This window comes from Equus asinus, chromosome 22, assembly GCF_041296235.1.
Source record: "Equus asinus isolate D_3611 breed Donkey chromosome 22, EquAss-T2T_v2, whole genome shotgun sequence".
NCBI lineage: Eukaryota > Metazoa > Chordata > Mammalia > Perissodactyla > Equidae > Equus > Equus asinus.
The window spans coordinates 10,950,434-11,022,522 of record NC_091811.1 but is presented as its reverse complement, the minus strand read 5'-3'; the positions used below and the strand labels follow the sequence as shown (position 1 = coordinate 11,022,522).

The following is a 72,089-nucleotide window of genomic DNA, read 5'->3' as shown; positions in this document are numbered from 1 at the left end:
GTACATGTCCAGCTACTGGTTCTGCCATGCTTTGCACCTGGTTCTGGGGTATTTGGCAGGTGGTTTCAGTGTACGCGGCACCTTGTTCTGCCATATCCAACAGGTGGTTCCAGTGTGTCTGGCAGGAGGTTCCTGTGTGTCTGGCATGTGGTTCTGGTACATTCAGAAGGTGGTTCCGGCATGTCTGGTGGGTGCTTCCGGCGTGTCCAGCAGTTGGTTCTGGCATGTCTGGCAGGTGGTTCCAGAGTGTCTGAGTGGTGGTTCCCGTGTGTCCAGGGGTTGGTTCCAGCATTTCTGTCAGGTTGTTCCATTGTATAAGGAGCCTGGTTCTGGCATATCTGTCAGGTGGTTTCTGCATGTTCAGCAGGTAGTTCTGGTGAGTCAAGGAGGTGGTTCCACCGTGTCTGGAAGATGGTTCAGGCGCATCCAGCAGGTGGTTCAGGCCTGTCTGGAAGGTGGTTCCGGCGTGTCCAGCATCTGGTTCTGGCATATCTGAAAGGTGGTTCTGGCATGCCCGGAATGTGGTTCCAGAGTATCCATCAAGTGTTTCAGGCGTATCTGGCTGGTGGTTCAGTATTCTCTGGCTGGTAGTTACGGCATGTCCACCCGATGGTACCTGCGTGCCATTCTGGTGGTTCTGGCATGCCAGGGAGGGGGTTCCTTTGTGTCTGGCATGAGTTTCTGGTATGTCCGGAAGGTGGTTCCGACATGTCTGTTGTGTGCTTCCGGTGTGTCCTGGTGTTGGTTCCCACATGTCCGGCAGGTGATTCCAGTGTGTCTGCCAGGTGGCTATGGTGTGTCCAGGACCTAATTCCCTCATATCTGGTCACTGCTTTCAGCGTGTCCAGGTGTTGAATCCGGCATGTCCGGCAGTTGGTTCCCGCATGTACGGTGCGTGATTCCAGCATGTCTGGCAGGTTGTTCTGGCCTTTTATGGAAATTGGTTCTGGCGTGTCCAGGACCTGGTTCCGGCATATCCGGCAGCTGATTTTAGCATGTCTGGCAGGTTCTTCTGGCGTGTTAGGCTAGTGGTTCCGGCCTGTCTGGCAGGTGCTTCTGGCGTGTCCGGCACCTGGTTCTGGTGTATTCAGCAGGTGGTTTTAGTGTATCTGGCACCTGGTTCTGGCATAGCCAACAGGTGGTTTGGAGTATCTGTCAGGTGGTTCCTGTGTGTCTGGGATGTTGTTCTGGTACGTTTGGAAGGTGGTTCCAGTGTGTCTGGAAGGTGCTTCTGGCATGTCTGACGGTTTGTTCCAGCTTGTCTGGCGGGTCGTTCTGGCATATCTGAGTGGTGGTTCCGGCATGTCCATTGGGTGCTTCCGGCGTGTCCGGGAGTTGGTTCTGGCGTGTCTGGCAGGTGATTTTGGCATGTCAGAGTCGTGGTTCCAGTTTGTCCGGCGGGTGGTTGTAGGTGGTTCTGTCATGTCCGGTGGGTGCTTCCGGCATGTCTGGCAGGTGGTTCTTGCATGTCTGTGTGGTGGTTCCACTGTGTTCGACAGGTGGTTTTGGCATGTCTGTCAGTTTTTTCTGGCGTATAAGGGGCCTGGTGCCAGCATAACTGGCAGATGATTTTGGCATGTCCGGCATGTGGTTCCAGCTAGTCAAGCAGGTGGTTCAGGCGTGGTCGACAGTTGGCTCAGGTCTGTCCAGAAGGTGGTTCCAGCGTGTCTGGCACCGGTTCTGGCATATCTGAGAGATGATTCTGGCATGACCAGCATGTAATTCTGAAGTGTCCGTCAAGTGGTTCAGGCGTATCTGGCAGGTGATTTTGGCGTGTGAGTCAAGTGGTTCTGGCGTGTCCTGCAGGTGCTTCCAGTGTGTTCTGGATGTGATTCTCACATCTCTGGTGGGTGCTTCCAGAGTGTCCGGATGATGGTTCTGATGTGTCTGAGAGTTAGTTCCAGCGTGTCAGGCAGGTGTGTCACACATGTCTGGTGGTGGTTCTGGTGTGTGCAACAGATGGTTCTGGCGTATCCGGCAGGTGGTTCTGGTGCATCTGTCAGGTGGTTCTTAAAAGACTGGCCAGTGGTTCAGGCGTGTCCAGCAGGTGGTTCTGGTGTGTTGGGCACCTGGTTCTGGTGTGCCCAGCATGTGGTTCCGGATTGTCCGTAAAGTGGTTCAGGCTGGTCTAGCAGGTGGTTCAGGTGTGTCCGGCAGGTGTTTCAGGCATGTCCTGCGCCTGGTTCTGGCCTATGCTGGACCTGTTTCTGGTGTAACCATCACATGCTTCCGGCGTGTCTGGCACATGGTCCTGGTGTATTCAGCAGGTGGTTTCAGCGTATCAGGTGCCTGGGTCCAGCGTATCTGACAGTTGGTTCCATGGTGTCTGGCAGGTGGTTCCTGTGTGTCTGGCATGTGGTTCCAGTATGTTCTTAAGGTGGTTCCAGTGTGTCCTACAGGTGATTCCTACATGTCCTGCAGTTGGTTGTGCTGTGTCCCGGGCCTGAATCTGGGGTGTCTGGTGGGTGGTTCCGGTGTGTCTGAGTTGTGGTTCAGGTTGCCCGTAGGGTCATTCCAGCTTGTCCTGCATGTGGTTCCTGCATATAAGTGGCCTGGTTCTGGAGTATCCGTCAGGTGATTTCAGCACGTCCAGTAAGTTGTTCTGGCAAGTCAAGCATGTGGTTCTGGCGTGTCTGGCAGGTGGTTCGGTCATGTCCGGTGGGTGATTCAGGCTGCTCCAGCAGGTTGTTCAGGCTTGTCCATCTGCCAGTTCTGGTGTTCCTGCCAGCTGGTTCTGCTGTAACTGGCAGGGGGTTGTGGTGTGTCCCGCAGGAGGTTCTGGCATGACTGGCGGGTGATTCTGGTGTCTCAGTCGGTTAGTTCCCGCATGTCAGTCAGGTGGTTCTGGCATGCCCAGAAGGTGATTCCATCATGTCTAGTGGGTAGTTCCGGTGTGTCCAATGAGTGGTTCCAGCATGTCCGGAAGGTGGTTCCATCATGTCTGGCAGGTGATTCTGGTGTGTCCCGTGGGTGATTCAGCTGTGTTCGGCGGGTGGATCAGTTGTGTCCAGCTGGTGGATCAATATGCCCTGCATGTGGTTACTGTGTGTCCGGGGCATGGTTCCTGCTTGTCAGAAAGGTGGTTCCATCATCTCAGGAAAGTGGTTCTTGCATGTCCATCAGGTGGTTCCGGCATGTCTAGCAGATTGTTCAGGCATGCCCGTCAGGTGGTGCAGGTGCTTCTGGCACCTGCTACAGGCATGGCAGTCCCGTGGTCCAGGCATTTCTGAAACGTGCTTCTGACGTGTCAGAATGGTGGTTTGGGTTTGTCTGGAGGCAGTTTGGAAGTGTTTAGCAGGTTCTTCAGGCGTGTGTGGCAGGTGGTCCAGGTAGGTATGGCGGGTGGCTCTGCTCTGTCTAGCATGACCTTCCTGCATATCTGGTCTGTGGTTCCATCATGTCTGTCTGGTGGTTAAAGGTTGTCCAGCAGGTGGTTCCGGCGTGTCCGGGTGGTGGTTCCCTCCAGTCCTGCGGGTGGTTCCGGCGAGTCCAGCACCTGGTTCTGGCATATCTGGCAGGTGGATCCTGCGTGCCAGGCAGGTGGTTCCAGATTGTCCCTCCAGTGGTTAAGGCATATCCGGCAGGAGGTTCCATCTTGTCCGGCTGGTGGTTCCAGAGTGTCCAGCACGTGGCTGCGGCGAGACCGGAAGTTGGTTCTGTCATGTCTGCTGGGCGGTTCTGGCGTTTCCAGTGGATCATTTCATTATGTCTGGCAGATAGTTCGGGCATGTCCAGCAGGTTGTTGAGGCATGTCCGTAAGGTAGGCCAGGTGCACCTGGCACATGTTCCAGACATGGCCATCCCGTGGTCCAGGTGTTTCTGAAATGTGGTTCTGACATGTCCAAAAGGTGGTTTGGCTGTGTCCAGCAGGTGGTTTGGGAGTGTCCAGCACCTGGTTTTGGCATATTCAGAAGGTGGGTTTAGCATATTTGGTACCTGGTTCCAGTGTGTCTGGCACCTGGTTCCGGCGTATCCAGCTTGTTGTTTCAGTGAACCAGGCACCTGGTTCCAGTGTATCTGACAGGTGGTTCCCATGTAACTGGAATTTGGTTCCTATGTGTCCGGCAGGTGGTTCTGGTGGGTCCTGCAGTTGGTTCTGGCATGTGTATCGAGTGGATGAAGTGTGTCTGCCTTGTGATTGAGGCATGTCCAGCAGGTGGTTCAGGCTGGTCTGACAGATTTTTCAGGCTTGTGTGGCAGCTGGTTCTGGCATTCCTGCCACCTCATTCTGGTGTAACCAGCAGGTGGTGCCAGCGTGTCCCGCAGGTGGTTCCGGCATGTCCGGTGGGTGATGCCTGCGTGTCAGTAAGGTGGCTCCAGTGTGTCAGTCAGGTGGTTCCGGCGTGTCTGGAAGGTGGTTCTGTCATGTCCGGTGGGTGGTTCCAGTGTGTCTGAGGAGTAGTTCTGGCATGTCCAGAATGTGGTTCTGTAGTGTCCAGAAGGTGATGCTGTCATGTCTGGACTGTGGTTATGGCATGTCCGTTAGGTGGATCAGGGCTGTCTGTCAGCTTTTCCCTTCCTGTTCAGCAGGTGGTTCCGGCGTGCCCAGGACATGGTTCCGGCATGTCTGGCAGGTGGTTCCAGGATGTCCACCACATTGTTCCAGCACATTTGGATGGTGGTTCTGGCATGTCTGGCAGGTGGCTCAGACCTCTCCATCAGGTGGTTCAAGTTGTCCGGCAGGTGGTTTAGTCATGTCTGGCACCTGGTGCTGACTTATCTGGCAGGTGGTGCTGGCGTGCCTGGCAGGTGGTTCTGGACTGTCTGCCAAGGGATGCAGGTTATTGGGCCCCTGCCAGACACGATGGAGCCACCTTCTCGACATGCCAGAACCACCTGACTGACATGCCAGAAGAACCTGCCAGACATGACAGAACCACCTTCTGAAAACTCTGGAACCACCCCCAGATATGCTGAAACCAACCACCAGACACGACTGATCCACCTGCTGGACAGCACTGATCCACCTGCCAAACACAGCTGAACCACCAGCCAGACACACCAGAACCACCTGCCTGAGACCCTGGAAACACCTGACAGTCACGCCGGAACCTCCTGTCAGATACAGCAGAACCAGGTGCTGGACACCATGAAACCACCCACCGGATATGCAAGAACCAGGTGCTGGACATACCAGAACCACCTGCCAGACAAGCCAGAACTTCCTGCGGGACACACCAGAATAGCCTGCCAGACACGCCAAAATCAACTTCTTGATACCCCAGAACCAAGTCCCGAATACACCAGAACCAACTTCCACACAGGGTGGAAAAACCTGCCGTACATGCTGAAATCACCTGCTGGACACGCCGGAACCACCACCCAAAGATGCCAAAGCCACCATCCGACATGACAGAATCAGGTCCTGGACACGCTGTACCCACCTGCTGCACACGCTGGAATCACCCACTGGACATGCGGGCACCAACTGCCAGACACCCCGGAAGCACCCTCCTGACACATCAGAACCACCTTCCAGACACACTGGAAACTCATGCCAGACACTCAGGAAACCCCTGCCGGACATGCTGAAACCACCTGAATGACACGCCAGTACCACTGGCAGAACATGCCGGAACCACAAGCCAGAGAAAGCTGAACAACCCACCAGACAAGACTGAACCACCAGTCGGATATTACTGAACCACTTTACAGACATCTGGAACCACATGCTGGGCACGCTGGAACCACATGTCAGATATGCCAGAACCAGGTGCCAGATGTGCAGAAACCACCTTCAGGACAGACCTGAACCACCTTTTGCACATGCCTGAACAACCTACTGGGACACACCGCAACCATCTGCTTGACTCGCTGGAACAACCTGCTGGACACGCCGAAATCACCTGCCAGATACGCCGGAACCTGGCCTCTTTTACGCTGGAACAACCCAACAGACATGCCAGAACTACCCACTGGACACACTGGAACCACCACTCAGACATGCCAGAACCACCCTCCAAACATGCCGGAACCAACTGCCAGACACTCTGGATGCACCCACTGGACACCCCAGAACCACCTTACAGACGTACCAGAATCACATGCCAGAAACACCTGAACCACCTGCCTGACACACCGGAACCACCTGTTGGATATGCCGGAACAAGGTGCCAAATACACTGAAACCACCTGCCGAATACACCAGAACCAGGCGCCAGACATGGCAGAAACACCTGCCAGACACATCCAAATCACCTGTCAGATACACCAAAACCATGTGCAGGACATGCCAGAACCACCTGCCAGATACACCAGAAACAGGTCCAGCACAGGCCAGAACCAGGTGCCAGACAAGCCTGCAGCTGCTGCATGACTAGCCTCAACCATCTGCTAGACCACCCTGAACCACTTTACGGACATTCCGGAACCACATGCTGGGCAAGGTGGAACCAGCTGCCTGACATGCCAGAGCCACCTGCTGGACATGCTTGAATCACCTGCCAGACTTGCATGAACCAACTGCTGGTCACACCGGAAACACCTGCCAGAAATGCCAGAAACAGGAGTCACACACGCTGGAACCAGGTGCTGGACACGACTGAACCAACTGCCGAACAAGCCTGAAGCACTTGCTGGACAGGACTGAAATACCTATTGGACATGCCGGAACCACCTTCAGGACACGCTGGGACCATGTGGTGGACATGCAGGAACCACCTACTGAAAATGCCAGGGCCAGGTGCCGGACACACTGGAATCGCCTGCTGGACGTCCCAGAACCAAAGTCCAGACATTCTAGAAAGACACAATGGACATGCCGGAACCAATGCTGGACACACCTGGACCGCCTGCCAGATACCACCAAAGCACCTCCTGGAGAGTCCTGAATCAGAGGCTGGACACGCCCAAACCACCTTTTGGACACGTCAGAACCACGTTTCAGAAATGCCTGGACCACGGGACGGCCATGCCAGGACAATGTCCCAGATGCAACTGAACCAGCTGATAGACATGCCTGAACAACCTGCTGGACACACCTGAACTACCTGCTGGACATACTGGAACCATCCCCTGGAAACGCCTGAATCACCTGCCTGACATGCTGGAACCAACTGCTGGACACATTGGAACCACAACCTGGACACTCTGGAACCATGCACTGGAGACGCCAGAATCAGGTCTTGGACATGTTGGAAGCCCCTGCCTGATACTCCGGAACTACCTGAATGACACACCAGTACCCCTGGCAGGACATGCCGGAACCACCTGCCAGAAAAGACTGAAACACCTGCTGGATATGCCTGAAACACTTGATGGACAATCTGGAATCACATGCTGGGCACGCCGGAACGACATGTCAGATATGCCAGAACCAGGTGCTGGATGCACCGAAACCACCTTCCGAACAGGCCTGAACCACCTGCCTGACACGCTGCAACCACTTGCTTGAATCACCGGAACCACCTGCCAGACACGCCAAAATCACCTGCTGGACACGCAGGAACCACCACCCAAACATACCAAAACCACCACCCAACTTGATGGATTCAGGTCCTGGACACGCCATAGCCACCTGCTGGATGTGGTGAAATCACCCTCTGGACATGTGGGAAGCAGCTGCCGGACACCCCAGAAGCACCCACTGGACACATCAGAACCACCAAACAGACATGATGGAACCACCAGCCACACATGCTGGAACCAACTGCCAGACACACTGGAATCACCCACCAGACATGCCGGAAGCACCTTCCGAATGTAACAGAACCCCTTCCCAGACACACCTGAACCAGCTGCTAGACATGCCGGAACCACCTGTTGGATATGCTGGAACCAGGGGCCAGATACACTGAAACAACCTGCAGGATATGCCAGAACCAAGTGCTGGACACAGCGGAACCTGGTGCCCTAAGGCCGGAACCGCCTGCTGGACACACCCAAAACACCTGCCAAACTAGCGTGAACCACCTGCTGGACATACTGGAATCACCTGCCGGATATGCTAGAAAAAGTTGTTGCACACACCGTAACCAGGTGCAGATGACTGAACCACCCACTGGACACGCTGGAGCCACCTGCCAGATATGCCAGAAACAGGTGACGCAAATGCTGGAACCAGGTGCTGGACATGACGGAACCAAGTGACGGACAAGCCTGAACCACCTGCTGGACACGCCATAACCACCTTCAGGATGCACCGGAACCATCTGGCGGACATGCTGGAACCACCTGCCAAGCATGCCGGAGCCAGGTGCCAGACACGCTGGATCTGCCTGCTGTACAAACCGGAACCCCAGACCAAACATACTCGAATGACATGCCGGACATGCTCATGCTCAGTTATTTCCTTTACTTAACATTAAATCTTGAATAAAGTATAATGTCAAGCTGACTCATTTACTCCTTCATTTTAAAAGCTGAAGACTATTTCCTTGGTTTTTAAATAATGAGGTGTAAAGAAGGGGGTGAGGTGTTGAAAATAACTTCCACTGAGATTGACAGTAGCAACTGCTCTTGATTTTTTTGAGAGTTGTGGGGTCACCCATCAAAGCAGGAATGCTATTTATGTTCAGAAATTAACAATCTGAATTTTATTAGAAATTTTGACTTTTATACACCCTCAAAAAGTAAACTTAGGAATTTATTTGAATGTTTAGCTCTGTTGAGGTATGAGTAATAGACGAAAAATGCACGTTTTCTATATGTGTATTGATTTGTTTGGACATGTGCATACACCCTTCATATCATCCCCACAACCAAGTGCTGAACACATCCATGCCCTCCAAAACTTTCCTTGTGATTTTTGCATGTTTTTTTAAGCTTAGGAATTTCATGGATTTTAACCTTATGCTCAGATAAAAGAGGGAGAAGATGAGGTGTACACTGTTTCATTGTGGTACCTTAAGACATAGACTTTCAACATACACATGACTTCTGAAAAGCAATATTTATTATCTCACAATGAAATATTTTCTGCTATTTCCTTCAAATATATGGCCTTCTTATTCTACCCCCCACCCACTTCCTTTTTGAGTAGAGACTCAGGAGAAATTTCCAATGGTACTAACAAACAGGGTCCAAGGGGTGGCTGCCCTTCAGCCCTGCAGGCTTTTCCCCTGTGAGAAGCGCCCACTTTGCACATGTGTGAGCCAGTGTGGAACAGGACAGAGTATGTCTGCAGACTGGTTCAGCCTGCTGAGCCCCTTTGCTGCTTCTAACCCATGGCCACGAAAAAGGCTAAATGGAGGGAAATTAAACTTTGATGTGCTGATGATTGAAAAGCAAAGTGCCTTGCTCTCTAAGGGATAAAGTCATTTGGAGGAAAATCAAGTAACTATCATAGTTATTTTTTCCTATCTTATTTTTCCACTGAAGCCACAAGATATTTCAATCTTTCTGACTTCCTAACAGAATGCAGTAGTACTTTCCTTTTCTAAGGCCAATGAACTGTTATGTAAGGGGCTTCTATTGCTTTTTCCAAACCCTCCTGGGATTCTGTTTATCTACTGTTCATTTTTCACCCCCTGCTTTTCAGATTGCTTTGTTCACTGTCCTTGTAAAATAAATGTGGCTCATTAAAATAATCAGCATTAATATGTATCTCTTTCACTGCATTTTATCTAATAAATATGCTGAAGATTTTCTGTATTCTGCATGTGAATCCTTTGTTGAATATTGGAACTGGGACAATCTCTTCGCATCCTGTGACTTGCAAATTCCCTCTTGTAATGTGTCTTATGATGAACCGAAAGCCTAAATTTTAATGAATCCCAGTTTACCGGTATTTCTTGTATGGAGAGTGTGTGTGTGTCTTCTTTGAGAAGTTTTTTCTACCCTGTGGTCCCGAGGATGTTTTCTTATGTTGTCTTCTAGAAGTTTCATTATTTTACCTTTCCCCTTTAGGTCAAAGTGTCCAGGAATTGAGTTTTGTGTATTGTGAGGGTAGGGCTCAAGGTTTCTTTTACATCCGTATGCCCGTCTCTACGAGTAATAACAGGCAGCATTGGGACAGGTGGACACAAGCCTGGGAGTTAGGGGTCCTGTATTCTCAGCCTTAACCTCCCTTTAAAGCACCCTCTGAACGTGGGCAGGTGACTTTCCCAGTTCTCCCTCCTCTCAGACTCCTTCCTTCCTCTCTTCCTCCTATCCTTCATTCCTCCCTCCCTCCCTCCCTCCATTCTTTCCTTCCTTCCTTCCATCTATCCACCCGAGCATCTGTCCAGGTATCAATCTGTCCAACTGTCCTCCTGCCTGTTCGCCTGTTTGTCTTTCTTCTCTCCTTCCATCCTCTTTCCTCCCATCTCTCAACTTCTCTTCCTTGTCTTTGTTCTTCCTGCTTTCCCTGTGACCCTCCATTTGTCCGCTCTTCCTCTGTCCATCCAGGTATCCCCTCTATCTGAGCCTCTACCTATCTCTTTGTTGCGTCTCTCTCTTCTTCAAGCACACTGTCTCTCTTGGGTTCATCTCACTCACAGGCTCGAACATCCCTCTACTCACACAATCCCTCCTTCTGTCACTCACATTTATGGCTCACCTGTGAATGGTTGTCCTGGGACAGCCACTGTTGGAGTGCAGATGAGCCTGTGGGGCTTCACCCACTGTGTGGGGTCTCTGTCTCTCCCAGACGACAGCCCTTTCCACAGCTCCTGAGCCAGGCAGCATGTTCCTGCCTACTTCCTCATTGCTTGAGCAACCAGAAGACACCACAGGCCTAGGGGGCCCCTCTTCCTTCCCCAGAGGAGCTCTCCAGCCCCACACCTCAACTGACCAATTATTACTGGGCAGCTGGGAAGCCGAGGTGTGCAATTCTGCTTTGAGGGCAAGCATGCTGATCACAAGGATTATACCAATATTTCAATCTGATGCAGCCCTCAGAGAGCCCCTGGTCTTGTGAAAGTCACAGAAAATTCTAATACAAGGTGGGATGTTTTGAGGAGAAGCACCTGGCATCCTTTGGGTGGGAAGGGCTCTCTGGAGGAAGTTTTGCCCAATTGGGGTCTTTAAGAAGGAGTAGGAGTTATATAGGGAAATAAGGAGTGGAGCATGTTCCTGGCAGAGTAAATTGCATGAGCAATGGCCCTGTAGGCAAAAACAGCATAGTGTACAGGAGAATTGACAGGAATTTGGTTTGCCTGAAGCACAAAGCCTAACTCAGAGTGAATGCATCAATGAGGTTGAAGAGTCAGCAGGAGCCAGATGTGCAAGGGCTTTGAGCGCCAGGTCAAGAAGTTTGAACTTAACCCTGAAGGCCTTAGGGAGCCATGGGTGATGCTAGAGCAGGAGTGTTCTAGTGAGATCTTCATTTCAGAAAAATGCTTCTAATGTTCAAGGCAGAGAACATCTTTTAGACAATGCATCCAGTGAGCATGTTAGGGTGTTGGTTCTGGTGAGAAAAGATCAGACCTACCTGGGACGTGAATGAACAGAAGGAACGCATTGAGGAGCAATCTGTAAGTACAATTGGTGTTACTGGCAGGTGAGGGAGGAGGAGCTGAGAGATATGCTGGCTTCAACTTGGATGAGCACAGCATTGGGTGGTGGTTCCACTGGGAGCAAAGGCAACAGATGATACTGAGTTCAGGACTCTGATCTGGTCTCAGCGCAGCTCTCAGTGATGGCCATCTCTCTCCCTCTCTTCTTGCAGCCAAGGGGCACGACCTGAAGGCCCTCACACTCAACTCCACCATCTCCAACAACCAGTATTTGACAGACATGAGCAAGGGCTCAGCCACATTGAACTCCACTGAGAGAGTCCTGCAGCACCTGATGAGACCCTGGTGCCAGCAGCTCCTGGCAGGATGAGTGCCAGCCAGCCGCACCCCACCTGCTGTCTCTCCTGCTCGTCCTCCTCCTGCCTCCTCCCCTGCTTGGATCCTTGTTCAAGAAGAGCAGCCTGGGCCCCTTGTCTTGGGCTGTAGACTGATCTCCCTCAGGGAAGTCCCTTTTCTGAGCATTTGAGAGTCATGAACACTTTCGGTGACCACCCCAGTTTTCACTCTTCCCACTGACTGCCAATTTGCTCCTCCCTCCCTCTGGCCCCCATTATCAGAGGATTCAGGACATCTCTCTAGAGTCCCCACATTCCTCTCTCCCCGGGCCTGCGGAGGAAGGGGCAGCCTCCAGCATGGAAGCTGTCTGCACCTACCACCCTGACCCCATGGCTCACGATGGAGAGTGTGACAGAGACCCCATGTGACAGAGAGCAGCATTCCTGGGTGCTGAACCAGCTGATCCACCTTGTGACCCCGAGGGGCCTCTACTTCCTGGTCAGGGACAGCCTTTTTGTCAGTGGTGAGTGTTCGTGCTGAGCTGGATTGACAGTGATCGTTACTTATGCCTGTTCTGCTTTATTTCCTCTCTAACAAGTCAGCCCAGGTTCTGAGTGGGGGACACAGAAACTGCATATGTAAAAAGTTTCAACTTACAAATGGAGACTATGTAAATGGATTTGTTGATCCCAATAAAAAATATGTGAACTATCTCACTATTAATTTTTATATAGATTGCCTGGACAAATGGTAATATCTTGGTTATAATGGGTTTAAATATACTATTAAAATTAGTTTCACTTGTTTATTTTTACTTTTTTAAATGTGAGTATTTAAAAAAAGTTTAAATTTCATAAGATAGAGTGTGAAATTCTACTGTTGGACAGCACTGTTCAAGACGTGAAAATAAAGCCCAGAGAACGTGGTTAGGGACAATTTTTCCAAGGAAAGGAGTCAATCTGACCCACGTGGCGAGATGCAGAGAACAGTCTCATACACACATACACACACACACACTTAGAAAGTAAGACCAACATCATCATAGAGTTGAACCACTACTTCTCAAGTGGCAAGAGCTTGCAGTCCTACATTGCAGCCAAGATCCCAGAGAGGTTTTTGGTGGGTGTGATTGAAGGAAGGGGCCCAGGTAAGGGAAGCTTGAGGAACTGACCTCACTTCCTTGGAGACAGACCCCAACAGAACTTAGCACACTGGTCTCCAGGCGCCCACATTCTAGACATAGCATCCTATTGAGCCCACTTGAGTGGCGACACTGAAGACAAGAGGATGTTCTCCTGTTGTCTCCCGAGTTGTGGAGGCTCCGGCTTCAGGAAAGCCAAGAAAAAGAGCCTTTTCAGTCACTATAGACACTGGCTTGGCCCTCACCTGCACCACCTCTGTCCAACTGGCAGGAGGAGCACTCAGGTAACACAGGGAAAGCCAACCGGGTTAGGCCACAATTGGATGCCACCCACACACCACTTTGAGCCTCCTTGTGTGTCGGGGGGGAGTGGAGTGAGGGACAGCGCTGCGGAGCGGGGACCCACCGTGAGCATGAGACATTTGCTTGGCCTTAGAACCCTGGCAGTGTGTCGTGTCCCCAGCCTAGGTGGTGGCTAGCAGGATGGGAGAGTGGGTGCTGGGGACCAAGCTCCTCTGCCCATAAGTTAGTCCTGAGCCCTCCGGGTGTCATCTCATTCCCCCCCTGGCTGGAGGTCTACGTAGATGCTGCTATGTACATGATCTGTGCCGGGGTTTCCTCCTGTGGCCAAGTCGAGGCAGGCCCCTGAGACCTCCCTGCCCAGCTCTCGGGCACTGTCTTTGCAGAGATGCATGCAGGAGGTGGTTGAAGAGCTGGCAGATGGCTTCGGGTACTCCATCTCCCTGGACAGGGTGCAGCTCCACCCCGCCAACAATAGTGACCAGGGCTGCTCTGAGGTGAGAGTGGGCACAGAGGGGTCTTCCCACCCAGGACCCTGAGATGACCAGGGCCGGCCCAGAATCCAAATTCAAACTCAGATTCTCCTGCCTGTCCTTGGCCGATCATTCCCTCCGTTCTCTCCTATAGAGCCTCTACATGCACACTTGCTCCCCTAGTTCCAGAGATATATGATACAGGGAGAGAGAGAGAGATGGAAACATGAGGAGGGAAAGAGGGAGGGGGCTGAAGAAAATGAGTAAGAAGGAAGGGCCAGGCTTTTTGTTCTTAACCCTTGGTTGTGTGCCATCCCATCACATTGGCTGCATTCTGCTGTTCAGAAGCCACTTCCTAACCACTGTGTGGTTCCACAAGGATGCACACAGCAGAAGACAGTGAGCACCGGGAGCCGTGGTGGAGGCTGCCCACCACATAGGCCGACACGAGGCACTTGGGTCTGATTCTAAGTCAAACAGGAGACCATGCAAGGTTTCATGCCAGTGAATGGAAATATCTGAATTTCCCCTAATTTCCACCTCTTAAAGGTGCAGAGCTGGAACCCAGGCCTGTTTTGAGGGCTACTCCACACTACATCCCACCCCTTCTTGTCATTCATTCATCTCTAAGTGTGTGCATCAGACACATGGTAACCAGACCACAGGTGTTGTCGCTATTGTCTGTTCTACACCTGAGGATGTCCCGAGGGAGATATTTCTGGCATTGTCCCCATCGTGCAGGTTGGGTGATTGAGGAGCCCCTGGGAGGCACGATGGCGTTTCCAGGACACAGAGCTTGTAGGAAAAAAGAGGTCGGAACTCAGCTGCATGTCCTCAAGCTTGAACCCTGCTTTCATCACAAGGTCCTGTGTTGGGATCTGTGCTGGCTATTTGTGTACAGTTCTGGAGGTGACATGGGCAAGGAGGGTGAGCAGCCAAGATCCCAGAGGGGTTTTCGGTGGGTGTGATTGAAGAAGGGGCCAAGGTAAGGGAACCCAGAGGAAGTGACCTCACTTCCTTGGAGACAGACCCCAACAGAACTTAGCACACTGGTCTCCAGGCGCCCACATTCTAGACATAGTGTCCTACGGAGCTCACTTGAGTGGAGACGTTCAAGAGAACAGCATGTTTTCCTGTTGTCTCCCGAGTTGTGGAGGCTGTGGCTTCAGGAAAGCCAACAAAAAGAGACTTTTCAGTCACTATAGACACTGGCTTGGCCCTCACCTGCACCGCCTCTGTCCATTTGTCAGGAGGAGCCCTCAGGTAACACAGGGCAGGCCAACAGGGTTAGGCCACAACTGGGTGCCACCCGCACACACCTTTGAGCCTCCTTGTGTGTCGGGGGGGGGGGAATGGAGTGAGGGACGGCGGGGCAGAGCGGGGACCCAACCTGGGCAGGAGCCGTTTGCTCGGTGTTGGAAGCCTGACTGTGCGTCGTGTTCCCAGCCTAGGTGTTGGCTAGCAGGATGGGAGAGTGGGTGCTGGGGACCAAACTCCTCTACCCATAGGTTAGTCCCGAGCCATCCAGGTGTCATCTCATTCCCTCCTTGGCTGGGGGTCTATGCAGACGCTGCTGGGTACCTGATCTGTGCTGGGGTTTCCTCCTGTGGCCAAGTCGAGGCAGGCCCCTGAAACCTCCCGGCCCGGCTCTTGGGCACTGTCTTTGCAGAGCAGCACGCAGGAGGTGGTGGAAGAGCTGACGGATGGCTTCGGGTACTCCATCTCCCTGGACAGGGACCAGCTGCACCGCACCATCATCAGTAACCAGGGATGCTCTGAGGTGAGAGTGGGCACGGAGGGGTCTTCCCACCCAGGACCCTGAGATGACCAGGGCAGGCCCAGAATCCAACCTCAAACTGCCGTTTTCCTGGGACCCTAACAGGGCTGTCCCCCATGAGTGTCCCACAGTCCCAAAGGAATCTGGACTTCCGCTCCTCCCCACCAGCTGCATAGGAGGTTAGGAGGGCAGTCTTTGCATTTCCCTAGGAAGATTAGAGAAAACGTTGTTGTCATTGTCACTTCCCAATAGGCCCTGAGTATCTTTGAATTTTGCCTTTTTTGGAAAATGGAACCTCGACAACGAGGGTCTCCAAACTCCCTTTAATGTAAGAGAAATAACCATCAGCATGTTTTGGAAGTCAAAGGGATTCTCAGAGTGTGTCACTGCCTTGTACACTGTTTCCAGACCGGGGCGGGGTGGGGTGGCTGCATAACGTTTCCCTCCAGGTCGGGGCCCACTGAAGCCTCAGGCAGTTAGAGGGGCTGGCCCTCGGCCCTCACTTTGGGCGGTTCTCAGCTCTGACCCACAGGACCTAGAGAAGCCACTTGGCATGCCTAAGCCTCTGTTCTCCTCTCTAGAGAGGGGGTGTCTGTTGAGGATTCACTGGGCTGGTGCTCTTCACAGAGGGAGGTCTGTTGTCCCTCAGCGAGCAAATGGCCTCGAGGGAGCTCAGTGTGGAATCCTTCACACGCCCAAAGTCAGATTGTACTTTGAAAGCCCAGAACCTTGCTGAGTGTGGGAGCTCCTGTGTCTCCTGTTGCAGATGTGTGGGAGGGGCTAGGAGTTCCTGGGTCAGCTGCAGACCTTGATAATCCTGGTGGTTTGCAGTGGTTGTCCTGACCCTCTGTCCTCCTCATCCCACCCAGAGTGAAGATGAGTCCACTCTGTCTATAACTGAGGCCTGCAGGATGCGGGCCCTCCAGGCAGGCATGATGCAGAGGCTCTCAGAGTCTGTGCTGCCAGCCTTCCCCAGCAGAGTCCTCTGCAGTGTCATCACCTCCCTCTGCAGCTACTCAGGCTCCAGCACAGCCTACCAGGTGCTGGACCAGCTGTTTCCCAGGTGACTGCCCACCTCCTCCTCAGCACAGTGGTGACTCTGCCCACTGCCAGCTGTGTGTCTTGTCTTGGGAATGTCACCGCATCTCTCTGAGCCTGAGTTGGCTCCTCTGAAACGTGGGGTGGGAGAGGATGAACTTGCTAGGCTTCTCCCAGGGATGAATGGGATCAGCCCTCCAGGTGCTGCACTGGTGCCCGGCTCTGCAGAGAGGGTGGTGGGCTGTGCTGTGGTTGCTGGTGGTGATTATTTCTCTGTCCCCCATGGAAAGTAGTCTTCCTCTCCCTTCACTGGCTTGTGGCTTTTTGAGTTTGGAAAAGCACCTGGAGAGCACCCTGTCAAGGAGTTTGAGATGCCATCCAGCTGGTCCTGGTGCTTGTCCTTGGTGTAGCCACTTAGGGATCTCTAGGGACACAGAGGGGCCACAGGCCCACTCAGACACCTGGGGTGGTTCTGGTTGGAGTTCATTTAACAATGTCTATGAAGGACGTACTGTGTGCAGGGCATCTGGACACACTAAGTGTCACTCAATAAATGAAGCAGACAGCCTCCCTGGGCCTCCTCTCTAATCTGAGAGTCAGTCACACTTGACATCATTCCTAGGTCCCATCTACCCTCCATCCCGGGCGATGCCCTCATCCCCTTTGGGACACATGGAGGCAGCTTGGCCCATTGTGTGCAGGATGCTGGAAGACAGCACCACCTCCCAAAGTGAGTGGTCTTTGGGTGCAGACGGAGGGCCTCCTGTCTCTAGCAAACAGGGTGCGGGGAGAGGATGGAGGCTGTGGCCGGGTCAGGCGTGGGAGAACCCTGCATCTCACCCATCTTGTGATTCCCATGGGAGGGCTGAGTTCTGGTGGCTTCCACTCCAGCAGGACTGGACTCAAAGAGAGCTATGCATGGGTCCCAGGCCCCCTGAGAACCGGAAGGGAGGCTGGGCTGAGTTGCCTTCTAGAGACCCAATCCCAGCAGAGTCCCAGCTCCTTCTGCCTCCCTTTCTCCACATCCACCCCTTGTGAGCGCCACCACCAGGTCCATAGTAGGAGGTGCATGAGCAAGCTGCTCACAGATCTGCTGGAGTCTTCATTCCAGTGGTCCATTTGCATGGAGGGCTGGGGTGGGCTGTGTCCAGACCCTTGGGGAGGAGAGTGTCGGTGGGAACAAGAGACTCTCACAGACTCTGTGTTCGGCCTGCTGGATGAGCAGGCCTGCCACTGCCAGGACAGCCAGCGGGGGCTCAGGGCTGGGATGGGCCCCTCCTCTGGAGGGGGAGGGGATGGCACAGGGGCCCAGATGCTAACAAGTGTGCCTTGGGTGGGCAGTGTTTAAGGAAAGGCCGGGCCACTGACTCTCTGGCCCATCTGCCTCCCCGCAGTGCTATCTATTTCCTGCTGGGAACCTGGCTGGGCCAAGGGCAGGATTGCAGGGAGCCCCTACAGTTTCCATGCTGGACCCTGCAGCTGGCCACTCTGCACGTCAGCTTTGGTGGCTCACATGTGGAGGGCCATGCCTACTTTCTGCCAGGACACCTGGAGCACCTGAAGGCCATTGAGGCCAAACAGAAAGGTGAGGGGACTGGAGTCTGAGAAGACTGTCTGTGTTGAGGTTCATGGTCTAGAGTTCCCTTAAAGGCAGTGGAGTCCTTCCTATCTTTGGAAAGGCACAGAAACTGTCAGGTGTGTGGGTGAAACTTTCTCCTTATCCTGCTTCAGACCCAGCTCCAAAGCTCCTGCCACATCCAGAGCCAGAGCCAGAGCCAGAGCCAGAGCCAGCCCCTGGGCTAGAGCCATCTCCAGCTCCAGCCCCACCACCCATGGCAGAGCTGGAGCCAGCGTCACCTGCATCGGACCCTACAGGACTGGAGGAAGGGGCACCATTAGCTTCAGCCCCAGTGCCAGCTCCTGAACTAGAGCCCACTGGACCCTGGGCTGTGACCACCGAAAACCAGCTGCGGGAGGAGAAGCTGAACATCTTGGACTTCCCTCCCCGGCTGGTGGCAGAGCAGCTGACAAGGATGGAGGCGGTGAGCAGCGGGGCTTGCAGGGCAGGGGGGCCCTGCCTTCCTGTGCCGTGAGCTGCCCCACACCTGCCATTCCCTGTTCCAAAATCTGATGATCTGGGTTCACATTCCTGCTCCCCCGTTACCAACACTGCGACTTGGGCACTTTCTTAACCCCAAGCACTCGCTGTCCCCACGTGCACAGCAGAGCCGGACACTAAGGGCACCTGCTGCACGGGGTGGCTGTGCCGATGAATGAGGTGGAACAGAGAGGAAGTTGGGCAGGGTCTGGCCCTTTGGTGCAGGAGGGAGCTCACTGAAGTGCTGCCAGGTCCTTGGGCCGATCATGCGTGTGCCCAGGGGGCCTTCAAATCCTCAGCACACATCAGGCATGTGATGTGTACTGACTCCAGCAGAGACAATCACATAAAGCCGGTGCTTCTCCCTGCCTCGGGGGAATGTGCATGGGAATGGGGAGTGGGACCCGAGGGGGACTGTGATGGGTGGAAGATGTCCCTTGGGGTGGGCCGGTGAGGGCTGTTTTCCGGAGCTTGGAGGAAGTGAGATGGGGCTGGGAGCAAATGCCCTCCCTTCTGCACAGCACTGTGTCCCGGTCATCTTGTGCTGACACCTTCAGTGGACACAGACAAAACCCAGGGAATCCCACACACCTCAGAGATCACATCCTCTGCTTCCTGAGCTCCTGCTCTGTCCTCAACCCGCCTGGGACTGTGGAGGACCATGGATGCCAAGCTGGGGTGAGGCAGTGCTGGAAACACTCTGAATCTTCCTCAGGAGCTGTTCAAGAAATTGGTGCCTGCCCACTGCCTGGGCTCCATCTGGTCCCAGCGAGACCGCAGGGACCACAAATTCCTGGCACCCACCATCCGTGACACTGTGGCACACACGAACACCTTGGCCAACAGTGTCATCGCTACGTGCCTTGGGGCCCTGGGCATGACAGCGCAGGACAGGGCCAGGATGATAGAGCTGTGGATTCATGTGGCCGAGGTAAGTCATGGGAGGCCCATGGAGGCCCTGTCTGGAGTCATGGGAATTGCCTCTTGTTTCTCAGCTGTCGATATTGAAGTCTGTGGTCTGAGTCCCTGCGCTGGCCCTAGACACTCCTGCCAGGGCCACACTGACCTTGACTTGAGGTCCTGGTGGTGGCAAGCTCACTTCCTTCCTGTGCTCCTTCCTTGCGTTCAGCTAAAAATCCCTGTGCCTGGCAGTGTTACTCCTCAGGTCCCAGGTGTGCCCTCCCTGGGTTTCCTGGGCATCTGTCTCATCCAGGACAGGAGAAGTCCATGAGGGGACAGAATCCAGAGCTGGAGAGCTCCAGCCCCCACTCACAGCTCAATCTCTTCCCTTCCCTAGGGGTGCCTAGGCCTCAGAAATCTCGCATCCTTCCACACGATCTTTTCTGCTCTGCAGAGCCCTGCCATTAAGCGTCTCAAACACACCTGGGGACAAGTGTCCAGGTGGGTAGGCTGCCCTCCATCCAAGCACCATGAGGGGGAGGTGGACCCTGCACCCGGCATTGGGTCGCCATGGCCCCCGCAGTCAGCTGAGACCACCTGGGAGACAGTGAATGCCTGGGACACGGACTGATCTGGTTGCTGGGTCCCTGAGCCTCTCAGGGCCCTTAGGCCAGCGGTTCTGCCCAGGAACTCATTTCCTTCAATATCAGATCCTGACTTGAGCCCAGCTGGAGATTCTCAAGTGCTTCCTTTGCAGCAACAGAAATCTCCATCCAACTGAAACCAAGAGTGTTCAAAACAGATCTGTGTGGTAGATATGGGAATGGAGGCCCCAGGTGACAACAGGAGAGGCCCCTCCCCAGTCCCATGGGGACCTCGGGGCTCAGAGCAACCCAGTGAAATCCCTCATCCAGGCCCCAGGCTGTTTGGGTCTTCTGGGATGTCAAACAAACGGGATTTGCCCTTCAACCACCCCATAATCTTTCTTTCTTTCTTTCTTTCCCCACTCCCCCAGGGAGAGATCCTACAGCTTTAAGAAGTGGTGCAGGGGAGAGCAGCACGTGAGCAAGAGAATGTTCCTGAAGGTAACCTGGGGCTGGAGATCTGGGAGGAGGGGTGTGCGAGGGCCCGGGAACATCCTGAGGGCATCCTAGGAAGTGAGGCTATGGTAAGGCCATCCTGGGGTTCAGAGACCCCTGTCGGTGGGGCAGGAAGGAGGTGCCACACGGCCACCACCAACACCCTCTGCCCTCTCCCTCCATGTCTCAGTTTGGCTATTGTTGGGACACACTCTGGGAGTGCAGACGTCAGGACTGTGGTCAGTGGTGGGGCAGGGCGAGGGGTGAAGGCAGCGGGGACAGGGACTCTGGCTGGGACAGAGAGTGACCTCTCCTCAGTGGGTCCTTGAGCAAGTCTCTGCTCCTCTGTGGGCCTCGGTCTCCTCTTCTGGGAAATGGAGGGAGATGACGTGGTGCAGGCCTCACGGCGGGGTGATACCGTCCAAGGGAGGACAGGAATGGGAGGAGATTTGTGCTGGCTCCTCCTCGAGAGCTGAGGGGAGAGCAGTGATGACAGTCAGATGACACGGAGTCCTCAGGAGAGCGCTGGAGGCAGGTGGAGTTCTCCCCACTCTTTCCTGATGAGGAAAGAGGCTCAGGGAGGCCTGGGCAGGCCCAAGGTCACACAAGAGTGAGTCCTGGAGCCAGGACTGGTCTAGAATCAGAGCACCCTGGAGGTGGGAACAGCATAGGCAGCAGGGGACTGGAGCCAGATGGCCAGGGTCTGAGGTCAGGGGCCTTGAGGGACATGTGGAAGGGAGCAGGGCCTCTCTGACCCTGTCCTCGGCACTGACAGGAGGCGACCACCGTGTTGGCCACTGCACAGAGGGGCCGCCATAGAGCCTGGGAGAGGTGGCGGCAGCAGGTGAGGGTGCCTGGGGGGGGAGGTGCCCAGGAGTCAGAGGAGAGGGTGCTCCCCCTCCCAGCTAGAGGCCTGCCCCAGGAAAGGGGCCTTCCTCCTCCAGCGCATCTGCTGTGGCTGCCGAGCCTGAAGTGCCTGCAGTGGCAGTGAGCAGGAGGAGGCCTGGAAGGGCTGGGAGCAGGATGGTTTTGGGGTGGGGAGGGACAGGGGCCACACCCCCTGGGATTGGCCCACAGCCAGCCCTGGGACATGACTGGGGGAGTTTGGTGTTCCTGGAGGGGAGGGGAGGAGGGCATTGTGTGTGGTGGGGGCTCCTGAGGGTCCTAGGCTACTGTACATGGGAGCCTGGGGTGGGCAGGTGGCTGGGGTAAGGGGTTTCAGGGGAGGGTTCATGGGGGCACCTGAGTGCTGAACTCATCACCATCCCCACCTTGATGGAGCAGGGTGTCATCCCCTCCCTCGAGATGATCTTCAGTTACCTGGAGCTGCTGCATGATGAGACGGATTATTATGTGGAGGTGAGTGAGCCTGGAGGTGGGGCCCTGGGATCAGGCTCCTGAGGGTTTGGGAGGAGAGAGTCCTGCCTGAGCCCTGAGCTCTCACACTTGGAAAGGTCCTCTGCAGAGCCTCCCAGCCTCCTGTGGAAGCCAGGGCATCAGGCCCATCTCAGCAACGAGTGATGGGAGGCTCTGCCTAGGCCGCCATCCAGGCTCCCTGGACTGCTGAGGCTCAGAGCTGCCTGGCTGTGTGGCCGCAGGAGGTGGTGTCTGAGCTGGACTCAGCCTCTCCCTCTGGCCCTGCCCATGAGGGAAGAGAAGTCGGGCCCCTCCCAGTCAGGAAGCACATCAGTGGCTGAGCTGTCCCTTCCTGCCTGAGGCCTCAGTCTCCCCACGTGTCATCAGAGAGGGTTAGATTACAAGGTCTCAGCTCCTCTGCCCCCAGGCCTGGAGCCCAGAGCCTGGCCCAGGTCCAAGTCTGGTCTCTGGAAGGGCCTGCCCACTGGCAGCAGTGCAACACTGGAAGAGGTGGAATGGGGGCTAGTTCTGGGCTAAGGGGGCTGTTTCTGATGGACTTCGGCTGTCTGCCTTCCAGGGCAATGTGCTCAGCTGTCGGAATGAGGTAAGGAGCTGCGGCCTCACTGTGGTGAGTGTGGGTGTGTGGGAATCAGAGAGCCCCCCTTTCATAACAAGCCCTCTAGCTCGATCCCTGGGGTCGGACATTTATTTGCAGAGTTCAATATACAGAGCTGGGGATGCTATGGCGTTGGCGGGCAGGGGAAGGGCTCGCATCAATGACCCCTTCCTGGTAGAGGATCTATTTCGGGCCAACTGTGAGAACAGGCACGTCCTGACTGGAATTGCAGGGAAGGAGAGTTCCCAAGTTGGCAAAGGCCCCACACTGGCTCCTTGTCCCCCTCCTCACCCCCTCCAAGAGCCCTTCAGGGTCCCCCACCCAGGCCATGTCTCCATCCTGTCCTTCCTCTGTCCCAGGAATTCAAATTCATCAAGGACATCGAGATGGTCCAGAAGGCTGCAAATCTGTACACCGTGCAGCCTGATGAGCATTTTGGGGCCTGGTTCCAGGCCGTGGAGCCCCTGAGCGAGGAGGCGAGGTGAGGCGGGGCCGGAGTTGGGGGAGGGCAGGGCAGACTTTCTCTGCAGACCAGCTCCAGTGTCCATGGCCGTGGCTCCATGGTCAGCCTCAGATCTGGCTGCATGGCGACCCCTGGGGCCCTGGGACTCCAGCTGCTGGGAGGCTCTGGGAGGCACAGCTCAGGCGTGGCTCCTGGGAGCCAACAACTCCACTCTGTCCTGTAGCTACAGCCTGTCCTGTCAGCTGGAACCACGATACCAGTGGACCAGAAAGATGCGACTCTTCTTCACAGACAGGAAGAGCCACTCATCTTCCCGCCCAGGGCTGAGTGAGTGTCTGGACTGGCAGTGGCTGAATCCAGGGGCTCAGTACAGATTCAGGCCAAGTCTGGGCCAGGGGAGTTGGACAGCTGTGGTGCTGGGGCTCCAGCTCCACCGCTGAGCAGTCCTATCACAGGTGATTCCCCTCGCATTTCTGGGACTGGTTTGTTCCTCTGTGAAGTGGGTGACACTAAATATCAGCCCCTGTGTCAGAGACATGGGGTGCTGTTGGCTGACTGAGCACTCAGCACCGGGGCTGGGGCACAGGGTACAGTGGGTGCGGGGAGGGGGGAGAGTATGCTGTGTTTCTGGGGGAGGCCCCGTAGGAAATTCCTCTCTCTATCCAGACACCAGGCCCCCAAAAAAGAGCCCAGTGGTGGTGGCAGATGATGCTCCTGAGACCAGCTGAACTACAGCAGGGACACAGCGGGGACACTCAGGTGCATGGGGCCACCTCTCAGAGGCTGATGTGAATGAAAACTTTGTGATCCATTTCCTGGGGTCCCCTGAAGGCAACAAGGGAGTGGACTACCCCCCCATCTCCCTCACACATTTTCCCCAGCGCCTATTTCCCTCTTTGGAGGGGCCATGTTTTTGTTGTCAATGATAAATGCTAAGTTTGGGTATTCTATTAAATTTCTGTTTTTTTCTCAGCCTGGGAGTGGACATGTGGTTCTTTCGCTCTCTGCGCTCATGAAAATGAGATCCAGAATCTCACATTCCTCCTTGAATTCAGAAACCTCGCAGAGTCCTCAGCTCAGGGCATGTGGTGAAGGGAGAAGTGCCAGTGCAGTCCCTGGCTGCTGAAGGACAGTCCCGTGTCCCCCTCACTCAGAGGACAGGATCATTGCAGTGTGGTTCACCTGGTCCTGGAGCAGAAGTGGCCCCTCCGATCTCCCGGGGCTGAGACGTTGGAGGGACTTTCTTTGGCAGAACAACAGCCACGGAAACGGGGGTGTCTTTAAAAGTAGCACTTGCTTCGGGCCAGCCCAGTGGTGCAGCGGTTCAGTTCCCATGGTCCCCTTTGGCCACCTGAGGTACGCTGGAACAGATCCCCAGTGTGGACCTAAGCACCCCTTGTCCAGCCACGCTGTGGCAGGTGTCCCGCATATAAAGTAGAGGAAGATGGGCACGGATGTTAGCTCAGGGTCAGTCTTCCTCAGCAAAAATAGGAGGATTGGCTGCAGATGTTAGCTCAGACCTAACCTTCCTCAATAGCCAAAAAGCTGGCCCTGGCCTGTGCCCAGCACAATTCCTGCCCAGGACCGTGGCTGTCTTGCTGCACTTGGAGGACGAGGGAACGTTTTCCCAGTACCTCTTGCCCAAATGAGGAACTTGTTTTCTGATTCAGTCCCTGGAATTGCATCCACTGTAAGTGGGGAAAATCCTGTAAAACCTCAAAATGTGCACGTGGAGAGGGCGAGGCTAGAGGAAGGTCCTGTGCAAATGGACTAAGGGCAGGCAGGACTCTCCCTCTCTGGGCCCCTCTAGGGTCTCCCTGTTCACCTTTGACCTGGGCTTGGTCCTCCTGGGATTCGGGTCCGTGACTCTGATTCCCACTTCCTGCTTATTTTTCTCCAAGGGGAAAGATTGGGGAGGCAGCTTTTAGCGCCACAGCCGGGTCTCCCTCCATGAACCTGGTGCTCCCTGTGAACTAGGATTTTCAGCATCCCTGCACTTCCCCATGCAATTCTCTCTTAGGGCAGAAATTCCCTAGATGCTCCTAGCCTTTCTGTCAGGTCCATCGTGGCCACTCCTTCCAGCCTGGACCTGATGGATCCCAGGGGAGCTCTGGTTTTCCAGGATAAGAGACCATCATCCTGACCAGGAATGACCCCACAGTGTTCCTTGCTGCCCAGGGTGACCTGTGGGCCTGTGTGGTTCTCAGGTCCATGGTCTTGGACAATCACCAGTTTACACACTCTGGTGTAATTTGACTGGCTTTTCCTAAAGTGGTAGCTGGGCCCAAGCCCATGAAGCACGTAGCCCCTGGGGTGACTGGGGTCTTTTCCACAGTCTTGTGCTGTGGTTCTGTCATCGAGGTGTGAACCTTTCCTGTTGGGAAGTTGGAAAGATGAGGCCTAAGAAAGGTGTGAGTTGGGGGTCCTGCGGGCAATGCCACCAAACTAACGTTCTGTTCTGTGGATGTGCATGGACACAGCTTCACCAAGTATAATCCGGAAATGCTCCCCATGTGGGTGTCCAACAGACACTGGTCTGGCTCAACCAGAGAACCCGCCTGAGAACCAACAGCTAAAGGGTGACCTCCCGGCCTTTTGAGCTTCATCCCCAGGAAACACCATGTAAGCAAGGACCAGATGAATCGCTTGTCACTTCTGAGTTATCCCCTCCTTCCTGATCGCTGCAAGTGTCACTCAGACACTCGGCAGGCTGGACTCTGCCAGGGAGGCCGTCTCAGGACAGCCAGAAGCTGAGGATCAATCCTGGTTCCCGGCAGCCCAGGCCCTTGCTGATGCAGCACAGCCACCCAGGAAAGAGACTTGCCAGAGGAAGGTGGGGGAGGCTGTGCTGTCCCTCCAGGGAGAAAGAGTTGTGGCAGGTCCCAGGGCTAGTCCATGGCCAGGATGAAGGCACGGGTGCCCCACGAGTGTCTCCTCCAGGCCTGGGATGCTCCTGAGAGCCGACCCGGCAGGTAGCAACATTCAGTAAGTCACATGGGTACAGCTGTGGCAGAGAAGGGACAATTCTCTTTGGGTTTCCAAATTGGAAATTGTTTGCTGAAGTCCGTGAGTAAAGCAGTTAGAAAACCTGGATGACAGGTTTATTTTTGAAGGAAAGTATGAGTTACCAAAACTGGCTTCCTAAGAGCTAACTAAAGGGAAGAGAAAATAACAATGTGAATCTCTTGAAATCCCTCAGGTGCATATAGTGTCAGACAGAAATCGTCAGAATATTTGAGGAACTGGAAAGCAGGGTTCTGTTTAAACTGTTGCAGGTGTAAGGTGGGGATGGGTGCTTGCATCTCGTCTTCCAGTGTAAGTGAAAACAAGATCACATTAGGAGTAAACTCAGTCTTTCCAAAGTGGTGTAAGTCATGGGATTGTACTCCTCACTCACGTCCCTCAAGAATATCTTGCCACGTGGTCCATTCATTGATGCATCTTCCATTTACAGGAGCTAACAAAAGATCTGCCCCATTGACAGCCATACCATCCAGCTAAGTTCCACCTCACCCCACTCACAGTGCCCCGCAAGCCTCTCTTGGTGATCTGTCTCATCACAGTGAGGGATTCATGCCAGAGTATTCCAGAACCCTGGGAACCATATTCATACCATCTCCAATTGCCAAGACAGGAGGGTCTCTGAATGGGAAACCTGACTCTCAAACACTGCCTTTCCCTTGGCTCACCTTAGGATTTCTCCCTGAATGACATTATTGGCCCATTCACCCGACTGCTGCCCCCTCAGTTTTGGTGGCTCTGGAAGAGGTACCAAGATGTACTGGCCTTTCCTTCACCATTGAGGAGACCAATGAGAACCCTTCTTGACTCCTCAACCTGCCCTTAGGTTTTGATGTGTACACTGCCTGTCCCAGTGACCACAAGACCTTGGAGACCACTCTGACTCTCCTTAGGGAATTGAACTCTCTCTAACTACAACCACCAGACTAGAGCAAAACTGGGGCCACTGTTTTAGGAACAACTTCAGCATTTGCAGCTAAGGTTGGAACACTTCTGGAGATCTACCAAAGCCCCTGGGTAAGGGGTCTGGATTCTGGAGAGAGAGATTCTGGTCTTCACCAATCAGTTCTCTCATCCAATCATAGGGAAAGGCAGAAGCTCTACGTATGTCATGCCAAGGACTTCTCAGTTTGTGAGATTATTAACTGGGTTGGGAATGAATATGATGGTGAAGGAGAAGTGCCATGGAAACATTGAGACTCAGCCCAGGGTCATACTCAAGGCCAATGCATCCACCGCACTGCTCCTGGGAACATTGGCTGAGGACAGCTCACAGCTCTTTCCCTCACAGGACATGCCCACAGCATAGGGAACCACCTAACCTTAGGACACAGCCCTCTCGAGGGACAGCCAGAGGCCCATGTCTGGCTGATAAGGGAATAAGAAGCCTGGTCTCAATTTGGGACAACACCAAAGCGCTGTCCCAGCTCCAGAGATCCTTGAGAGTTGGCAGAGACTCAGTGGCAACTGTCTTGGTCTTCAGCTTCTCCTTCAACTATCCCCGCCTTGCTAACTTCCCATAGGGATATCTCCCCAGAACGCTTCCCTAAACCTTCCACATGGAATCCTCCCCCTCACAGTCTCTTTCCAGGGCCCCATCTGTGACTAGCAGCAATCAGGAGACATTAATGCTGAACACAGCAGCATGAGATTCGGCAAATGCTGTTCTGGAAGAATGATCTGTTAGACAATCTAAGAGGGTAGGTCATTGTAATCTCCAGGATAACTTAGGTAATGCTCTGGTAATAAATGCAACAATTGAGAAATTCATGACTAAAGATGCATTTCTCCTCAGATTTACATCATACATTGATAGTTGAGGTGAAGGGACCCCTGCTTCCTAAGTCACGTGGGGCAAGGCTGATGGAGGCCCCACGATCTTGTTGGTACACCATCTGAAACTGATGCCTTCTTCAGTTGCCCCCAAAGGACAGAAAGAGAACCTAGGGTCTTACACCTCCTCTTTTATTCTTTGGCTTAAAAGTGATGCCATTGGTTGGAAGGTGCCACATATCCTTTCCAAAACCAAGAGGTCTAGGAAACATAGTCTTCTGTGTGCGAGAGTGAAAGCAGAAGTGGATGCTGGCACCACACTCTCTTTCTTTTCACCAAAGGATATTATTGCTTTCCCTCTCACATAGAGAATTAACTCACCCTCTTTCCCAAGGAGGACATCTGAAGACCCGGTAAACTCAGAAACCCTAGCTGACCTTGGGCTAATGGGACAAAGACTTCAGGGGCCACACATGACAAAGAATACAGAACTCGCAGGAGTGGATATGAAAATTCACTAAAGAAATGAACAAGGACTATTGTAATAAGCAGAAACAAGAAACGCTGGGGATGGGGAGAACCTGACATCCACAATTGTCACATCATCCTATTCCAAATACTCAGTCTCCTGCAAGAAGTTGCAGGGCATACAAAGGGACAAAGAAGGATGGCTCATACAGAGGAAAACTTAATGATTAGAAGGGGCCCTTGAGGAAGCACTGAGGGGTTACTTCAGAAACTTTTGTCTGCTTGTTGCTATTCACATTCCTGTGCTGAGCCTATGTCTTCATAAGCTTGTCACGGGGATGCTGAACAGCTCTGTTTCAGGGTAAGACAGAGTCAGAGGTCATGGATACCAGCAACTGATTTGTCTATTCTCTTCTGTCTTTCTCCATGACTATATCTACTGTCTCATCTTGCTTTACAAGCAAAACCTGGAAAACCTACCAAAGCAATTATTTTTGGGTTTTTCTACCAATAGTACAGAAAATATGGCTGTTACTTTTGGTGCTGAAACTCAATTTTGTGGAGTAAATTTCAACCTGAATTTGAAGTTCGTTTCAAATAGTTAAACATAGAATAACCATATGACCTGGCCCTTCCACTCCTAGATATTTACCCCCTAAAATCGAACACAGGTATACAACCAACAGTTTGTCTAGGAATATTCATGTCAGCCCTGTGCGTAATAGTCCAAGGTGCAAGGTCCATCAACTGATGAAGGGAGAAACAAAAATGGGGACATCCATGCAATGGGATATGAATCAGCCATGGAAAGAAGTGAACTGCTGATGTGTGTATAATCTTTAAAAACATTATGCTAGTGAAAGAATGCAGACACAAAAGGAGAAATCTTTATGTTTCTATAGATACGAAAAGTCCAGAAAAGGCAGATCAATAGATAGAATGTCCCTTCCTGGTTGCCAGAGGCTGGGCGTAGGGTGGAATGGGGAGCAACTGCTTAATTTGTATGGGGTTTCCTTTAGGATGATGAAATCTTGTGGTCCAGACAGCAGTGATGATTGCATAGCACTGGGAACGTCCTAAACCCCACTGAATTGTGGGTGATTCACCTTTTCACAGTGAATTTTACGTGACGTGAATTTTACCTTAATTTAAGAAAACAATACAGAGTTCATTAGCTCTCACAACAGAGTGTCAAGAGCCCCTGTGGCTCAAGGATGAAAAGGCTCTATCAACAACCTCATGACTACTCCAGGAGTGGTAGATTTTCATTTTCTCTCATAGTGAGAGTGTTCTGTCCATTGTCACAAGACTATTCGATTCTTGGCCCCAAATGTCCAAAGACAGTGAGAGAAAATATGCCGTGTCATACCCCTTTTCACTAGACAGGGCTTTCCTTCCAGAAGCCCCAAGGGAACTTTCTGGGTCAGGGTTGCAATCCAGCTCATCACTAAGCTACACTTTGAGCAGTGACAGGATTGCATTCAATTCCTTCCCCACTGTTCTCAGGTGAGAAGAAAAGGTCATGTCGCCTGAGTCCATGAGATGGGAAACACCCAAACCAAACTTAGGTTCTAGCAAGGAGAAAGCCATCAGTACACAAATAACTCCCTGTTCTAGGATTTAATTTTCTTATTAATAGACTTTACTTTTTAGAATAATTTTAAGTTTACAGAAAAATTCAGCATGGGGCTGGCTCAGTGGCATAGTGGTTAAGTTTGTATGTTCCAGTTTGGTGGCTCGGGTGTCCCAGGGTTGATCCCGGGTGCAAACCTATGTACCACTGATGAAGCCATGTGTGGTGGTGTCCCACATACAAAATATAGGAAGATTGGCACAGATGTTAGCTCAGCGGCAGTCTTCCTCAAGCAAAAAGAGGAAGATTAGCAATACATGTTAGCCCAGGGCCAATCTTCCCCAGCAAAAAAAAAAAAAAAAAAAAATATATATATATATATACATACAGCAGACAGCACAAGTTCCAATATCCTCCCTCATACCCCAGTTCACACACACTTTCCCTTGTCATCAATATCTTGCATTTGTGAGATACATTGGTTATATTTGATGAGCCAACACTGATACAATATAAAGTAAACAGCTTATATTAGGGTTCACTCTGTGTGTTTTATCTTTAATGGGCTTTGAAGAATGTATAAGAACATCTATCCACTGTTACAGTATCATACACCATAATTTCTCTGCTCTAAAATTCCTCTGTGCTCCTCCTATTCATTCCTCCCTCCCTCTGCCCAAGTCCCGGTAACTACTGAAGTTTTTACCATCTCCTTGGTTTTGCCTTCTCCAAAATGGCACATAATTGGAATCATACAGTGTGCAGCCTTTTCCAATTGGCTTCTTTTACTAAGAAATGTGCATTTAAGATTCCTCCATTTTTTTTCTTGGCTTGATAATTCATTTCTTTTCTATTGCTGAATAATATTCCATTGTTTGAATAGACAACAGTTTGTTTATCCATTTACCTCTTGGAGGGCATCTTGTTTATTTGCCATCTTTTCCAATAATGAATAAAGCTGACATAAACATTCAACTGTAGGTTTTGTGTGGATATATGTTTTCAATTTATTCAAGTATATACCAAGGAGTGAAATTGCTGGATCTTAGGGCAAGAATGTCTAGCTTTGTAAGACACTTCCAAACTCTCCTCCAAAGTGGCTGCACTGTCTTGCATTCCCAACAGCGATGGATGAAGTTTCCTGTTGTTCCATGTCCGCCTCAGCATTTGCAGTTGTTAGTGTTCTGGGTTTTGGCCATTCTAATAGGCCTGTATTGGTATCTGATTGTTATTTTTAATTTGCATTTCCCTGATGGCAAGGATGTTGAGCATATTTCTGTGTGCTCATTTGCCATCTGTGTATGAAAGGGCAGAAACAGAATGGACTGCAGGAAAAGAGATGGCTGGGATGACAGGAAGGTGGAGGCAGAGATGATCTTCAGGGCTGACTAGGCACTGACTATGCCCTCTGTCAGATAAATTGTGGTCTACCTAACATTGAGTTTTGAGTGAAAACTCCATAGTATCTGGTTGTGCACACATATATCTTATTGAGGCTTGAGTTTTTATATATATTTTTACTGAAAGATGCCGTAAGCCCTATGTATAAACAGGTTGCTGTACAGCAGGTGATGATGGTGTCAGAGATGATGAGAGTCTATCTTGAGTGGATGGTGTCTGCCATGCAAGCAGCATGTGTTGCCTATCACCAGAGGCAGAAACCCAAACACTTCTGCCACTACGTCTTAGTATTGCAGTCTCCAAGGAAAACACAATGCAGACAAGCACTGGGTGGAACAATGCTTTACTCACATAGAGGAGACAGAGCAAGATCAGCTTCAGTGGTAGGCAGTGGTCCCCCATGGCCAGCGGGTTCCTTCTGGCATCTGAGGCAGGGCAGTTGGCCTGCACACACCCCTCTCATGCCGTAGAAGAAAGAACCTGACCCCCTCTGCAGGGGACAAGTATAGCAGTGGAGTTGGCCAGCTGCCATATGACACCCAAGCTTAAGCAGAACGAAGGAGAACACATTGAGTCCGGAATGGGAAAAGATAGTCCCACAAGAGGTGACAAGTCCAGCAAAGGCTGTGCAGACTCCTTACCTCTTGGTGGGGAAGTGTTCCCTGCCCACGACTCCTTCCTAAGTGGCCCAGTGAGGGTCCACAGACCACAGGCGCTGGATTGCCTCTCCCAGCAGTGGCAGTGGCAGCCAATGCCTCTCCCATTATGCATTTTCATTTTGTATTTGCCACCAGAGACAGCTCTGAGAGGAGCTACATCTCTTTTATCTCTTGGAGGACACTTCATTCCTGAGAAGTTTCTGTATTCTTGGCTACATTGGGTTCATAATCTAATCATTTTTATATTTGTGTATGTAGCATGCGCAGTATCCCCTCTCTAATGTTCAGTTCACTTGCAACACTGGAGGTGCTTACTATTATATTTCTATTTTAGAGCTGAAGATTCTGAGGTCAGAAGAGATTACATAACATCTACGAAGTTATTACGTTTACTAAGTGCTGAAGCCATGTTACCAGGTCAGACAAGCTTCCTTCAGAGCTGACCTTTTTAACCTTTAATGACTTCTTGTAGAAAAGAGAAGAGTAAATGCAAGTGCTTTCTCAAGATCATTGATTGCAGGAGTTCTTCGAAAAGAAAACAAAAAGCAACACCTTCGTGTTAGGAACAAAGCTTACAGTTCTCCTTTACCCGGTGTCTCATCTTAATTTTCACACGGGAACACCTCACTTCACCAAATCTATGTGGGTTTTCCCCACACCAAGCAATTCCGTGGACACCAGCTGGGCGTTCTACAATTTAACTTAATTCTGACACTCTGTAGCTGGAGATAGCGTCAGATCCCACTGGTTGAGGGCTCAGCCCCATGACACTGCCCCCCACTTCAGATGCCAATGGCAAGTGGTAGGTCCCCAGGTTACCCACATTTTCTGTCCAATTTAGCTACAAATCAGAGGTTACCACAACTTCCTCCTCAGGTTCGATTAATTTCCTAGAGCAGTTCACAGAACTCAGGGAAACATTTATATATGTTTACCAGTTTATTGAAGGATATGATGAATGATACAGATGAACAGCCTAATGAAGAGACACACAGGGTGAGGTTGGGGAGGGTCCCGAACATGAGAGCATTTGTCCCTGTGGAGTCAGGATGGATCACCCCCACTGTAGACAGATGTGTTCACCAACTTGGAGGCACCCCAAAGCCCACAGTATTGGGATTTCATGGAGGCTCCCTCACATAAGCATGACCGATTATTAACTCCACTTCCAGCCCCTCCTCTCTCTCTAGACAAGTTGGAGGAGAAAGGGGGGATGGAAATCCCAAGCTTCTAATCACAGCTTGGTCTTTCTGGTGTCCAGCCTGCATCCAAAAGCCACACAGGAGCCCACCCAGAGTCGCCTAGGTAGAACAAAAGAAGCTTCTATTGCTCTTGGCACTTAGGAATTTACCAGTGTTCTAGGAGCCCTGTGTCAGGAACTGTGGGCAGAGACCTATCTGTATTTCCTATTAGCTCACAACATTTTTTCCATTTCACATTACTGTCTCCAGATACTGACTGTCGATACAGCACATGTTTGCACCCTTCTCTGCTGTATTAAGCCTGGGTGGGCTTGACTGCTCCCAGAGGCCGCAGACGGGGAAGCGTGTGTAATCTGTAACGCCTGTTCATGAGTATCTGACTACAAATGCTATGCTCCTCAGGCATATGCAGACATGGATAAACTGCAGCCAGAGGCTCAAAATCCGGAAAGAAGGGGCTATTAGAAGCTGAATCCCTACATAGGATGGGGGGGAAGAATTTTCCCTCTATTCTTCTAGGTTATTCTGGCTGTTCTAAGAGTTAAATTGACCTAAGACAGAAAAAAGGAGAAAAAGAAAACAAAGTTTAATAACATGTATGCATGGGAGAAACCTAGGAAAACTGAGTAACTCACCAAAACGGCTGAAGCCGCCACCTTAATTACCAACTCAAGCTGAAGACACAGGGGATGTTGGCGGTGGGGGTTTGGGACTTCCAGGGTCAATTCATGTGGAGATGGAAAAGCAAATGTTTGGTAAATAATTGTTTGCCGTACCTGGCAGAGACTTTGGATACAGAGAGGACTGTGATCCACCGGGCCTTGCTGGGTTCCTCGCTGTCTATCACACCTCGTTCATATCACACTGTAGTTTCCATGGTAAGAGTTCCCTCCTGGAACAGGCCTTCCATCTAGAATTCTTTTAGGCAGTTATGGGGAAGGTCAAAGTCTTTTGCTCTTAAAATTGATCAAGCCAAAGAGACACATTTTCGGGTAGCAAATTCTGCTCCCTTACAGTAGTTAGATTCATGAGGAACTGGAGCAAATGGGAAATGTAAAGTTCTCCTCAAAGGAGGCCCACATTTTAGTTATCAGCATTATTACATATTTAAGTATGTAATGCATACATAGCACAACCGTTCAAAAGGCAAAAGGGGTCAGCAAACTTTCCTTCCAAGTGCTCAGACACACAGTAGTTCACTTCAGAGAGAACAGTGCTTTAATTTTGGTGTGTCCTTGCAGAGAAGTTACTTTCATATACAAATAGGCAGATGCTGAAAATACACACACCTACCTATATGCGTATATAAATATATAGGTCTATACTATGTCAATATGCAATCTCAAATACATATATGCATTTGTAGGTATTTATTTTTTCTTCACACACATGTGGTTCCAAATCAGTAGATTAGACATGTCATCATTTCCCACAGCTTCAAGTTAGGTCACAGTATGTGTGGCTGCACCCTAGGTTAATTAACCCGTCTTCTAGTAACACGCATTAAGGATTTCCCAGTATTCTTACAAGCAGCGCTCCAATTATTAAACCTGCATAAACTACAGTTTTCATCTATGTAGGCTTACATGTAAGCTAAATTTTCAAAAGTGTATTTTCTGGGTGCATTTTCACTTGTGATGAGTTTTCACTTGAGTGTCTTTTCACTTGAAAAATTTCTCATGGTGACTGTACCATTTTACGTTTTCACAGCAATGTGTGAGTGTCTGTTTCCCCAGCCCACAGTTCCTACTGTGACTCTCCATTCTTCTTGCGCTAATGCTCTACTTTCTCCTCACCTCAAATATCATTCAAAGAGACGTTTTCCCTCTGTGTCAAGGCTCAGCGAGGATTCCACACTTGTCACTTTAGCCACATTTGTACTACAAACAGGAGAACACTGCAATATTATTCCTTTTGTAGGTTCAGCAAAATAAAATCTCCTTCACACACATATTTCTAAGATTACTTAGGGTATTTCAATCTCTGACAATGGATAAAAACTAGGCTGAGAACATGATCCAGTACCTCTATAAAGAGTTTAACTGTTTAAAAAAATGTTATGTTTTGTGGACACTGAAAGCTCATGGAATAGGAGTGAACATGAGTTGGGAACTGTGAAATAATAAGAAATATATATATTGATGTCTTCCCCTGGTTCCTGACACAGAGCTCCTAAAACCCTTGTAAAAACCTAAGTGGTGAGAGCAGTAGGAGCATCTTTTGTCCCAACAGGTGACTCTGGTGGGCCCCTGGATGACTCCAGGATGGGGGCTGGTTACCAGAAAGACCAAGTCTTGACTAGAAGTTTGGAATTTTGAGCCCCATCCTTCATCCTCCAGAGAGGGGAGAGGGGCTGGAGACGGAGTTAATGATTGATCACGCCCACGAGAGAAAGCCTCCAGAAAACCCCAACAGTACAGCGTCTGGGGAGTTTCTGGGTGAACACGTGGAGGTGCTGGGAGAGTAGCATGCCTGGAGACTGCATGGATCTGTGCCGGTTCCCCATACCTTGCCCTAGGCATCTCTTCCATTTCGTTGTTTCAGAGTTATATTCTTCTATGATAAACTGGTAATCTTAAAAGTAAAACATATCTCTGAGTTCTTTGAGCTGCTGTAGCAAATTAAATTGAACCCAAGGAGGAGGTTGTGGGAACGTCTGATCTATAGCCTGTCGGTCAGAAGTGCAAGTGACAACCGGGGCTTGGGATTGGCATCTGAAGTTGGGGGGGGAACAGTCTGGTAGGACTGAACCCTCAACCTGTGGAATCTGATGCTGTCTCCAGGTAAACAGAGTCAGAATTTGGGTGAATTGAGTTGCATTGTAGGACAGCCAGCTGGTCCAGGGTCCTGGGTCCAGGAACCTCAAAGAGGAACAGAGAAGGAAGTGACATGAAATAGCTGTTCTTTAATAATTCTATTATAAGAATTAATAATATTATCTGAGGAAATGTGGAAATCACACAAGCCAGGAAAGGAGAGACAAATGGCCATAAGATGCTTGTACAATAAAAAGAAATGTGAAAATTTGTTTGTGTGCTATAGGATTTTGCTTGTGTGTGTGCATTTTAAAGTATTATAACTTAATATACAATTATAACCCAGTTTCAGCTATCAGTATCGTAACAAAATAATTTCCCCATACAAAAAAATAAACACTTAAACATTTTAACCGCTACAAAATTATATTGAGGGTGTTTCGTTACTTACTTAACCATCTCAATCTTTGGGAAATTTAGTTGTTTTCCATAATATGCAATTATAAACGATGCTGGTATTAACATATATTCATACTAAAACATTCTGTATATTTTTTTATTTTCTTACGCTAGGCGTATAAGAGAGCATGAACTGAGAAAAATTTTAATTGCTCCTAATTTATATTTCCATCAGCACTACATAAAGTTTCTTACGTCAACAGCGTTACCATAAGGGATTAGTATTTCTTTAAACAATAATTTTGGAAAGGGAGCCTTGGAATGCAATCACAAAGGTAACCATTGCAGGACAGGAATTCTGAGTTTCCTTCCTATACAGATTTTAAGAACTCTGCCTAAAGCCAAAGAGAAGCCCGATCTTCTTTTCTTTATTTTTTTATTTTCCCCAAGGATTGGCACCTGGGCTAACAACTGTTGCCAATCTTTTTTTTTATGCTTTTATCTCCCCAACCCGCCCCCCCCCCCCACCCCGTATAGTTGTATATCTTAGTTGCACGTCCTTCTAGTTGTGGGATGTGGGACACCGCCTCAACTTGGCCTGACGAGCAGTGCCATGTCCGCGTCCAGGATCCGAACCCTGGGCCGCCACAGCAGAGTGCACGAACTTAACCATTCGGCCACGGAGCCGGTCCCTGGATCTTCTTTTATTTTATATGAATTTTTTTTCTTTTTTACCCCTTTTACAAAAGAAAGATCCAACATCAAGTGATGGAGCCATTGGCCTCCCCAAAGATGTTCACAGATCGCTGCATCCTTTGTCTCTCTTTTCTGGGAGGGGTACATGTGATCAGGCTGTGTTAAACAACTTGATCACGAATATCATGTTGAGCTAGCTGATTTAATTACTCCTTCCCTGAGACTTCAGTGCCACAGGGACTGCTGGATTTGGATAAAATGACCCGAGACCAAAAGGGGATATTGGGTAGGTTCCAGAACTTTTTAAAAATGTCTACTGCAGCGGAATGAATAAGACAACAGAGAGAAACTTTATTAAGCTGTATTTCAGGGTTTCTCAGCCTAGGCTTCCACTATAGGGATAAGGTCCCGAGCAGAGAAATTTTTCTGTTAATCCTAGATCACTTAGAAGAACTATTACTTACTTTTGGAGTGCCAGAACTGACATGTTGAACTAGGACATTGGAAGCGGGAAGAGTTAACAGTGGATGTCTGTGGAGTGTGCTGAGGAAAGCTTTGTCTTGCCATATCTCCTTAACGGACACTAGAAGGTTCATACGTATAAGGGAACTCCATTTTCCTATGAATATGTCCTTGCCTCATTGAAATACAGGAATTTTCTATAATTCAAAGGATGGAATGTATCTCCAAGAAAATTCTGAATGAGAATCAAAGCAAACACTGCTTTATTTTGATAAAAAACAACAATTATAACAAAAACACTGAAGCAGTCATGCAGGTGCCATATCCCTCTGGTGTGCTGGGTTCCCTGCCCTGGTCTGAAGAGGAGAGTCCTCGCTACGACCTCACACAGCATTCCCTTCTGTATGTCTATGACATCTTCCATGTGTTTACTCCTGGAACACAAGGAGAGATCTCCAACTCAGTGACACCACGCCAGTTGATGCACGCGGGCCATCTGGCCACTGAGGGCTCTGACAGTCTTCACTGATGGTCATGACCTCATGATGCATGGCACAGAACAATCTTCTCCACTTTGCCAAGTTTTAATATCCTCCACGATTACAGTGTTTAGACAATGAGTTACATGCTTATACGTTACAGTAGCTGGGAGGGGTTTCCTTCCAACTTCTGGTATTGGAGGAAAAGAAAGGACAACTTTGTGAGTCAGTCAAGCCATAGGAGACACACAAAGGCTGTTCACATTGTAGGAAATAATCAGATCTATTTTTTTTTAAAAAAATCAGTCTGTTGAGTGTTGAAGTCATTCTCTCCAACGTTTTGTCACTTGCAGAAATTCTTGTATGAATTCATTATAGGAGAAACCGAGTTTCTTCTGACTTTCTTATTATAATTAGAAACAGTGAGATGAAGGTGCTTAATAGGATTACTCCAGGGCAAGAGGGGTCCCTCTCTGAAGGGTCCTATAGATGTGGATTTCCTACATACAATAAGTAGAATGATGGGATTTCATCTTTAGTTTAAGAAGAGGTCTTTTCATTAAACATTGTTCTTGGAAACAAGAGGGCAAGATGTTCGCAGTAGCAGGGCTAATGAAACTATTTTGAAATAAGCAGAACTTCAAACTGAGGAAACCTAGGGGATTTTTCCAGTGGCAATGAGGAAAGCGGGAACTGGAGAGACTATGCCACCAGCTTGGGGTAACAGGAACCTCACAGCTCCAACAGTGATCTGTCAGCATGAAGGAGGGTTAAGTGGTCTAATCATCAGAATATGAAGAAAAGGACAAAAAGAAGACACCACAAGTCAACTCAGACCTAGGAAGAGACCCAGAGGCTTCACTTTGGGATCCTCCACGGGTAATAAACCTGTGTTCTTTCACAATTGTGAAAGGAGGCTTGCCTCCCCCAACAGTCACATTCAATTTCCATTATTAAGTTGACAAAATTAAGAATTTTCTTCTTTCTCCTCCAATGCATACTGACAAATAAATACTAGATTTGCTGAGGCAGGATTCCTGTTTTGAGATCCACAGCAAAAAGAGCCTGAATGAATTGTAGCTCTGTGAAAATAATCTTTGAAAATGTCCAGTTAAGCTTATTTTAAGTACTGAGGCAATCAGATCGTAACCTACGGACTCAGAGGTCAGTGTGAGCTGGTCATTGACTTGAAATACATTTACAAAGAACAGTTACGCTTGTCCTGAAAACAGTGTTTGTGCTTTCACTTTTTTAGAATCTGAATTTGGAGAAGAACCTGATTGACCAAAATTATAACTTTAAGAACTTCATGAATAGAGAAATTTCTTTCTTTTCACCTTCCTTTCTTCTATTTCATTTTCATTGTGAAATATACAAACACAAAAATGGATACATATTAGACAAGGAGAACTGATCGGTGGTTACCAGGGGAAAGGGGGTGTAGGGGGAGGGCACAAAGGGTGAAGTGGTGTACCCACAACATGACCAACAATAATGTACAACTGAAATCTCACAAGGTTGTAAACTATCATAATCTTAACAAAAAAAATGGATACATATAGATGGTTATTAAATAAACAACTGTGTGACATCAACCCAGGTCAAGAAATAGAGTACTGCTACCACCAGTTGGTCTCCTGCATGCCCCCTACTGTTGCTAGACTCCTCTTGCCCCCAGGGTATCGAATATCCAAATTAGTATAATAACCCTCCCTTGCCTTTCTTTATACTCTTATCATGTCTATTTCTATGCCAAAATCATAGTCTGATTTTTGCCTGTTTTTTTTCCTTGTGTAATTAGGGTAACATATATATACTGTTGCATCTGATTTCTTTCATTCAATATTAAGTATTTAAGATTCATACTCAGTGTTGCAAGTTAATCCTATTAATACACCATTTTGTTTATTCCTTCGATTGTTGATGGAGGTCTGGATTGGGTTCACTTTTGGCAGTTACAAATGATGCTTCTGAGACGATTCTTCTGTGTGTATATATATATACACACATATATATATCTGGTTACCATTCGCATGGATTTACTTATGGTATTAAGCAGGGATCATAGGGTAACCATATCTTCAGCTTTACTGGGGATATTGTCATTTTTTTCTTCAAAGTCAACAAACCAATTGATAGTCCCACACTGTAATTCCCATATCTTCACATTCTTGCTGACACTTAATACTGTCCAGATTTTAATTTGAGGCTTCTGGTGGGTGTGTGGTGATGACTGTGGGTGTAAATTTACTCAGCCTTTTCTTTTCTGTAATTCTGTCCCTGGTCAAGATTTGTGTGTGGGGGACAGGGTAGGAGGGAACCCGGGATTCCTACATCATCCTACGTGAAAATGTTTGTGGGACACTGATATCATTTATTTCTTTTACTTTACTTGGTATTTCAAGTGCACTGTCCAGTAGTGTGGCCAGGACACAGAGTCATTTCTCAAGGACCCCACGGAGTCTAAATATTAGACTAAATATTAGGTCTTCTTGTTTCCCTTTGAAATAGCTTCTTTTGTCCATCTGATAAAACAACCTCGAGTACTCTTTTTAAAAACAATAATTAAGATATAATTGACATATTATATTAGTTTCAGGTGTACAACATAGCGATTCAATATCTGTGTATATTGTGAAATGGTCACCACAATAAATCTAGTTAACATCCATCACTATGCATAATTACATATTTTTTCTTCTGATGAGAAATTTTAGGATCTACTCAGCCACTTTCAAATACACAATATAGCGTTAACTATAGTTAATATAAATATAAATAGAGTCAACAAGTGCGTTACATCCCCAAGACATTTATTTATAGCTGGAAGTTTGTTATTCAACCCTCTTCATCCCTTTCACCCCCCATCCCGACCCCCCACCTCAATTACTCTTGAGGGAGCATAAAATCCTCATACTGACTAATCGTGGGTACTTCCAAATTATTTGTCGGCTTCCACCCAGATCTTGCATTGAAAATCTCAAAGAGAGAGTTTAGATTTTCTTTCCTTCTCACTGTCTGACCTGACCAAAATGTCATGCATCGCTACTGGCCTATTGCTACATCCAAGAGAGTCACTTGAGGAACAGACAAAACTGGAAGAAAAAACACATGGATAATTTATCACTACATTGTCATCACAAGCATGGAATTCACCAATGATGCCTAGGAAGAAATTGGGATCATTTATGGAATAGTGTAAAGAGAATATAGGCGATGTCTCAGCTGAAGAGAAAGAAGCTACAAAAAATAATTACGAAAAAGATGGTGCAATAAAATGCATCAGGAGATTCAGGAGCATAAAGAGAGTTAAGGGAAAAAAATGACCCATATTTTCTTAGTTACTCATTATGGAGAGCAGGATCAATTCCTAAAAGGTCAAGTAATTCTGATTCTGATGTATTTGATCATAATGTTTATTACTAATGGTAATTTGTATTTTCAACTATCATCATGTAATGCTGATAATTTGCATATATAATTTATATTTCTATAGTTATTGCTACTCTGCTCTTAGACTAGTGACCATTATTTTGAGCGACAAAAACACAGTGCCTTGAGATTATCTGTCTGTTCATTATATGTAAGTTATTGAATTTTTGTCTTGCATCAATTTTTATTTCATTAATTGATTGTCATTTAGATGATTCGGATGTTTACACGTAATTATCAAGTCAAATCTCAGTATTTATTTAGCATTTCTCTCTTCAGTTATGGTTGGAAAATCTGTCCCTAACTTAATATTACAAAAACATATGCAGGTGTATCTCCAGATCGCTTTTACATTTAATTATTCATTCCATTTTGACTATTATAGCTTAGCCTAGAGAATTAGGTAAATGTGTATTACTTCACTCCTGCACACCCTTTAAACGCAGCTAACAGACACTGAATAAACCAGCCCATCCCCGGCGGGATCAGGAGTTGCTTGCCCCATATGCTGTCCCCAGGCTGCAGCCGCCTGAGGGGACTCGCCCGGGGCCCGCCCTCAGAGCTCACACCCGCCGTGCGCTCTCGCCCCGGGGCCGCCCCGCCGATCCTCCCCCGCGGCTCTGCGCGCACAGGCCGGACGCTCGGAGCCGGCGCCGGACCCCCCTGCTCGGCCTCCTGGGCGCAGCGGCCTCCGCGCAGGCTCCGTGCCCGCGCACGCGCCCTCGCGTCGCGCTCCTGGAGGAGAGACCTGCGCTCGGGCCGGGCTCCGGGCGGTTCTCGCGCTGCAGTTCTCGCGGGACTTCCGCGGCCTTTTGGACGAGCCGCCGCGCCCAGAGATGTTCAGGTTGGAGCGACACTTCCCAGAGGGCAGCGGTCACTCCAGATCTTCGGCTTCCATTCCGTGTTCGCGCGGTTCTCCCTCTTTGCAGGGTGAGTTGAGCTCATTTGTGGATGTGTTAGCACAGGATGCGGGAATCCTGTGAAGCGAGTCACTTCGGAGCCCGACGTGAACCAGGAGGGGTGGCAGCGGGAGCGCTCACAGGGTGGAGGCCCGTAGTAGGGACACCAGTCCTCACGGGACTCTCGGGCCTGAACGGCGGAGGACGGTGTGTGTCTGTGGGGACAGACGGGCAGCGTGTGGCGGGGTGTGTGTGAGAGACGCGAGTGAGCGGTGGGATGCGCCTCCGTGCCGTGGGTGTGGCTGCGAGGCTGTGACAGGTGCGTGGCTGTGCTGGGGTGACGGGGATTTGGTCGCATGTCCTTCACCTGTGCGGGTGTGATGGCTGTGGCTCTGTGGCGTCACTGTCTGGTGGCTCTGGGCTGCCTGGCGCTTCCTCCTCTTCTCTCCTCACAGCTGCTTGGCTGCAAGAGGGAAGTAGGACATTGAGCCCTAAAGGAAGATTTCCAGCCAGGGGGCACCGAGGTTAGTTTGGGAAAACCTGGGGAGTTCTCTACTTGGGAGCTCTGAGGGGCAGCTACTGTCTCAGAGCCTCGGGGTTCCCAGAGCTCGGACCCCAGGAACGTGCTGTAAACCTAATCCCGTAGTCCAGGCTCTGTCCTCTTTTCCATCTGTTTATGTGTATGAGCAGGGCGGGTGTGGACCTGGAGAGTGTTATGTAAGGAAGTCATTCTGTGCCCCAAGAACAGCCTGGTGCCTACTGACTTCCTGCTCAGTCCTGCCATCCCCAAAAGAAGAACCTTGATGAGAGGAAAGAATTGTTTTACACACAAAAGTCAACATTGAGGATGGTTGATTTTCTTTCATAAAATCATTGATTTCTAAATTATTGATATAAGAAAAATTTAACAAAACTTTGCAATAATATCTGATTTTTAGTTATCTTCCCAAAAACATGTCCAAATACTAATTGAAATAGAAGAAAATAAGGAATCATTTTATTTACCCACATGCCTTTTGTTGCTGCTTAAGGGCACTGTCAGTCTTACTAATGTTCTCACTTTATGAGACGCTTGATCACATCGGATTTTTTGGGCAGGTTATGATTCACAAATGTCTCTTTGTTTCTGCTTCATTTCGGTGAGAGGGAAATTCCCCCTTTTCTAGAAACTCTTGATTTATAAATTAAAAATGCATTCTCGAGTAAAAGTCCTGATTTTTCCCCCCTTTTTTTTGTGAGCATTATCAGAGCAGGGCTGATAAGCACAATTTTATCCTAAAAAGGCAAATTGTTTCTTTTATAATACCCAGTTAGGGGACATGCAATGTTCTTCAATAAAAATAGCTAACGTATTTATACAAGATTACAACATATTAAGTTTTTATGTAGATTATATTTCTCTAAGATATTCATGCTTAAGAAGTGATCTTCATACTCTTGCCTCTACTCATGAAAAACCCAAGACACTAAAATGTCATGAACTCTAAGAGCAGTTACATTTAGAAAATCTGAGAACAGAATCTATGTCTTAAGTTTCAACTGGATACCATTCCCCAGTTATGAGTGTGTACTTTACACTGGGACCAGTATCATCGTGATTAATAATCCTGTACATGCCATCACATAGCAGGACCAAATTAATTAACCTGTTCCCTCTTAGATTTTTGTGTTTCTGGTTTTGGTTGTCAAAAACTGCGTATTGAAGATACTCGTATCTCTTCTAGCCCAGTCTCTTCTAGCCGGTGTTTACGTATTCACTGACCAGATTATTCTCTCCTATGTGCTCAACTTAGTAATATTAAGAGCTATAATGGAGGAAGGAAGAAATTAAGTCCTATAAAGAAATGATTTGAGCTTCCCGTGTCAGGACTGTAGTTGCATGAGAGATGGAGATCCCATTTGGCCAAGCAGGGAAAGACTGACATTCTCACAGACATGAGTTTTCTAGATACATGTGATAAAGCCCAGCAATGAACGGTCTCTGGAGGCTGAGATCCAATGCTCTGTGAGGTTTTTGGAATTGACTAGCAATATGAATTAGTGCTTGTAATATATGGATCATGGTTCTTGGTAAGGAATTTCTGAATGATGAGTACAATGAATATTTTATTGCTGACTAGGATGTGCTGAAATTGAATGACCTTGGTATAATTCTGCATCATCATACATCGAGTATTCTCTAAATCAGGAACTGCAAAAGTGTTCAGTGAGGGATTGTTAATGGCCATAAAAGAGAATAAAAACATAAGCTGTTTAAGTTATCAGAGATGAAGAACAGAAAAGACCTTAGATATGTTGTCCAACCTAGTGTATAGAAACCTAGTCATCTGGAGATGATTACATCCATTATAACTGTAAGTTTGAATGCTATGCAGCCATTCAAAATATTTGTTAAAATAAGAAAACTATGTGGCATAGGATTTAACATAAAGAACTTGAGGATTGAAGACATCCCTTAGTTTATCAAACCCTCTTATTTTTCTATCCCTTGTGACAATGTCTTTATTTCATTTGGAGTGTTTAGCCCATTTACATTTAATGTAATTATTGATACAGTTAGATTAAGGTCATCCATTTTATTATTTTCTGTCTTTTCCATCTGGCTTTTGTTCCCATATTTCTCTATTTTGTCTTCTTGGGTTAATTAAGTATTTATTTAAAATTCCATGTTAATTTGCTTCTGTGCTATACTTTGTGATCATTTTTAGTGGTCACGGTCTGTATCATAATATATATTCTTAACTATTCAGAATCTGCTTAGAGTTAATATTGAACTCTGCTCTTACTCGTCAAGTGTAAGAACCTTGCAATTTATAGCCCCATCTTCTATATTGCAGCTGTCGTATATATTACATCTATCTTTATATAAAACTATAATACCATGTTTTTAATAACATCTGTATTGATATAGAACACAGCACATATTTAAAGTATACACTTGGATTCATTTATTTAAAATTTTGATATAATAGACATATAACATTGAAGGCGATCCGGCCTAAGAACATGAATGTGCTTGCATACAGGACATTTCATGGAGCTGACTTGTGGCTGAGCTTGCTTGCAAACAGGATGTTCTGCCCAGTCCTCTTATGGCCCTTCCAGGGAGAACATTGCCTGCAAACAGGAGTGTTCTCAGATCCTGCAATTCAGCCTAGGGATGGGAAACAAACACAGCATTGTAAGCACATGAGCGCGCTTGCGTAGAAGCATGTATGATAAGTCACCACCTTTGGCTAGTTGCCGGCTTTGTCTAGGGGGATACAAAAATAAACAGCCCGTGCCAGACGGGGCTTTTTTTCTTCCACTGTCGACACCGGTGTCCGTCTCTTTTTTGGGGCCCCAACTTTCTTCATTTCGTCAGCAACATCACATTATATTAGTTTCAGGTGTACAACATAATGATTCAATATTTGTATATATTGAGAACTGATCACACTAAGTCTAATAAATATCCATCGCCACATATAGTTACAAATGGATTCATTTTGAAATGTGTATACATCCATGAAACCATGACTACAGTCAAGATAATGAACAAATCCATCACTCCCAAAGCCTTTGTAATCCCTCCCACCTCCCAGCTTCCTCGCCCTCTGCCTCCAGACAACCACTGATCTGCTTTCTGTGACCATAAATTACTTTGCAATTTCTAGAAATGTAAATAAATGTAATCAAACAGTATGTTTTCTTTTTTGTCTTGTTTCTTCCACTCAGCATAATTACTTTGAGATTCATCCATGTTGTTTCATGTATCAGTTCAATCCAATAGATAGCTGAGTAGTATTCCATTATATGGATATATTATAATTCATTTATCCTTTCTCCTGTCAACAGACATTTGAGTTGTTCGAGTTTGGGGCTATTATGAATAAAGCTGCTATAAACATTTCTGTGAGAGTATCTGAATGGGTCTAAGTTTTTATTTCTCTTAGGTAAATACCTAGGTGTAAAATTGTTAGGAAGTAAGGTAGTTGTATGTTTGACTTTAGGAGGAATTGACAAGCTGTTTTCCAATTTTTAAAACTGTTTTATATTCCCACTATTAATTTATGACTGCTCCATTGACTCCACATCTTTATCATCCTTCTTATTATCAGACTTTTGAATTTTAGCCATTCCCTCTAAACTCATTTTTAACCTGAATGTCACAAATTTTGACATGTTCTATCTTCATTATTATTCAGGTCAACATATTTTAAGTTCCATTTGAAATTTCTTCTTTGACTCATGGGTTATATAAATATGTATTGCCTAATTTCCAAACATTTCCCAGATATTTCTGTTACTGATTTTAATAATTCCATTTTGGTCTAAGAATACACTCTGTGTGATTGGATATTTCTAATTTATGAGACTAGAGTTTTGTTGCCCAACATATGGTCTGACCTGGTGACTGTTCCTCATGCGCTTAAGAGAACAGGTGTTCTATTGTTGGGTGGAGTTTTCTATAATTGATAATTAAGTCTATTTGTTTGGTAGGGTTTTCTTCTTTGCTATTACTGATTTGCTATCTATTTACTGAGAGAAGTGTGTTGAAGCATCTTTACCATTTTATTTTTTTCCTATTACTTTTCACTTCTGTTTGTTTCCTATGTTTTGAAGCTATTATTATGTACATTCACACTTGTGAATGTGGGCTTGAGGAATTGGATACTTTTTCATTATGAAATGGCTTTCTGACTCTGGTAATATTCCTTGTTTTGTAGTCTCCTTTGTCTGGTATTATCACAGCCACTACAGCTTTCTTTGGATTAGTGTTTCCATGATATTCTCTGTCTATCCTTTTACTTTTGACCTATTTTTCTTTAAAATGTATATATTGTGTAAATGTGTATATATATTAAAATGTGTAGTATTGTCCTTTCTTTCTTAAACCCAGCCTGACAATCTCTAAATGTAATCATTAGACAATTTACAATTGATGTAATTATCTATATCAGCAGTTCTAAAACTTTAACATGTATAAGAGTCACCTGGAGAGCTTGTTAAGCCATACTTTTCTGGACCCATCACCAGTATGTTCGGTGGAGCCCATGAATCTGCAATGCTATCAAGTTCATCGCTCGTTCTAATGCTGGTCCAATAACCACATATCTATGTATTTATGTCTCTATGTACCACTGGTGCCTTTTTTCCTGTCTGCCTATCTGCTGCTTGTTTCCTTTTCCCACTTTCTTGCCTTGTCTTAAATTGAATTTTTTCTTTTGTATTTCCACTTTGACTTATCAGATATACCCCTTTGTTTTATTTTTTGAGATTATTCTATGGTTTCCAGTATTTACCCCAGTCCATCCTCAAATAGTCATACTGCCTAGCATATAATGTAAGAATGTTCAACAGTATATTTACCTTTCGCCTGCCTATCCTTTGGATTATTTTCATCATAAGCTCACTTCTGCCTATAATGTACATCATACAATGCATCATTATTATTTTTGCTTTATGCATTTAGTCCTTTTTTAAAGAAATTTTAAAAATTCATTCTTCCACCACTTGCCCTCCAAAATTCTTACACCTGGCAGACACAAACTAAGGAGATCTCTCAGAGCTTCTTTTTATCTATTAATTTAAACCAAGGGGTAAGAGAATTTGATTGGAATACAGCCACACCCATTTGTTTATATATTGTCAATGGCTGCTTTCCAGCTACAACAGCAGAGCTGAGTAACTACAAAAATATTTATTCTCTGGCCCTTTAGGAAAAAAACTGCTGATCCTCCGTTAACGGCTCTAGAGGAATTCCTGAATGAATGTCACTCAAGGGGATGCACTGCGGTGGTGCTCAAGGCTCTCTGCCCTGGGCTTCTTCCCTCCCCCTTGGCTTTCACTCACCAAGTGGACACAAAGTAGACAGCAGCTTTGGTCTTCCTAAATATACATTAGTGACAAGGTAGCTGGCATATTTAGGGGATTAAGAATTCCTTAATAACCAGACACCGAATAGCCAGACAGCTGAGGAGGACAGTGCAATAAAACCACATAGAACAATGAATAAAACCGCATATAACACTTGAGGCAGAATATAACATGCTTGGCCATGGCATATTATTCTCTTGAAAAACTGCTCAGTTTTTCTTGTGAATACTTTATTCATAAGTTTTGTACAAATATTCAAAATTGGTATTAATATTGATTTCATACATTAATACTCAAAATTAAGAATTTAATAGTCTTAAATTTTTGTTATCGCCATTACATCATTAAAGTTTAGAGGTGCAGGCCTGGTGGTTAAGCTCGCATGCTGCACTTTTGTGGCCCAGAATTCGCAGGTTCAGACCCTGGGTATGGATCTATACACTGCTCATCACAACATGCTGTGGTGAGCATCCCACATACAAAATAGAGGAAGACTGGCACAGGTATTTGCTCAGCGACAAACTTCCTCAAGCAGAAAGAGGAAGATTAGCAACAGATGATAGCTCAGGGCCAATCTTCCTCACCAAAAAATAAAAAAAAATCTACGTTCAACTTGATTGCAAACCCATATGGCTCTGTTTTTTCATTTCATTTCCTTTCTTGCGATTTTAATATTAGAGTGTTAACCACTTTCCCAAATTCATCTGACAAACTAGTGTTTCCATTTCTACTTTGTTTGAAGCCAACAGATTACCTGGTACCTGCCCCGGCCCAATTCCTTTGAGCACTTCTCATCCTGGTAGTACCGCTGGGTCCCACATAAAAGGATCATCTCTAAATGAGCCCCTCAGTGAAAATCAGGTATCATGTGTTCTTGGCCAATAGTATGCTGGAGCTCAGGGCCATTCTACAAGAGTATAAAATGCCATGTGGCTGCTTAGCCGTGTTTCGATACTTACCAGCAAACTTAACAATAGTGCAGATTCTTTAATGTGTGAAGGTTTTAAAGCAGGGTGAGAAATATCCACTAATGGTTTTATTTGTTTAATGTACCATGCCTAAAGTTATAATTTATCAAATAATTGTGATTTCATTAAACTATCAACATCCCTCTAGATTTGCACTGTCAGATACAATAGCCACTAGCTACTTGTGGCTATTTAAATTTAATTGATTAAAATTAAATAAAAGTAAAAATTGAATCCTTTATGGGTACTAGCCATAACCAAGTGTTCACTAGCCATGTATATTGGACTTTCCAGATAAAGAAGTTTTCTATCATCATAAAACTTTCTATCAGATAGGAATATTCTGAATACCTACATTTTACATAAATAAAGAGAATTTTATGGATTTAACTAATTAAATACTGCCACATTTAATTATTTGCAAAATTAATTGAGTACTGTAAAGCATATGGTTAAAATCATAAATCTTTGTCAGATATTTGAAAGCATCTTAATTCTTGTCTAGTAGAAACAATATGCAAAAATATTGTTTAAAAATAGTAAGTTGGAAAAAAGTTGACTTACATTTTGTTATTACCATTTTTATGTTTATACTTACTCATATTCTCATTTCTTACCGTATTTCCCCTGTGATTATGATAACTGGACGATTTTAGATAATTCCTGCAGTTTCCATGTTTTTGCCTGACACACACACACAAAGTGTAATCACAAAAAGTGAATGTTTTGGATCTAGCTTATCAACCAAATATTTCTCAGTCAGGGCCTAGGTCTTGGTGACCTTGCGATGGAGGCCCCTAAATATCTTTCCTTTATTTCCTTCTTACAAACACGTGATTGAGATGGGTTAAGTTATAGTTTCAGACCCTTCCTCCCCTATGATGGAGTAACAAGGATAGCAGGCACTCTTTCACCTCAGACAACTTAGAAATATAAAAATATGTGTGAACAATGGAGTGTTTTACAGCAATGGGAATTCATGAACTACAACACTCAAACACTCTGTGGAGGGAAAGAAGCCAGCCGCAAAAATCGGCCTACATCTGATTCCGTTTATATGAAGGACAGAGACAGGCAAGGCCAATTTCTGCAGATAGAAGTCAGGTGAGTGGTTACCAGGGGTCAAGGTTATGACTGGGAAGGAGATGTGACGGGGCCTTTTGTGGTGCTCCTAATATTTTGTTTCTTAGTCTGGCTACTGATTTCAGTACCAATTACACATGAAAATTCATCGAGCTGTAATACTTACGATGTGTGCACCTTTGTGTATGTATGTTAAACTTCAATAAAAAGCTGCTTGAAACAAAAAAACAAAAAAACAAAACAAAAAATGTGTGAAATGACAGTGTTCAGACATTAGTCAACTGCTCAAGACTAAGATCCCTGACTACATAAACAGTCAAGGTGAACCCTATTATTTCTCCAAACGTAATGAACCAATAGCCACAGTGGAAAAACTCCATAATATATGGAATATTGGGTAAAGTACGCAAAAGGAGACTGGCTTAATAGAGAGGAAAAATTAGACCTATGACATAAAAAAGCCCTTAACTTTTTAAAAGCTATTCTGGTCTTGCCTAACAAAGCTTAAAAATGCACCTTGAAAGGATCAAACACTTTCCAAGTTATACCACCTGCAAAGAAGCAGGAAAATGTGATACACAATCAGGAGAAAAATCAATATTCAAAACTGACTCAGATATAGAATTAGACAGGTTATTAAAATAGTTATACCTATGTTTCATATGGTGACAAAGGTAGAGCAAAATGTGAGCATGTTAAGAGAGTCATGGGAGATTTTTAAAAACCCAAATTAAACATATGGAAATGAAAACTACAATGCCTGAAATGTAAACTACATTGGGGAAATTAACAACTGATTAGGTACTGCAGAGGAAAGATTATTGAGGTTGAAGGTATACTAATCAAAAAGAAACAGAATGAAAAGATTGTAAACTTATCAGTGAGCTGTGAGACAACTTTAAGTGAACTAATATTGTCATTAAAGCTCCCAAAGAATGAAGAAAGAGGAGGGGACTGAAAAATTATTTGAAGAATATGGTAAACAATTTTCCAAAATTGATGAAAATTATAGACCTAAAATTAAAACTCAGTGAACTGTAATCATAGGAATGTAGAAATATAAACCAAGGCTGATCATAACCCATGATTTTGAAACAGTGATGAAGTAAAGAGGAAGTCAGCAGAGAAAGGAGACTCATTATATAAAGAACAAAAACAAGAATAAAATCAGATTTCCTTTGGGAAAACAAAGGTAGAAGGCAATTGAGCAAACTCCTGCAGTGCTGAAAAGAAACATATTTCCTTGAATTCTATGCAAAGTAAAATATTTTCATAAAAAAGTAAAAATTAGTGTATGTCCAATTTTCTCACAGACAAAAGAAATGAAAGAATTGATTTAACAGCATACCTGCACTATAAAAATGTTAAAGTCCCCCAGACAGATAGAAAATAAAATCAGATGAAAATTTAGATCTACACAAGACATGATAAAAATGTGTGTAAGTATATTTCTTTCTTATTTTTTAAATTAGTAAAAAGATAACTGAGTGGGACCCTCAGAATGGTGTCATGAGGAGCTTGGCAATTTTCCCCACAAAGCAACGATGAAACTGCATAACGTTATTAAAACAATTACTTTCACTCTGTGGAAATTGAGCAAACACATAAATGAATCAAGAAGCATTTATTCAAGCAAAACTACTGAACTCCATGAAGGGACATTGGGAGTGTCCAGAGTTTTAGCCTAGGGATGCTCCCATCTCCCTCTGGCTTGGTTTTACCAGAGCTGAACAAGCTATGAAAACCAGCAGCTTTGAGCTCTGGGAGACTGACATGAGTTGGAATGGAGTCTGGAAAAACCCCATGCCTGGAGGTGTGCAAAAGGAATGTGAACCTCAGTGCAAACAACTGGGGATGGATAGCCAACACAGACGGTCTGAGGCTGCAATATCATGAGACTAACCAGAGGTTAATCAAGACAATTCTGGAAATGAGAAAGCCAGAGAAGTTCTTAATAAGATTTGACATATTTGTGGTGGTCCGGAAGGTTGGTTTATGCATAAAGTTGTGAGAACCCTAGCCATCTCTTCATCTCTGGCTGAATACGAGGCCTTGAGTACGCAAAGAGGTGACAGGAGAAGGCCCTGCAGAAAGTAAAAAGCCAAGGATTTGTTTGTTTTATTTTATTGAGGTCATAATAATTTATATCATTGTGAAATGTCAGTTGTACATTATTGCTTGTCAGTCACTATATAAATGTGCCCCTTCACCCCTTGTCCCTACCCCCCAACACCCTTTGCCTCTGGTAACACTAAACTGTTCTCTTTGTGTGTTAGTTTATCTTCCACTTATGAGTGAAATCATATGGTGTTTGTCTTTTTCTGTCTGGTAAAAGCCAGGGATTTTAATGTGTTTCCCAACCAACACTCAGAGCCATTGCCAAGGGGTAGAAGGCTCACCTAATCAAGCGGCTTATGGACAACATCTGAGCATTCATTGGCTGACCACTGAGCTATGCTGACCCAGAAGTGACTCTGTGAAGCCAGGCTTAAAGGAAAAAAAGAATTTAAAAAATAGCAATAAACTGGTTGGAGACATCAGCATCTCCATGTTGCAAAGGAGACAGATTACAGAATTAGTCAAGTCAGTACACAAAAGCAACAATATCAGTTCCTGGGGGAGTAGTAGATCTAAATCCAGAGTTGGTGCAATATATTATCTAACATGTCCAGTTGTTAACAATAAAAAATGGGAAGTGCAAAGAAATGGGAAAGTGTGAACCATACATGGGGAAAAGTCAACAGAAACTGTTTCTGGGGAGGTGAAGATAGTGGACTCAGGAAAAAAATACTTAAAAAGGAGCTATTATAAATATATTCAAAGATCTAAATGAAACCATATTTGATGAACTAAAATAATGTGTACAATGGCTCATCAAATAGAGAATCAATAAAGAGAGATTACTTTTTAAAAAGAACATAATAGAAATTCAAGACATAAAGTGTTGAATATCTGAAATGTAAAGTTCCAAAGACAAGCTCAACAGCAAATTGAGATGTCAGAAGGAAGATTTTGTCAACCTGCTGATAGGTCAATGGAGATTATCCAGTCTGAAGAAACAAAGATAAAAGGAATAAAAATTAACAGAATGTCACAATCTGCTGGGAAAACAATCAAGCATAGCAAGCATACACATGACAGAAGTTCCAGGAGTATAATAGTTACTTTGAAGGAGAGTAGAGAAAAGGACAGAAGAGTTCTTTGAAGAAATAATGGCCCCACATTTCCCCAAATGAGGGAAAACCAATCTACAAATCCAAGAAGGTCAACAAACTTCAAGTAGGATAAACAAAAGGAAATTCACATATAAACACATCATAGTCAAGCTACTGAATGCCAAAGACAAGTAGAAAATCTTGCAAGAAGCAAGAGAAAGAGGACTCATTATGTACAAGGGAACCACAAGCAACTGACAGCTGACTTCTCTTCAGAAACAATGCAGGCCAGATGACATTGAAAATGCATTTTTCTCTTTCTTTCAACTGATTGTAAAAATGATTGCACAAAATGATGAAAAAACTGTAATGTTGGACCTATATAAATATGTAATATATGAAAAGTGCACAAAGACAGGGAGGTATGGAGCTATATCAAAACAGTTTCTAAACCTTACTGGAAGTAAATATTAATCTGAAGAGTATTATGTTAAGATGTATATTGTCTTCCCTTGAGTAACTACTAAGAAAAGAATTCAGGCTATTAAGAGAACCAGTAAAATGTTTCTCTAGAAAAAAATATATTTGATATGAAAAAGCAGTAAAAAAGGCACAAAAACACATAAGACATAGGAAACAGCAAAATGGGAGATAAAAAGTTAACAATATCGATAATTGAATTAAATTTGAAATGTATGAAGTACTCCAATTGAAAGCTGAGATGGTTGGGGCCAGCTCTGTGGCACAGTGGTTAAGTTCATGTGCTCTGCTTTGGTCACCCAAGGTTTGCAGGTTCTGATCTCAGGTGGGACCTATCAGCTCTCATCAGGCCACACTGCAGCAGCATCCCACTAAAGCAGAGCAAGATTGGCACAGATGTTAGCTCAGCAAAAATCTTCTTCAAGCAAAAAGAGGAAGATTGGCAACAGATGTTACCTCAGGGCCAATCGTGGTGGGGGGGGGGGCAAAGATTGTCAGTCTCAAAACAAAACAATATACAACTGTATGCTGTTTATAAGGGACAAACTTTAAATTCAAATAGACAAATAGGTTCAAAGTAAAATCATAGGAAAGTACACCATGCAAATAGTAACAAAATAGCTGGAGTGGCTATATCAATATCAGGCAAAATACCGTTTGATGCAAAAAATGTCACTAGAGACAAAAAGGAATATTTTATAAGGAGGAAAAGGGAAACTTACATAAATATTTAACAATTATAAACATAAACATATTTGACAGCTGAGCAACAAAATATATGAAGCAAGTCTGGCAGAATTAAAGAAGATATAAACAAATTGTCAACAATAGCTGGGGTCTTTAATATGCCATTCTCAGTCTGGGTCCAATGAAGGAAGAGAAACCTCACAGTAATTTGAACAGGAAACTGTTAATATAAATGACTAACTATTAATTAATACTTACATAAGGGGATTAGAATAATGAGAGATTAGCAAGTAAGTAAACAGTATGCTACAGAGTATAAGACTACAGATATAAGGAACACTAAACAGGGCTGAGATTGAGAGCCCATGGGAGATCCACTTGACAGGACTGAGATCCAGACCTTGTGGGAGAGGGCAAGGCCTTTACTTACTGAAAGGACTCTGCGAATAAGCCATGGTAATGGATCTTCAAGAAGCCCACCCCCTACTGTGCTGCGTAAAGCTGTCCGTGGGGCATCTCACCAGAGATACTTAAGTGTGAAACTGTGCAATGGAGGACACACATGGAAACTGCTGATTACTGTGAGCTGCTGGCACCAGGCACTGGAGAAGCTCTGAGTGACACAGGAGCCAAGGGGATACTCTGCCATAAAACAACCCAAGGATGGGTGTGTGATTAAAGAGCACAGATGTATTTACAGAGCAGCCAGAATGAATGAAACTATAGCTGAGTCAATAATTTTTTAACTGTCACACAGCATTCCCAATAATGGAGAGAAAAACTAGATTAAAAAATGAATATGAACAATCTTATCTGCCAATTTGAATGACGTCACGTGTAGAATAGAGGCAGAGACCATATGCTAGGCTATAAAATGACTCAATATATTTAAAAGAACTGAAATAATGTAAAGTTCTCCTATCACAACATAATTGAATTAAAAAGCAACAGAAAGAAATGTGGGAAAATCTCAAAGTTTGGAAATTAAACTACATGCTTCTAAACCGCCCATATGTCAAAGAAGAAATCACAATGGAAACTAAAAATAATTTGAATGAATGAAACAAAAACAACATCTCACAACTGATAAGAAGTAAACGAGGATGCAGAGGAAAATTTATAGCTTTAACACCTATATTAGAAAAAATTATTTTAAATAAATACCTAATTGTTCACCTTAAGAAGGTAGAAAAGAGGAGCAGACAAAACCAAAAGCAAGCAGAAGGAAGGAAATGATCAAGAATAGAGCAGAGATGGAAGTCTATTAGAAATAATCAAAAATTACAGCAAAGATACAGGGTACAAAACAAACTTACAAAGATCAGTTGCATTTCTATACTCTAATAATGAACTAAGAGAATTCAAGAATACAATCCCATTTACAATTGCAACAAAAAGAATAAAATATCTAGCAGTAAATTTAATCAAGGAGGTAAAAGACCTATACAATGAAAACTATAAGACATTACTGGAAGAAATTGATGATGACATAAAGAAATGGAAAGATATTCCATGAACTTGGATTGGAAGGATAAACATAGTTAAAATGTCCATACTACCTAAAGTGAGCTACAGATTCAATGCAAGCCCAATCAGAATCCCAATGACATTCTTCACGGAAATAGAACAAAGAATCCTAAAATTCATATCGGGGAACAAAAGAACCCAAATAGCTAAAGCAATTCTGAGAAAAAAAAACAAAGCTGGAGGCATCACAATCCCTGACTTCAAAATATACTACAAAGATATAGTAATCAAAACAGCATGGTACTGGTAAGAAAACAGGCACACACATCAGTGGAACAGAAGAGAAAGCCCAGAAATAAAACCACACATCTACAGACAGCTAATCTTTGACAAGGGGGCTAAGAACATACAATGTAGAAAGGAAAGACTCTTCAATAAATGACATTGGGAAAACTGGACAACCATATGCAAAAGAATGAAAGTAGACCATTATCTTTCACCATAAACAAAAATTAACTCAAAATGGATCAACTACTTGAAGGTAAGACATGAAACTATAAAACTGTTAGAAGAAAATATAGGCAGTAGACTCTTTGACATGGGTCTTACAAAGATCTTTTTGAATACCATGTCTCTTCAGGCAAGGGAAAAAAAGAAATAACTGGGACTTCATCAGACTAAAGAGCTTCTGCAAGGAAAAGGGAACAAGGATCAAAAAGAAAAGACAACCAGGGCTGGCCCGGTGGTGCAGTGGTTAAGTTCGCATGTTCCACTTTGGCGGCCCAGGTTTCGCTGGTTCGGATTCAAGGTGTGGATCTGGCACCACGTGGCAAGCCATGCTGTGGCAGGCGTCCACATATAGAGGAAGATGGGCACTGATGTTAGCTCAGGGCAAGTCTTCCTCAGCAAAAAGAGGAGGATTGGCAGTAGTTAGCTCAGGGCTAGTCTTCCTCAAAAAAAAAAAAAAAAAAGAAGAAGAAAAGAAAATATACTAAGGCAGCAAGGCAGAAGAAAATAACTTGCAAAGGAACCCCATCAGGCTTTCAGTGAATTTCTCAGCAGAAACCTGACAGTCTAGGAGAGAGTGGAATGATCTATTCAAAATCCTGAATGACAAAACTTTCAGCCAAGAATACTCTATCCAATGAAAATCTCCTTCAGATATGACAGAGAAATAAAAACTTTCCCAGATAAACAAAAGCTAAGGGAGTTCATTGCCACAAGTGCCCCTCTGCAAGAAATCCTCAAGAAGGCCCTCATATCTGAAAAAAGAAATAGGAAAGGCGCTACAAAGCCCTGAGCAAGGAGATGAATAGGCAGGCAATAATCAAGAAGTGGTAGATCTCTATCAGATCAGGTTAGTAAACAATTCTAATGTCAAGGATAATATAAACAGAAAATACCAAAACAAAATGACCTCATCTTTTTATCCATAGACGCACAACGCAGGTTGGAAAAAGATATGACAAAATAACTTAGAGGGAAATAGTAAAGGGATGGAATCAGTATAGTCTAAGGAAGTAGGAGGCTGTCAGAAAATGGACTATCTCAACTATGAGATTGTTTATATGAACTTAAGGGTAACCAATAACAAATAATCAGAACAGACATCTTTACAATAAATGAGGAGGAAAAGAAGAAAAACAACAGAGAAACTACCTAATCAAATTGGTAGTCCAAAATACACAGGAAGGAAACAAAGGAAATGCAGAAGAACCAGGAAATGTGTGAGAAGATGGGAGTGTTAAGCCCTATATATCAATAATCTCTCTAAATGTAAATGGATTGAATTCTCCAATCAAAAGATACAGAGTGGCAAGATGGATTAAAGAACAAATGCCAACAATATGCTGCCTCCAGGAAACACATCTCAGCTCTAGAGACAAACATAGGCTCAGAGTGAAGAGATAGAAGACAATACTTCAAGTTGATGGCAAACCAAAGAAAGCAGGTGATGCCATACTTATATCAGACAAAGTAGACTTCAAGATAAAACTGATAAAGAGAGACGCAAAGGGGCAGTGTATAATAATAAAAGGGACTCACCACCAAGAAGACATAACACTTATAAACATGTCTGCACCCAACACAGGAGCACCAAAGTACATAAAGCGACTATTAACAAAGCTAAAAGGAGATATTACCAACAACACAATAATAGTAGGGGACCACAATACTCCACTTACATCAGTGGATGGATCATCCAGAGAAAAAGCCAACAAACAGATACTGGACTTAAATGAAAAACTAGATGAGATGAACGTAGTAGACATATATAGAGTCCTCCATCCCAAAACAGCAGAATATACATTCTTCTCAAGAACACATAGAACATTCTCAGGGATAGAGCAAATATTGGGAAACAAGGCAAACCTTAATAAATTTAGGTAGATTGAAATGATATCTACTATCATTTCTGACCATAATGCCGTGAAAGTAGAAATCAACTACAAGAAAAAAGCTGGGAGAGGAACCAAAAATGTGGAGACTAGACAACATGCTACTGAACAACCAAAGGGTCATCAAAAAAAATAAAGGAAGAGATCAAAAGATATTCGGAGGCAAACAAAAATGGAAACACCATGTTGACTCTTATGAGATGCAGTAAAAGCAGTCCTAAGAGGGAAGTTTATAGCAATACAGCACCACATTAACAAACAAGAAAAAGCTCAAATAAACTATCTTAATCTACACCTAACAGAATTAGAAAAAGAAGAAGAAACAAAGCCCAAGCTCAGGAGAAGCAGGGAAATAATAAAAATTAAGTGCAGAAATAAATGAAATAGAAACAAAAAAGACTGTGAAAGGATCAATGAAACAAGGAGCTGGTTCTTTGAGAGGATGAACAAAATTGACAAACCCTTAGACTAAGAAAAAAAGAAAGAAGTCTCAAATAAATAGAAATGAAAGAGCAGAAATTTCCATGGATAGCACAGAAATACAAAAGATTACGAGAATACTATGAAAAACTATATGCTAACACACTGGACAACCTAGAAGAAATGGATAAATTCTTAGACTCTTACAACCTCCCAAAACTGAATCAAGAATAAACAGAGAATCTGAAGAGACCAATCACAAGTAAAGAGATTGAAACAGTAATCAAAAACCTCTCCAAAAATAAAAGTCCAGGACCAGATGGCTTCTCAGGAGAATCCTGCCAAACATTCAAAGACAATTTATTACCTATGCTTCTCAAACTATTCCAAAAAGTTGAGGAAGATGGAAATTCCCCTAACACATTCTATGAGGCCAACATCACCCTGATCCCACCACCAGACAAGAACAGTACAAAGAAGGAAAATTACAGGTCAATATCACTGATGAACATAGATGCAAAAATCCTCAACAAAATATTGGCAAACTGAACACAGTAATACATTAAAAAGATCATACACCATGATTAAGTAGTATTCATACCAGGGACACGGATGTTTCAACATCCACGAATCAGTAAATGTGATATACCATATAAACACAAAAGGAAGAACAAAAACCACATGATCATCTCTATAGAAGCAGAGAAAGCATTTGACAAGATCCAGTATCCATTCATGATAAAAATTCTCAATCAAATGGGTATAGAAGGAAAATATCCCCACACAATAAAGGTCATATATGACAAATCCACAGCCAACATCATACTCAGTGGAGGAAACTGAAAGCCATCCCACTGATAACAGGAACAAGACAAGGATGCCCACTCTCTCCACTCTTATTCAACATAGTACCAGAGGTTTTGGCCAGAGCAATTAGGCAGGAAAAAGAAATAAAAAGAATCCAAATAGGCACTGAAGAAGTGAAACTTTCACTCTTTGCAGACGACATGATTTCTATATAAAAAATGTATAGAAAACTCTAAAGAATCCATCGGAAAACTCTTAGAAATAATCAACAACTACAGCAAAGTTGTAGCATACAAAGTCAACGTACAAAAATCAGTGGCATTTCTATACTCTAATAACGAACTAATAGAGCAAGAACTCAAGATTACAACCCAATTTACAATTTCAACAAAAAGATTAAAATATCTAGGAATAAATTTAACCAAAGATGTGTAAAACCTATACAAGGAAAACTATAGGACATTACTGAAAGAAATCCATAATGACATAAAGAAATGGAAAGATAGTCCATGTACACGGATTGGAAAAATAAACATAGTTAAAATGGCCATACTACCTAAAGCAATCCACACATTCAATGCAATCACAATCAGAATCCCAATGACAATCTTCACAGAAATAGAACAAAGAATCTTAAAATTCGTATGGGGCAACAAAAAAAGCAAAATAGCCAAAGCAGTCCTGAGAAACAAGAAAACTGATGGCATCAAAATCCCTGATTTCAAAACATATTACAAAACTGTAGTAATCAGAACAGCATGGTACCAGTACAAAAACAGGCACACAGGTCAGTGAAACAGAACTGAAAGCCCTGAAATAAAACCACACATACATGGACAGCTAATCCTCAATAAAGGAAGCAAGAGGGGCTGGCCTGGTGGTGCTGTGGTAAAGTTTGCACATTCCTCTTTGGTGGCACAGGGTTGGCCACTTTGGATCCTGGGTGTGCACATGGCACCACTTGGCAAGCCATGCTGTGGTAGGCATCCCACATATAAAGTAGAGGAGGATGGGCACAGACGTTGGCTCCGGGCCAGCCTTCCTCAGCAAAAAGAGGAGAATTGGCAGCAGACGTTAGCTCAGGGCTAATTTTCCTCAAAAACAAATAAATAAATAAAAAATAAAGGAACCAAGAACATAGAATGGAGTAAGGAAAGCCTCTTCAATAAGTGGTGCTGAGAAAACTAAAGAGCCACATCTAAAATATGAAAGTAGACCGTTATCTTTCTCCATAGACAAAAATAGACCCAAAATGGATCAAAGACTTGAATGTAAGACCAGAAACTGTAAAACTTCTGGAAGAAAATATAGGCAGTACACTCTTTGTCATCAGCCTTAAAAGGATCTTTACAAACATAGTGTCCACTCAGTCAAGGGAAACAAAAGAAACAATAAACAAGCGGGACTTCCTCAGACTAAAGAGCTTCTGGAAGGCAAAAGAAACCAAGATCTAAATGAGAAAACAACTCAGGAACTGAGAGAAAATATTTGCAAATCATATATACGATCAGGGATTAATCTCTGCAATATATAAAGAGCTCACACAGCTGAACTATGAAAGAATAAATGACCCAATCAATAAGTGGGCAGAGGATATGAACAGGCATTTTTCCAAAGAAGATATACAGATATTTCCAAAGAAGATGATCAATAGGCAGATGAAAAGGTGCTAAACATCATTAATCATCAGGGAGATACAAATCAATGCTACAGTTGGATATCATCTTATGCCTGTTAGAACAGTTACAATCACCAAGACAAAAAAAATAACAAATGTTGGAAAGGTTGTGGAGAAAAGGGAACCCTCATCTACTGGTGGTGGGAACGCAAACTTGTGCAGCCACTTTGGAAAACAGTATGGAGATTTCTCAAAAAGTTAAAAATAGAATTACCATATGACCAGGCTATCACCAGCTCACTACTGGGTATTTATCCAAAGATCTTGAAATCAACAATAAGAGACGTATGCACCTCTATGTTCATTGCAGCATTATTCACAATAGCCAAGATGTGGAAGCAACCCAAGTGCCCAACGACTGATGATTGGATAAAGATGATGTGGTATATATATACAATGGAATACTACTCCACCAGAAAAAGCACATAATCGTCCCATTCACAACCACATTGGTGGAACTTGAGGGCATCATGTTGAGAGAAATAAGCCACACAGAGAGAGAAAATAACATATGATTTCACTCATATGTGGAATATAAACAAACTTATGGACAAATGGAACAATTTAGTGGTTACTGTGGCAGCAGGAGAGTGGGTACAAGGGGTGCAGTGGCACATCGATATGGTGTTTGATAAACACTGATGTACAATTGAAATTTCACAATGTTATAAACTAGTTAGACCACAATAATTTTTTTTAAACTGGTTTTTTGGAAAGTTCAAAAAAGTTGAGACAACATGAGTGACATCAGCCTCATGGTGGAATTTTCCCCCTTGTCACACCCCTCTAAGTTACAGCCAAATGGACATGCACTGACCAACACAGGATTTCCTATACAGCAGTAGAGGATGCCTAAGAGATCCATGCGTCTATACATCTGAAGGTGGGTGGACTCAACCCCCAGTAAGCAGTGGAACTAGGGGAGAAGCCCCCACCACCCTCCCTGAGTGGCAGCAATCCAGGTTGTGGATCCTCACACAGTGGCTTGCACAAGTGGTGAGGACAGCCCAGCTCACCTGACTGCCAGTGGAGCAGGGATGGTGGCAGCCTGGCCTGTGTGACTGCTGGCACAGTGGAGGTAGCCTGGCCCACACAAGTGTGAGCAAACTGGGTGGGGGCAGAAGAAATAGCCCCTTTGCCCCAGCACTGGCAGGTGGAACCTGTGACCAGAGGCTTCAGGAAACACAGCAGATCTGGTGACCTAGCCCCCACTGGTGGCACCCCCCAACACCAGCTCAGCAGCAGCAGGAGATACACATAGTTCTCCAGGTCCCTGGCAGGGATAGTGACACCTGTGAACCCAGCACCCCTGGCAGCAGTGCAACGAGCACCTTCAGACAACCCAGGACAATCATCACCGGTCATGCATGGGGCAGCAGCATCCACGCCTATGGGAGCCAACAGAAAGCCAGTGGGGTCTCAAATAGACCAGCCTCACTATACCTGGAAGACCTAGAAAAGGAACAAACAAAGCCCAACGTCAGGAGAAGGAAGGAAATAATGAAATCAGAGCAGAAATAAATGAAACAGGAAGTAGAAAAACAACAGAAAGGATCAATGAAACTAAGAAGCGGTTCTCTGAGAAGATAAACAAAACTGACACTATCTCAGCCAGATTCAGAAAAAAAGAGAGAAGACTCGAATAAATACAATCAGAAATTACAGAGCAGTAACTACAATGGACACTGCAGAAACACATTGGATTACAGAAGAATACTATGAAACACTATATGTCAACAGACTGAATAGCCTGGAAGAAATGGATAAATTCTTAGAACCATATGACCTCCGAAAACTGAATCACGAAGAAATAAAGAATCTGAATACACCAATCACAAGCAGAGATTGAAACTGTTATCAAAAGCCTCCCAAAGAAAAAGTCCAGGACCATACAGCTTCTCTGGTGAATTCTACCAAACATTCAAAGAAGATTTAATTCCTGTGCGTCTCAAACTATTCTGAAAAATTGGGAGGATGGGACACTTCTGAATTCATTTTCTGAGGCAAACATTATCCTGATATGAAAACCAGACAAGGATGACACAAAAAAGGAAAATTACAGGCCAATATCAGTGATGAACATAGACACAAAAGTACTCAACAAAATATTAGGAAATTGAATACAACAATACATTAATTGGATCATAGACCACGATCAGGTGGGATTTACTGTAGGGGTGCTGAAATGGTTCAACATAAGCATATCCATCAATGTGATGTACCACATTAACAAAATGAAGAATGAAAATCACATGATCATCTCAATAGATGGAGAGAAAACATCTGACAATTTCCAACATCCATTTATGATAAAAACTCTCAATAAAATGGGTATAGAGGGAAAGTACCTCTACATTACAAAGGCCATATATGACCAACCCACCGCCAACATCACACACAATGGTCAAAAAGTGAAAGCCATTCCTCTGAGAACAGGAACAAGACAAGGGTGCCCACTCTTGCCACTCTTCTTCAACATAGTACTGGGAATTTTAGCCAAACAAGTAAGGCAAGAAAAAGAAATAATAGGTATCCAAAAAGGAAAGGAAGAATTAAAACTGTCACTATTTGTGGTTGACATGATTCTATATACAGAAAACTGTAAAGAATCCAACAAAAAACTATTAGAAATAATAAACGAATACAGTAAAGCTGCAGGGTACAAAATCAACATTCAAAAATCATTTGCATTTCACTCCATAACGGGGGCCTGCAGTTTGCCAGTTGGGATCCTGGGCATGGACCTACACACCGCTCATCAGGCCATGCTGTGGTGGCATCCCAAACAGAAGAACTAGAACGATTTACAACTAGGATATACAACTATGTAGTGGGGCTTTGGGGAGAAAATAAAAGAGGAAGATTGGCAAAATACGTTATCTCAAGGCCAGTCTTCCTCACACACACAAAATCAGTTGCATTCCTATACACTAGTAATGGACCAGCAGAAAGAGAAGTCAAGACTATAATCCCATTTACAACTGCAACAAAAAAGAATAAAATACTTGGAATAAATTTAACCAAGGAGGTGAATGCCATATACTCCAAAAACTATGACATTAATGAAATAACTCCAAGAAGACAAAGAAATGGAAAGATATTCCATTCCCATGTATTGGAAGAATAAACACAGTTAAAATGTCCATATTACCTAAATCAATCTACAGACTGATCTACAGATCAACCTACAGACTTAATGCAAACCCGAATGGAATACCAATGACATTCTTCATGAAAAGATAAAAAAGAATCTTAAAATTTATATGGAAAAACAAATGACACTGAATAGCCAAAGCAATTCTGAGGGGGAAAAAAAAAACAATACTTGGATGTATCATGCTCCCTGAACTCAAAATATACTACAAAGCTGTAGTAGTCAAAACAGCATGGTACTGGCATAAAAAACCCGGATATACAGATCAATGGAACAGAATTGAAAGCCCAGAAGTAAAACCACACATCAAGAGACAGCTAATCTTCAACAAAGAAGCCAAGAACACACAATGAAGAAAGGAAAGTCTCTTCAATTAATAGCGTTGGGAGAATTGGACAGCCACATGCAAAAGAATGAATGTAGACCACTGTCTCACATGATACACAAAAATTAACTCTAAATTAATTAAAGACTTGAATGTAAGACCTGAAACCATAAAACTCTTAGAAGAACATATAGGCAGTACAGATTTGACGTAGGTCTTAGTAGTATCTTTCTGAATACCATGTCTCCACAGGCAAGGGAATCAAAAGACAGAATAAAGAAATGGGACTACATCAGACTAAAGAGCTTCTGCAAGGCAAAGGAAACCATCAGCAAAACGAAAAGACAACCTACCAATGGGAAGAAAACATTTGCAAATCATACATCTGACAAGGCGTTACTTTCCAAAATATATAAAGAGCTCATACAACTCATTAACAAGAAAAAAGAAGAATCCAATAAAAAAATGGACAGAGGATACGAACAGACATTTTTCAAAGACGATATCCAGATGGCCAACAGGCACACGAAAACATGTTCGACATCACTAATCATCAGGGAAATGCAAATCAAAACGACAATGAGATATCACCTCAGACCAGTCAAATGGCTATAATTACCAAGACAAAAAATAACAAATGTTGGAGAGGATGTAAAGTAAAGGGAATGCTCATAAACTGGTGGTGGGAATGCAAACCGGTGCGACCACTATGGAAAACAGTATGCAAATTTCTCAAAAACTTAAAAACGGAAATACTGTATGATCCAGCCATTCTGCTACTGGGTATTTATCAAAAGAACATGAAATCACTAATTCAAAAAGATATATGCACCCGTATGCTCACCACAGCATTATTCACAATAGGCAAGATGTGGAAGCAACCTAGGTGCCCATCAAGGGACAAATGGATAAGAAGGTGTTGTATATATATACAATGGAATACTACTCACCCATAAAAACAGACAAACTCATCCCATGTGAGACAAGATGGATGGATCTTGAGCAAAACAAGTCAGACGGAGAAAGAAATACTGTATGATTTCACTCCTATGTGGAATATAAGCAAACACATAGATGAGAATAGATTAGTGGTTACCAGAGGAAAAAGGGATGAGGGAGGATGAAATGGTAAAGCCACATATGTATGGTGATGGATAAAAACTGAATTATTGGTGATGAACACAATGCAGTCTAAAGAGAAACTGAAATATAATGATAGACACTTGAAATGTATACAAGGTTGAAAGCCAATATGACCCAATAAAATAATTATATATATATAAATACATATATATATATATATACATATATATATTTAAATACAGACAGTAACCACTAAAAATAGGCACATATAGAAAAAGCAAGTTAAAATGGAATTTTAAGTAAATATTATTAACCCCAAAGAAGAAAAAAAGAGAAAGGGGAACAAAAGCCAAATGGAAAAAAGGAAAACATATAGTAAAATGGATGACCTAAATCTAACTGTCAATAATTACATTAAATGTAAAAGGATAAAATTCTCCAATTGAAACTTAGAGTTTGTCACAACAGATAGAAAAACAGCATTTAAAAAGAAACAAAAGAATATCTTAAATACTCAAATTCTTTGTTAAATTCTATCATATGTAGTTTCATTATTTTGACATATTTTGAATGGCTGCATAGCACTCTAACTTATGGTATAATAGAATTAATCATGGTTAGATGATTATGATTTTATACATTAAGTTGGACAACATATCAAAGGTCTTTTCTGCTCTTGCTGTCTGTTAATTTAAGACATGATTTTACTCTCTCTTATGGCCACTAGCAATCCCTGACTTAGTACTTCTGTGGTTCATGAGTTAGAGGATAGTAATGTAGGATGATCCAGAATTATATCAAAGTCATTAAAATTCATCGCATCCTAGTCAGCAATAAAATAGTCATATTTATCATTCAGGAATCCCTTACCAAGGACCACAATCCATAAATTTTCAAGTCTTAAATCATATTGCTATTCACTTCCAAAAACCTCACAGAGCATTGGATCTCAGCCTCCAGAGACCGTTCATTGCTGGGCTTTATCACATGTATCTAGAAAACTCACATCTGTGAGAATGTCAGAGTCTTTCCCTGCTTGGCCAAATGGGATCTCCATCTCTCATGCAACTACAGTCCTGACACAGGAAGCTCAAATCATTTCTTGACAGGACTTAATTTCTTCATTCCTCCATTATAGCTCTTAATATTACTAAGTTGAACACATAGGAGAGAATAATCTGGTCAGTGAATATATAAACAGTGGCTAGAAGAGACTGGGCCACATAAGGAGGACTAGGTTATTTGGAACCATTGTTCAGTTCACTGGAATGGGAGGAACTGGGAAGCACATAATCAAATGGGGTTCTTTTGGGTAGGATGCTTCAGAACAATTAATGAAAACGTTTACGTCTCACTATTTCAACGAGAAGGAAACACTAACTTACACATACCATGGTTTTGCACCTGCCAAAACAGATCAGTCCTCCTTGGGATTCCTCTACTGGGAAAGAACAAAGAGAATCTAGAGCTGGGAAAGGAAAAAGAGACCATGAGAGCAAGCATAATTTAGGGTTACCATGAGAGGAAGTAACATTTGGCTCCTCCATTCCATTTTGCATAATACCTCTAACTGTACAAACAAAACAATATGAAAAAATTAGAAGGACTGTAGATAAACCCAAACTCTTCCCCTAATGCCCAGGAAACCCAAACACTTCAGCAGACAGTTTTCTGGCCTGTCCTCCACTTTGGGGAAGCTGCTCTGCACCTGAGACTAGGCTGCTCAGCCCTGCCCTGAACAGGTCCTCCTCCCTCCATTCACACCTTCCAGGACTGAAAAGGAGCCACGCCATCCAGCCACACCTTACCTCATGGCCTTGGGGTCCCGTGAGGTTGAAGAGGTTAGAAAAGACATAGAACTGGTCAGGAAGTATTCAGTATTCCAATTCCAGAAAAACTGACTGTGATTAAACACATTACGACATATTCACGTAATAAACGTGAAGTCAGGAAAAATATTGTGAACGTGGAAAGCATTCCAGAAACACTGTCAGTAGAAAAATCAGGTTATAAAACTATAGGTACAATATGATACCATTTGAAGAACATATGTGTATCTCAATATCAAACGACTGAAAAATCATCAGACTTCAATAGACAGAAAAAATCTAGAAAGTTTTACATTTACATGTTGACAGTGCTTATCTTTTGCCCCCGATGGGGGGTTTTGTTTGTTTAAGTATATCTTAACTTGCTGATTGAATGTTCATTTCTTAAAATATCTATGCATGTGAAGATTTGTTGTGTGTTAAGTGGAAGCTGTTTTCCAAAATGTGGAAAGTTCATTCTTCTAAACAGAGTTTAGTTGGTCTTGGGGAAATGTACTAAATTTGGGTTGTTTTATTAAATGGTTTTTGATTCCTTCAGTTACCAGTGACACAATCTCCTCTCAGGTTTCTAGGCATGCTCATTGTTGGATGACTGTCTAGACAGATGGCTGAAGTCCCTGAGTATAGCTAATATGTATTGTTGCTGGTCTCAGGGCTACATCCTTTTGCAAGTTCTCTTTATGGAACCCTTTCCCATCCTGTTAGCCACGTCCTCCAGAAAGCTGCTCAATTATCTTATCCTGTCAGTCTCACTCAGCAACCATCATCATCAGAATAAAAAATGTAAAGTAGGAGTTACCGTGTGACCCAGCACTTCTGCCCTTAGGTATATACCGAAGAGAATGGAAATATGCATTCACACAAAACTAGTACACAAATGTTCACATTTGTCACAGCCAAAAAGTGGAAGCAACCTAAATGTCCATCAACAGATGGATGAAGAAAATGCCATTTATGGATATAAGGGAATATTACGCAGCCAGAAAAATAAGGCTATTTTGATACCGACTCCTCGTGGATGACCTTGAGGACACTGTGCTTAGTAAAATGAGCCTGTCATGAAAGTATAAATTTTGCACGATTGCTCTACTATGAGGGTCCTAGAGAAGTCAAATTCATAGAGACAGAAAGGAGAACGGTGGCTGCCAGGCCTGGGAGCAGAGGGGAATGGGGAGTTAGTGTTTAATGGGACAGAGTTTCAGTCGAAGATGAAAAAGTCCTGGAAGTGGATGGTGCTGATGGTCACACAATAATGTGAATGTACTTACTGTCACAGAACTGTACACTGAAAAGTGGTTAAAATGGCAAATGTAATGCCATGTATACTTCACAAAATAAAGTAAAAGAATAATGTGCTTATCTACCACATGGACGAACTTTGAAAACCTCATGCTAAGTGAAAGGAGCTAGACATAAAAGGACACATACTGCATGATTCCATGTAGACTGAATTTCAAGACTCAGCAAATCCATGGAGGCAGAAGACGGGTTAGTGGTCTCCAGAGTATGGGAGGACGATGGAATAGGAAGTGACAGCTAACAAGGCCAGGGTTTCTTACTAAGGTGATCAAATATTTTGGAATTAGATAGTGGTACTGATTTGTACAACCTTGTGAATATAGTAAAAAGTTTTCTTTTGAGTACATTTTTACAAGGTGAATTTTGGGGCTGGCCCAGTGGCATAGTGGTCAAGTTCAGCACACTTTGCTTTGTTGGCCCAGGTTCACAGGTTTGGGTCCCAGGCATGGACCTACACCACTCATCAAGCCATGCTGTGGTGGCACCCCACATACACAATAGAGGAAGATGAGCACAGATGTTAGCTCGGGGCCACTCTTCCTCAAGCAAAAAGAGGAAGATTGGCCACAGGTGTTAGCACAGGGCCAAACTATCTCACCAAAAAAAAAAAAGGGGGGGGAATTTTATGATCATGTATATATCTCAACTGAAAAAGTAAGGTAAAAATTTACAACATAAATTCCTTACCATCACGGTGCTCTCATAGGTGATCAGAGTTTAATCACAACCCGACAGTGGTGGCTGCAGTCAGAATGACATCACTGCCTTATAAAACACCAAGTCACGTTATCTGAATCTCCCTAGTGGCCTTCGATGCATCTATTCCTATTCAGGGTTTACTTTACCTACCAGAAGGAACATAAGAGTATCAACAGTGTCATTTGAGTCTTTTTATCACCCCAAATACTAAGATGGCATGGTCTGGCATATGATAAGCATTTACTAAAAATCTGATTATTTTACCCCAAATTCTAGTTCTAGACATTTCTTAAGAAAATATTGAGATAAAGAAATGCATGTACGAGTATCTTCAATACAGAGTTTTTGACAGCCAAAAACTAGAAACACAAAAATCTAAGAGGGAACAGGTTAATTAATTTGGTTCTGCTATATGATGGCAGGTAGAGGATTATTAATCAGGATGATACTGGTCCAAGTGTAAAATACGCACTCATAACTGGGGAATGGTATCCAGTTGAAACTTAAGACATAGATTCTGTTCTCAGATTTTCTAAACGTAACTGCTCTTAGAGTTCATGACATTTTAGTGTCTTGGGTTTTTCATCAGTAAAGGCAAGAGTACGAAGATCACTTACTAAGCATGAATATGTTGGAGAAATATAATCTATATTAAAACTTAGTAATATGTTGTAATCCCATATAAATATGTTAGCTATTTTTATTGAAGAACATTGCATGTCCCCTAATTGGGTATTATAAAAGAAACGATTCTCCTTCCTAGAGTAAAATTGTGCTTATCAGCCCTGCTCTGATAATGCTCACAAAAATAATGGGCAAAATTAGATCTTTTGCTTGAGAATGCATTTTTAATTCATACATCAAGAGTTTCTAGAAAAGAGGAGGAGGAAATTTCGCTCCCGCCGAAATGCAGCAGAAACAAAGAGACATTTGTGAATCACAACCTGCGCAAAGAAGCTGATGTGATCAAGCGTCTCATAAAGTGAGAACATCAGTAAGACTCTCAGTGCCCTGAAGCAGCAACAAAAGGCATGTTGGTAAATAAAACGATTCCTTATTTTCTTGTATTTCAATCAGTATTTGGAAATCTTTTTGGGAAGACAACTAAAAATCAGATATTATTGCAAAGTTTTGTTACATTTTTCTTATATCAATAATTTAAAATCAGTGAATTTATGAAAGAAACAACCAACTATCCTCAATGTTGATTTTTGCATGAAAACAATTCTTTCCCCTCCCCAAGGTTCTTCTTTTGGGGATGGCAGGACTGAGGAGGAAGTCAGTAGGCACCAGGCTGTTCTTGGGGCACAGAATGACTTCCTTACATAACACTCTCCAGGTCCACACCCGCCCTGCTCATACACATAAACAGATGGAAAAGAGGACAGAGCCTGGACTACGGGATTAGGTTTACAGCACGTTCCTGGGGTCCGAGCTCTGGGAACCCCGAGGCTCTGAGACAGTAGCTGCCCCTCAGAGCTCCCAAGTAGAGAACTCCCCAGGTTTTCCCAAACTAACCTCGGTGCCCCCTGGCTGGAAATCTTCCTTTAGGGCTCAATGTCCTACTTCCCTCTTGCAGCCAAGCAGCTGTGAGGAGAGAAGAGGAGGAAGCGCCAGGCAGCCCAGAGCCACCAGACAGTGACGCCACAGAGCCACAGCCATCACACCCGCACAGGTGAAGGACATGCGACCAAATCCCCGTCACCCCAGCACAGCCACGCACCTGTCACAGCCTCGCAGCCACACCCACGGCACGGAGGCGCATCCCACCGCTCACTCGCGTCTCTCACACACACCCCGCCACACGCTGCCCGTCTGTCCCCACAGACACACACCGTCCTCCGCCGTTCAGGCCCGAGAGTCCCGTGAGGACTGGTGTCCCTACTACGGGCCTCCACGCTGTGAGCGCTTCCACTGCCACCCCTCCTGGTTCACGTCGGGCTCCGAAGTGACTCGCTTCACAGGATTCCCGCATCCTGTGCTAACACATCCACAAATGAGCTCAACTCACCCTGCAAAGAGGGAGAACCGCGCGAAAACGGAAATGGAAGCCGAAGATCTGGAGTGACCGCTGCCCTTTGGGAAGTGTCGCTCCAACCTGAACATCTCTGGGCGCGGCGGCTCGTCCAAAAGGCCGCGGAAGTCCCGCGAGAACTGCAGCGCGAGAACCGCCCGGAGCCCGGCCCGAGCGCAGGTCTCTCCTCCAGGAGCGCGACGCGAGGGCGCGTGCGCGGGCACGGAGCCTGCGCGGAGGCCGCTGCGCCCAGGAGGCCGAGCAGGGGGGTCCGGCGCCGGCTCCGAGCGTCCGGCCTGTGCGCGCAGAGCCGCGGGGGAGGATCGGCGGGGCGGCCCCGGGGCGAGAGCGCACGGCGGGTGTGAGCTCTGAGGGCGGGCCCCGGGCGAGTGCCCTCAGGCGGCTGCAGCCTGGGGACAGCATATGGGGCAAGCAACTCCTGATCCCGCCGGGGATGGGCTGGTTTATTCAGTGTCTGTTAGCTGTGTTTAAAGGGTGTGCAGGAGTGAAG

General features: G+C 45.3%; 1 long non-coding RNA gene across 2 annotated transcripts; it reads right to left on the bottom strand.

Moving 5' to 3' along the window:
- Nucleotides 1-45,096: 45,096 nt before the first annotated feature.
- Nucleotides 45,097-71,772, bottom strand: LOC139041530 (uncharacterized). 2 transcript variants are annotated; one of them, XR_011496834.1, is made up of 5 exons: nt 71,576-71,772; nt 69,553-69,710; nt 67,546-67,724; nt 67,129-67,205; nt 45,097-45,326 (listed from the first exon to the last, which is right to left on the bottom strand). It is a non-coding gene; the product is annotated as an uncharacterized lncRNA (long non-coding RNA). The 2 variants fall into 2 exon arrangements; XR_011496836.1 differs by lacking the exons at nt 67,546-67,724; nt 69,553-69,710 and having other exon boundaries at nt 71,576-71,714.
- Nucleotides 71,773-72,089: the final 317 nt, after the last annotated feature.